At 39.6% G+C, this 60,523-nt stretch overlaps 3 protein-coding genes, 1 non-coding gene and 1 pseudogene across 4 annotated transcripts; 3 read left to right on the forward strand and 2 right to left on the reverse strand.

Annotated features, from left to right (window-relative positions):
- The first annotated feature begins 17,817 nt into the window (after positions 1 to 17,817).
- LOC133780122 (uncharacterized) lies at positions 17,818 to 20,790 on the forward strand. The gene has a single exon (XM_062219998.1). It carries the CDS (start codon positions 17,818 to 17,820, stop codon positions 20,788 to 20,790), a length of 2,973 nt encoding a protein of 990 aa, XP_062075982.1.
- Positions 20,791 to 24,226: 3,436 nt separating this feature from the next.
- Positions 24,227 to 25,655, forward strand: LOC133778477 (uncharacterized). Its single transcript, XM_062218423.1, has 6 exons — positions 24,227 to 24,640; positions 24,786 to 24,903; positions 25,020 to 25,101; positions 25,190 to 25,241; positions 25,330 to 25,384; positions 25,477 to 25,655. The coding sequence occupies exons 1-6, from the start codon at positions 24,254 to 24,256 to the stop codon at positions 25,653 to 25,655; spliced, it is 873 nt and encodes a 290-aa protein (XP_062074407.1). The 5' UTR covers positions 24,227 to 24,253.
- LOC133778478 (uncharacterized) lies at positions 25,365 to 26,487 on the reverse strand. Its single transcript, XM_062218424.1, has 2 exons — positions 25,972 to 26,487; positions 25,365 to 25,857 (listed from the first exon to the last, which is right to left on the reverse strand). The coding sequence occupies exons 1-2, from the start codon at positions 26,048 to 26,050 to the stop codon at positions 25,667 to 25,669; spliced, it is 270 nt and encodes an 89-aa protein (XP_062074408.1). The 5' UTR covers positions 26,051 to 26,487; the 3' UTR covers positions 25,365 to 25,666.
- LOC133780123 (uncharacterized) lies at positions 26,114 to 49,700 on the reverse strand (annotated as a pseudogene).
- Positions 40,967 to 41,073, forward strand: LOC133780911 (small nucleolar RNA R71). Its single transcript, XR_009869717.1, has one exon. It is a non-coding gene; the product is annotated as a small nucleolar RNA R71 (small nucleolar RNA).
- Positions 49,701 to 60,523: the final 10,823 nt, after the last annotated feature.

Genomic DNA, 60,523 nt, shown 5'->3' on the forward strand with positions numbered 1-60,523 from the left:
AGGAGAGATATCCACAATCTCAGGAGGTCCGCATTTGGCTGGCACGAGCTGGGGTGCCCAAAAGAGGTACGTGAACGAACTCAAGGCGCATAACGGAATAGAGTTCGTCCCAGAGCAGCGTCTGCCAAAGCAGCAGCGATTGGAGAGACAGCCAATCACTTTTACTGAAGAAGATACTGGCCACGTTCAGTTCCCTCATAACGACCCCCTGGTCGTAGCAGTGCAGCTCGCCAATCGGAGGGTTAGGAGGGTGCTGATCGATAATGGGAGCTCGGTAAACCTTCTATTCTGGTCCACGCTGGAGAAGATGGGTTTAACTGTCGTCGAGCTGAAGGCAACCTCCATAATGTTTTATGGTTTTTCGGGAGAAGGATCAGCGGCTATAGGGACGATCGAGCTGGTGATCACCCTAGGAGAAGGACCTCGGACAGTCTCCAAACTCCTTGAGTTTGTGGTCATCGACTGCCCCACTGCAAACAATGTTATTTTGGGCCGACCCACACTCATAGATTTTGAGGCCATCACCTCCGTTCGCCACCTCGTGCTGAAATTCCCTTCTTCCACAGGGATATGCACGGTCCGTGGCGATCAGCTTGCTGCCAGGGAATGCTACAGCATTTCCATGAAGGGAAAATCGAAACCCAGGCAGCTAGCAATTGCCATCCAAGGTGGAGGAGAGGAATCTCAGGAACCTTTAACTGATCTTGAGATTGAAAAACCTCAGAGCGCCGAAGGGAAAAATATCGTCTTAAGTGAGGATATTGACCCCCGAATAGGCGAGGATAAGTCCGAGCTCTAGGCTATTGAAGAGCTCGAGGAAGTAAACATCGATCCACAAAATCCTTCACGGATGGTCAAGCTCGGGAAAAACCTCTATAGCAAGAGGAAAGCGGAGCTGATTAAGTTTCTGCAGGATAACCTGGATGTGTTTGCGTGGTCACATGAGGACATGATGGGAATCAGTCCAAATGTCATCATGCACACCCTTCATCTGGACAAGAGCGTTCCTGCGAAATCTCAGAAGGAGAGGCGCCTGGGAACAACCCAGGCTGAGGCCTTAGAGGAAGAAGTAGCCCGGCTCAAGAAATGCGACTTTATCCATGAAGCCAAGTTTCCGATTTGGGTCACCAACCTCATGTCGGTCCTGAAGCCCAATGGGAAGTGGCGGACCTGCATCGACTTCTCCGACCTGAATAAAGCCTGCCCCAAAGATTGTTTTCCCTTGCCAAGGATTGACCAATTGGTGGATGCCACAGCGGGGCACGAGCTCATGTCCTTTATGGACACGTACTCAGACTATAACCAGATCGCCATGAATCTGGTGGACCAGGAGCACACCAGCTTCATGACCCCGACTAACGTCTATTGTTACAAGGTCATGCCATTCGGGCTGAAGAACGCCAGTCCTACATACCAGAGGTTAGTAAATAGAATTTTCGCCAACTAAATCGGGAAGAACATGGAAGTGTACATTGATGACATGCTGGTCAAGTCAAAGACTACCGATAACCATGTTTCTGACTTGGAGGAATGCTTCAAGATACTACGGGAGTATGGCATGAGGCTTAATCCACAGAAGTGCCCTTTTGGAGTCGCATCTGGAAAATTCCTGAGTTTCATCGTCAATACCCAAGGAATCGAGGCAAACCCCGACAAGATCAGGTCACTACTCGAGCTTCCCACACCCAGGTCGCGCAAAGACGTCCAAGGCCTGACAGGAAGGGTGCCAACCCTCAATCGGTTTATTTCAAAATCCACGGATAAGTGCCTGCCATTCAACAAACTGCTCCGAGGAAATAAGAAGTTCGAATGGACAGAAGAGTGTGAAAGTGCTTTCCTCGACCTGAAGGCACATCTGGCCGAGCCACCCGTATTGTTCAAACCAAAGGCAGGAGAGCCCCTTTTTCTCTACCTAGCTGTCACAGAGGATGCAGCTAGTGCCATATTGGTCCGAGAAGAAGACCGGGTTCAGAAACCGGTCTATTACATCAGTAAAAGACTTCTCGGGGTGGAATCCCGATACTCGTTGATGGAAAAATTGGCGTCTGCCTTATCACGGCCTCCCGAAAGCTCAGGCCGTACTTCCAGTCCCACTTAGTACACGTCATGACTGATCAGCCTTTAAGGCAGGTTTTGCAAAAACCTGAAGCATCGGGACGCTTGTTAAAGTGGGCTATCGAACTCAGTCAGTTTGAGATTTTGTACACCCCACGAACTACTATAAAAAGTCAGGCCCTGGCCAATTTTTTGGCAGAGTGCACAGGATTCCGGGAGGATCCTGTAGAAGACTCACCCCAGGTCACCTCGGCCCAGACGTCGTGGAAGATCTTCGTGGATGGCTCATCCAATGAGAACGGCTCTGGGGCTGGAATCATTTTGATATCCCCTGAGGGACATAGATTCCACTCGGTGCTGAGATTCGGATTCAAGGCCTCCAACAACGAGGCCGAGTACGAAGCTTTGCTGGCCGGGCTAAGAATCGCCCAGGAGCTGAAGGCGAGCTCCGTCCAGTGCTTCAGTGACTCCCAGCTCGTGGTAAACCAGATTCTAGGCGAATATCAAGCACGAGGACCCAAGATGATTGCTTACCTGGCAAAGGTAAAAGTCGAGCTGTCCGCGTTTGGGCGAGGCTCAATCGAGCAGATACCTCGGGAGCAGAACGCTAACGCAGACGCTCTTGCCAAGATCGCCACCTCCGGGGAGACGGAGGCTTTGGGGTTAGTACCAGTAGAGTTCTTGGAGAAACCAAGTATAGAAGAAGTCAGGGCGGAGGTCGAGATGATCGACGCCAGGCCGACCTGGATGACCCCCATCCTTGAGTATCTCACCGAAGGGAAGCTACCTGAGGGGCATAATGATGCACGATGGATACTGTACCAAGCTCCAAGGTATACAATGGTAGATGAGGTGCTGTACTGACGTGGGCACTCCCTTCCTCTCCTGCGATGTGTTCTGCCAGGTGAAGCAAAGGCCATCCTGCAGGAAGTGCACGAAGGTTTTTGCGAGGATCATACTAGGGGGCAAAGCTTGGCCCTAAAAGTTTTAAGGCAAGGATATTACTGGCCCACTCTGTCAAAGGACTCGATCTCGTATGTCAAGAAATGCGACAAGTGCCAGCGATTCGCCATAGTCTCCCGAGCTCCCCCCGTCGAGCTGAAGATGATCTCCTCCCCGTGGCCATTTGCAGTTTGGGGGATCGACTTAGTTGGTGCCTTCCCCACTAGAAAAGGCGGAGTCCGCTACGCCGTGGTGGCTATCGACTACTTCACAAAGTGGGCTGAGGCCGAGCCTTTGGCAACAATAACTTCCAAAAAAATTCCTCGACTTCGTGGTTAAGAGCATTATCTGCCAATTCGGGCTGCCCAAGAAAATCGTATCCGACAATGGGACGCAGTTCGACAGCGACCTATTCACCGAATTTTGCGAAAGGTATGGGATTGTGAAAAGCTTCTCGTCTGTGGCCTATCCTCAGGCAAATGGCCAGGTCGAGGCCGTCAATAAGACCCTAAAGGCGAGCCTTAAGAAGAGACTAGACGAAGCCAAGGGGGTCTGGCCAGAACAGCTCCCCCAAGTTTTATGGGCATACCGGACCTCGCACTGGACTCCTACGGGTCATACTCCTTTCTCCCTGACTTTTGGGAGTGAGGCAGTCCTCCCTGTGGAGATTAAGGTACCTTCGCATAGAGTCCAGGCATATGACCAGGACCACAACCACGAGCTACTTTGCGCTTCCCTTGACTTGGTTGATGAAAGACGAGAAGATTCACAACTTCAGCTCGCGCATTACCAGCAAAATATCACTCGTTATTTCAACTCAAAAGTCAAAAAACGCACCTTTAGCATTGGCGACCTGGTCCTCAGGAGAGTCTTCTTAGCCGGTAAGGACCCCAAAGATGGAGTATTGACACTGAACTGGGAAGGGCCATATCAAATCATCGAGGTCATTAAAGAAGGAACTTACAAATTAGCTCGGCTCAATGGAGGGGCAGTCCCACGAGCTTGGAACGCCATCCATTTGAAGAGATATTATCAATGACACCCTTGTAAGGCCTAAAGGCCATTTTTTATGTATTAAGCAATGAGAATTAACTTTTCGTTCATGATTGTACATATTTAATCTAAAGTAACCACGAAAGACCCTTTCCTAGTTACTTGGGGGGCATATGGTGCCTGGATATAACCAGGTCACCTTAAAGGCTTAGAAGTTAATTCAAATCGATTGATCGTTGTTTTTTCTTAAAAAACATGAGATATTGATAAAGGATTAACGCGAACTAAGCTGTACCCTGGATATAACCAGGTCATAAAACTTAGAAGTTAATTTAAATCGTTTGATCGTTTTTTTTCTTAAAGAGCACGAGATATTGATAAAAATTAACGCGAACTAAGTTTTCAAACTAAGTTCCTGGACATAACCAGGTCATAAAACTTAGAAGTTAATTTAAATCGATTGATCGTTGTTTTTCTTAAAGAGCACGAGATATTGATAAAAATTAACACGAACTAAGTTTTCAAACTAAGTTCCTGGACATAACCAGGTCATAAAACTTAGAAGTTAATTTAAATCGATTGATCGTGGTTTTTCTTAAAGAGCACGAGATATTGATAAAAATTAACGCGAACTAAGTTTTCAAACCAAGTTCCTGGACATAACCAGGTCATAAAACTTAGAAGTTAATTTAAATCGATTGATCGTTGTTTTTCTTAAAGAGCACGAGATATTGATAAAAATTAACGCGAACTAATTTTTCAAACTAAGTTCCTGGACATAACCAGGTCATAAAACTTAGAAGTTAATTTAAATCGATTGATCGTTGTTTTTCTTAAAGAGCACGAGATATTGATAAAAATTAACGCGAACTAAGTTTTCAAACTAAGGTCCTGGATATAACCAGGTCATAAAACTTAGAAGTTAATTTAAATCGATTGATCATTGTTTTTCTTAAAGAGCGCGAGATATTGATAAAAATTAACGCGAACTAAGTTTTCAAACTAAGTTCCTGGACATAACCAGGTCATAAAACTTAGAGGATAATTTAAATTGATTAATCAGTGTTTTTCTTAAAAAGCACAAAATATTAGTCAAAAATTAACACGAACTAAGTTTTTCAAAGCAATAACATAAATGCGTAGAGGCAAAAGGGAATAAACCAATTAAAAGTAAAAATTGATAAAACCAATTGTCTCGAGGTGGAAAAACCTCATGCAAAGTTACACAAAAAAAATGATGATAATATTAAAGGAGTGGGTGCGAAAAAGAAAGGCCCAAAGCTCCACCAGGCTGCCCCGAGGAGGTCGCTGTCTCGCCCTCCTGCTTGGCCACGGCGGATGCCTCCCCAGTCTCAGAAGGTGCCTCTTGCTGGAGGCGAGCTTTGAATCCTTCCAGGAAGACCTCCCAGTCCGCTCCTAAGAAGGAGAAGTCGTCGTCCGGGTTATATGCCCAGCAGTGGTAAAGCATGTCCTCCATGGCGGTGCTGGAAGCTACCTTCTCCGTTTCCAAGGCGACCTTACCTCCTCAGCCCCAGTCTTCGCAGAGTCCAACTTGACCAGCGCGGCAGCAAGGGCGGCTTTGGTGGCCTCGGCCTCTTGAAGCTTAGGACGAGCTTCTTCCAGCTCGGCCTGTACGGCCGCCAGAGCGTCCTTGGCTTCTTTTTCCTTCTGTTGGGCCGTCTACAAGGAAGTTTGACGGGTGGCCAAAACCGCCTGATGCTTGCCCCTCATATCCTCGAGCTGGGCCCTGGACCTGGCTATGATCCAGTGAAGGGCCAAGACACTCTACAAAAACAGAGAGGCAACTGCCTTAGAAAAAAAGGAGAGGAAAAACAGGGCAAGGCATGATAATCAAAAATAATAAAAGGGTAAAGTCAGCTTACCGTTAGGGCCATGCCCAATGAAGAATCCATTACACCCTCCGGGCTCCTTGTTTCGATGGTCCGCAGCTCTCTCTCAGTGAAGCGGTAGAAGTGGTCGATGGCGTAGCTCGCCGTCTCATACACCATCCCCCGAAAGACGTCTGGAATCTTCTCCAGGGCCTGGGGGTCCACTAGGATGCGCACCTCGGGGGCCGCGGTTTCCGAGACCCCAAGCTCCGCCCCTGTGTCCCGGACAAAGGCCAGAGCTCATGGAGGGGGTGGGGGCATGTTCACTACAGTAGGAGGTGCAGTTTCCTTGGCCTGGGCAGCTGGGGTCTGCTCTTTCCCCTTTGCAGGGGACTTGGTTGGGGCCCCAGCGGCTTTCTTCGCCACCCGGAGCTTCTTCATTTTGGGCCCAGAGGCCCCAGCTGAGGAGTTCCCTCCGGCGAACATAGCTCGCAGATCTCTGCTCCCGGGCTGAGACATCTCCTCTGGCAAAACAAAGACAACATCAATAAATCAGTAAGCAGTCATGCAAAAACAAAAACAAGGGGGAAAAAAGAGAAACTCAAGTATATATATATACTAAAAGGAATCCTACCCCCCGAGCTAGAAGAGGAATCTATGGTCACGACCATCGGCCCCGGAGCTTCTGCGTGGGAATCTAAGACAATTACTTCTCGAGCTGGCGCGGGTTCTGGGTCCGAGACTGGCTCAGGAATAGACTCTTCTACGTATTGCCTAAGACCCGGAGCTACGACACCCTCCCGGAGTGATGGCCATGACCGAAGGTTGGTCCCATACTCCTCAAATAAGACCGACCTAAAGGCTAGGGTGTTGTCTACGACTATGTTACCCCTAGGGCGGCTACTTTCGTAATCCAACACGAGCCGGTCGACACAATGGAGCAGGGTTATATCAAAATCTGGGTCACTTTGATGGCGTTGGACGAGCTGTTTGGGATTGAACCTAGCTAGTCGGGGGTCTGCAGTGGCCCTATCTAAGTTCCTAAACATATATGGGTTACCTTGGCCAGAGGGACCTGCAGCTGCTCCGGACCGGATCCTCTCCTCGTCCGTTCTTTGGGATTCCTCCAGCGCCCGCTTCCTCCTCACGAGGGGCACCTCATCCTCCTCGTCCTCCTCATCCTCATCCCCCGCGGCCTCCTCCTCGGGGATAGGCCTCATCTTGCGAGCTAGGGGAGGCACCCGGGGTCTCCTCAGGTTCAGAGTCTGGCCTGGAGAGATTAGCTTGCATGCCAGCATCGTCTCGTCTGTCACGAGCTGGCGATAGTCCTTCTCACTGGGGGGCAAGCCCGCCAGTGTCTCCTACTGGCTCTCGAGGATCACGGACTTCTCTGTCCTCTCGAAAATGGCTGCAGAATTATTCCAAGTCAGAAACGGATAAGGAGAAGAGCTAACCGATACTTAACTTACGAGCTAAGGATGAAAAGTACTTACGAGGACATGTGATAGATTACGGCACTCTTAGGTCGTTTATCACATGTCCCATGGCGTAATACCATCTATGACATTATACCGATATTGGGAGCACTTAGTCCCTTCACAAACACATAATCGGGTGCAGTTTTCTCACCTTTGAATTTGCTAGCTTTGCTCAATGAAATCCTCAAGCACGATCCTTCCCGAGCCCTAGCGCGCACCTAGTCACAATCATAGACCAAAGTCATCACCAACCCTCAAGTCCATAACCTAGCCTCGGGACCAATCCCGAGCCCTCGGGAAGTCCTAATTCCACCAAACGGGGTGGTTGAATCGAACCTCGAACCCTTGGTCAAAAACCCTTCAAAATAACCCTAAAATCCCTTTCTGAAGATGGGGTAGCACTACAGCGCTCATTGGAGGGCGCTACAACGCTACAAGCAAAACCAATACACCCTCAGCATGCATGGCCTAGCGCTACAGCGCCCAAAGGCTAGCGCTGTAGCGCTAGTCATAGACAGGCAACATTGCATTTTCCCTTCCTACGATTTCCTCGAGCCAACCCTTACCAAAACTCTTCCAATTCTCAACCAAACTCAAAAACAAGCTTAATAACACACTCCACTCATCCCAAGCATCCCAAATACTCAAAACCCAAGCACATGCATCTCTAATCTCAAAATTCACCATAGTTGACCCTAAACTCAGAAACTCAGCAGAAACCATAGAAATCTCAGAGTTGAAATCCAAGTTCCTTACCTTAACTGGAGAGTTGATGCTAGGTTACCCTCTACTCTTTCTTAGCTTCCTCCTCCTCAAATCCTTGGCTCCAACTCCCTATAATTCCCCATCAATTCAGCTTAGACACCTTAGTTAAAAATTAAAACCAGAACTGAAGAAACTTCAAAGTTTTACCTCAAGTGGAAAGTTTGCTCTTGCTAAACCCCTTGCCAATTCTTCAAGCCTAACTCAGAAATCTTATGGCTCAACTTGATCTAGCTCTCCTTTGAACTTTGCTTCAAGAACCCTCAAGAAAATGGTGGAAAAAGCCTAAATCAACCTCGCCTTCCTTCCCTTCTTTCTCTTTCTTTTCTTTCCTTCTTTTTCCTTCTTTTTAGACTTCTATTTTATTCTACAAACTCCACTGAGCATAAAGCCTCAGTAATACCTATCTCTTAAAAGCCAAATGTCCATATTGCCCTCCCCTTTAATCCTAAGTCTTTTAGTCCACTTAGGGGCATTTTGGTCATTTTACCCAATTCCCGCTAATTCCTCGAGTGTCTCTAATATTTTCCGCTTACTTCCTGATACCTGATTAATCACCAATTATACTCCTCGATGTCAGAATATACCCCAATATATTCTCTAAATTCCCATATATATTACCAGGCTTGCCCCGAGCTGGGTATAAATCCCCACCGTGACTTTTTTGCTAACTCGCTCACTAGGATCATCTTGAATCACATATTATAACTATATCCACATAATAATGTGGTCTCACCAATTTATCACAGTTATTAATATTTATGCCCTCGATGGGCCAAAATTACGAAAATGCCCTTCTAACCTAATCAGGGCCTGCATGCATACTAATACACCTAGTCATGCATCACAAATATACAAACAATCATATAAGCATGATTTTCACATAATCATGCATTTAATTCACTTAAATCACACATAATTCCCATTATACCCTCCTAGCACACTAATCAAGGCCCTTAAGCCTTATTAGCAAATTTGGGTCGTTACACCATCACTTGAGAACTCCAAAGTTAAGCGTGCTTGACCTGGAGCATTCTTATGATGGGTGACCTCCTGGGAAGTTTTCCCAGGAAGCGTGCGAGTGAGGACAAAGCACGTTGAAAAGACTCGTGTTGGTTTGTAGGGCCAGTCGTCATTCCAGGAAGCAACCATGGTGACATGGGGCATTACAAATGCTAGGACTAGGTGTTGACCCACGATTTGGCCAACAACATGGAGTCAAATATACGACAAAGGATAAAACAGCAAGTAAGAAAGATGATCTGATGGAAGAGAAGAAAATACCAAGAATTTATAATGGTTCGGCCCCAAAAGATGGTAATAACCTACGTCCACTTAGTGCTATTATTAAGATTGAATCTCAAAGCAGTGATCAAAGAACTAGGGTTCATGAGTTTCACAAATCTTGGAAGAAATTCAATAAAACGGTGGATAATTGCACTATAGCTCTCTCTTTTTCTCTCTCTTAGCAAAAAGATTCAGGCCTCCAAAAGTCCCTTCCTTGAGCTATTTCATGTATATTTATAGGCTCAAGGAGGGTTACATGCGTCAACGGGTCATGTCTTTCCTTAATAATCGCGTATCAAGATAATAATGAAGAAATATCCAATGCAATTATTATAAGATTACAGTTTAAGAAGGAAATAAGTCAGGTTATACGACCATCCTGGTTGTATCTAAAAGTTAACCCCTGGCAAAACAATATGCTTCTGGTCGATATTCGAGCAGTACTTTGGCCACGTGTCAACCACGTGTGAGAAATCATCGCCATGTCATCAGTAGCCACTTTCAGGGTAAACACTAGGACTAGAAAAAAAAAGACAGACTGGAGCTGAAAGAAAACCATGGTAAATTAGTAGAAGCTAAACAATTAGCGGTGGATTGAGTTGGAAAGCAAAGTTGATAGAGGCCCTCATGCAGTTTCCTCTGAAGTATTGGCTTCCTCAAAGTGACTTTCTTAACAAAACAAACATCAGCATAAAACTCAATATATATTGCATTATCATGAATGAGTTGATGAACACTGATCAAGTTTTTAGCAATGGAAGGAACAAGTAAAATGTTATTTAAAGGCTATTTAGGATTTTTACCCCCCGAACTATTACCACTACCGTATCGTGCCCCCTAATTTTTTCAGGCCGTTAAAAATTCCCCCCGAAATATTCACAGTAATGTAAAGAATGACTTCCGTTAAGTTTCAACACATGTGGCTAACAGAATGCTAACGTGGCTCTTTACATGTTGATGTGTCTTGGCCACGTCAGCGCCATGTGTATAATTTTAGATTAAATTTTTAAAAATCTATTATCCTATTAAAAATTAATGAATTAAATATTAAAAAATAGAATTAATAAATTAAACCATTTTTTATACATTAAACAAAATAAAAACCATATTTAAAAACAATTAAATTAAATAGAATTCATTTATTTTTTATTTTTTCTCATTATTTAGTTTTAGTTATAAATGTGAAAATTAGATTTTAATTTTTTAATTATTTTTTTAAATCTGGTTTTACATTTTTTAATATATAAAAAATGGTATAATTTATTAATTGTATTTTTTAATATTTAATTCATTAATTTTTAATAAGATAATAGATTTTTAAAATTACACACATGGCGCTGACGTGGCCAAGACACATCAGCATGTAAAGAGTCACGTCAGCATTCTGTTAGCCACATGTGTTGAAAGTTAACGGAAGTCCTTCTTTACATTACTGTGAATATTTCGGGGGGAATTTTTAACGGCCTGAAAAAATTAGGGGGCACGATACGATAGTGGTAATAGTTCGGGGGGTAAAAATCCTAAATAGCCTTATTTAAAACTAGGGGTTGGGGATTATCTTCAAATTTAATATTAGAGGAACCAATATGAGTAATAGACAAGGACTAACCATTACCAATGATAAGAGAGTGATTATAACGCCCTAGTAATTCAGGAACGTTACACTGTGTAGTTAAAATAGTGCTTAACTCGCTAAACGAGTCATTTGAGCTTAAAATGTGTAATTAAAAACTAACTAAAGGATTAGGTATTAAAAATTTCGGCCAGACAGTAATCATTGAAAAGGTTTAACTCTGAACACATGATCCCAAAAGAGTTTATAAACGGATACATAAACAATGTAGATACAAAAAGGTCGGCCTAGGCGGAAAAATCAAGGTTCAACCCTAGTTCCAGCAAGTAATCCCGACCGTGGCAGTTGAGTAGGCCGCATATATACACTCCGCCCCTGAAGCCCTCCAACTCATCACTGGTCCAGATTTTCCTTTCCCCTACCTGCACCACTAGCACCCATGAGCCAAGGCTCAGCAAGAAAACATAAACGGATTCATAAACAATTATTCAATAGATTACTGATCCTAAATAGCATGCTTAGCCGTTATAATCGATACTCAGGCATGCATTCAGCCCATCCGAGCTGTCATAGAGCCACACGGATACCTATCCCACTATTTCCTTTTGAAACGGCTATGAAGTCAGTCAAGCGAGTACCCCCGTTCCATGTTTCGAGTGGCTATAGAGTCGTGCAAGCGTATATCACGCTTTTGGGTGGGCCCAGCCATAACGGCCTGTGTTTCACACGCTAGTGTCGTCCACAGTTTATAACCCGAACTTCTATGTTGGCCCTGCCATTTCGGCCTGCGTTTAGCATGCTATTTTCGCCCTCGACTTATAAGCCTAGCTTCTCATGCTCGTCCTGCCATTTCGGCTTGCGTTCAACACGCTATTGCCATCCTCGACTATAGAGTCACACTGGAACCCATTGCCCTATTCTCATCTAACCAGCCTTAGAGCTGGCCCAGCTCATCTTGTGCTTTATTTTCAAGGTAGCCATAGGGTCATTTAAGCGTATATCATGCTTCTGGGTTGGCTTAACCACATCAGCCTGTGTTTAGCACGTTGTTGCCGCCCTCGACTAATAAACCAAGCCTTTCAATCAAATATGATAGATAACGACATTGGTCTTCGTCAGCACGCAGTTGCCGCCCTGGACTTATAAGCCAAGCTTTTTAATCAGATATATCAAATGACCAATCATCATCTAACAGAGGTATGCACAACACAATCAACATGTTTTACAAAACATTCTAAGCACGATTACAACCATGTTCAATAACCGAGGCTCAAGCCCTAACTTCTTACTTTAGGTCCTGAGTGAATTGCGTATGATGACCCCGAGTACGGTCTTTTCCTCCCAAGCCTAACAGTTCACCCTTGGAGAATCAAGCTTTCCCCACTAGAATCCAAGCTCTGGATAGTCCCCACTCCTTCACAAGACCAATCCCCAACTCAAACCACCATTCAAGCTTAGAATTCAAAGCTTTTTCTTCAAAGTTCAAAAACCACTCTCACATTGGAGAGAAAAAGAGATAAACGAGATAGAGGAGAGAGAGGGAGTTTGTAACTTCTGAGTTAATCAACTCATTCAGCTCAAGTTAAACCAAGGGTCCAAAAGACCAAAATGCCCTCACTTACTTACTTTCCTCTCAAAGCCCCTCAAAGGAAAAAAGGTCATTAGACATTCTAATCCCACATAAACTCAAGATTCCCAATTAATTCCACCAACCCCGGAATAAACTCAGATTTGTTGGCCATGAAGTTTCTATCATTGGTGACGTGATGAGAGGCACCACTGTCTAGGTACCAAGCCGAGTCAATGGTGATGTTTGGAGAGGCAAGAAGAGCTTGCTGACCACTGTTAGTAGAGTTTGAGGAGTCATCGCCAATAGAGGAGGAACCTTGAAACAAAATGTCAAAGCGATGGTAGTATTTGACAACAAGATGGGCAGGGAGGGTTGCACAGTTGACATAGAGGGCGATTTGAGGAACCCCGATCATCGATGGTATGGCCACGACCTCGACCTTGGGGACAACTGTTGCTGTGAGATACAGAAGAGTTCGAGTTGAGAGGACAACAAGATTGAGCAGCATTCGTAGATGGAGCGAAGATGTTGCAGAAAGAGGCATTAGCTTGGTAAAGACATAACTCTTGTCTTTAAAGAAGAAACTGAACCTTGTGAAGGGAAATAGAGTCTCGAATTGAGGTGATATGCACAACAACAGGGTCATAATCACTCCCTAAACCTGTAAGGATGTAAAGAAGAAGTTCATCATGAGTGATAAGTTGGCCAGCGACAGAGAGACTTTCAGCTAGGGTTTTCATACAAAGCGTATAGTCGTGAATGGTAAGGGAGCCCTCTTTTGAGGGATTGTAAAAGGAGTCTAATTTGGAGGGAACGTGCCTTGGATTGAGTAGTAAACATGGATTGAAAAACAGTCCAAATCTAATGAGATGAGGCACATCTAACAACATGGCCCATCATCACCTCATTGATGGAGTTAAACAACCAGCTCATTAAGGCTTGGTTGGTTCGAGCCCAGACTGTATAGTTAGGATCGGGAGCAAGCCCATTAGGAAGGGCAGGGTTTGGAGCAACCAGAAACCGGTTTGGTGTGATGGTGGTGCCAAGAAGATGACCATCAAGGTCAAAGGTACGGACAATACTTAGAATTAGGGACCTCCAATATGAATAATTTTTCCTATCTAACTTAATAGTAAGGGGAGCAAGGTGCTGAAAAACTGATATTGGGGTTACTGATATTGGGGTGGCATAACAAGGAGATTAGAGCAGGAATTGGGTGGGAATAGGGGCTGGTGATGGAACAGGGGCTTGAGGTGGAGCAAGAGGAGGTGGTGGTGAGGTTTGAACGTTATCCAAGTTTGTAGGGAGGCAAGTGGAGCCAATAGACTAAGATTGTATTATAATATGTATGACTGAGATTGTATTATAATATGTTGTTTGGATATGTATTTTAGTTCTTCAATAATATTTTTTAAACAATAACTATTGAAAGGAAAAGTAATTGTATTAATATGTTTATAATTACAATAATGTATTACAAGAACCAAAAATCTCTCTAGTGATCAGCTTCTCCCTTCAAAAGAGTTCTCCTACATGGACGCTTGCGGTGAGAAGAGGCTATAGAGAGCACATAAACTATAGAATGAATAGCAGACGCTGCAATTTTTGACTTAATTTGTCCCCTTCTTGGAAGAGGTCTTCTACTACAAGGAAAACTTTTGATCATAGCAGCACCATCACAAGCATCACCAGCCTTGTTATTCATCTTCTTAGATTATAAGTTCACTTTCTTCTCTCTATTTATCTCTTTCAAAACCTTATCTTGAAATAAATAATGTGGATATGGTTATATCTTCTGAGACTGAGAACTATATATATAGCTCAGTTCAATATCAGGGTTGTGGTTGATTGGTCTAAGAAGATCACAGAAAAACACACAAAAAAAATAAAAAATTATATAATGATGATAATAACAAACTGCTTGGTGGGGTTTGAGGTGGTATGCCAGTGAGGTTGTCTTGCTGTACAAATATTATATTTCAGCTCAACTTGAGACAAATTGGGATTATTAAATATCTGATTGACTTGTAATATATATGATCCATTGTTTTCAAGTGGCTGGTAATGGTTTTTCAAATCTGTATGAGCCATGAACACACGTGTGGGCTAGAGAGTGAGCTATATGGGCAATCAGGCAGGTCTGTTTTTGATTTGTTTTCCGGAAAGGAAGACAATAAATTATAGTGTTTTTATTATTGTTTCATTTTGTGGGTTTGATACAAGTTGTTAAGTATGAATGTCATTGTATAGGTTTCAGGGAGCATAGTTGATTTGAATATAGGTTTTTGGAATGAGAACACCCTTGTTTGCAGGGAATTGTATAGTTCTTGGTCACGTTGAATGGCTGTGCTGTGTGTTACCTACAACTCTAGCCACCTCTCTGTTCAATTCCTATTATTTCATTATTCATCTTCACATGGTTTACTAGCTGGTATACATAGGTAAGAAATAGTATATGAGGAATGTGATGACTTACGTTTTCATGTGACTTTTAGGCCTGTAATCTCTGTTACATGTATAATTTAGAAACTACCAGCGTGTTTGACTCCTTAATAAAAATCTGTGAGTGTGTTTGGCTCCTTAATAAAAATCTGTTTTTTGTTTTTAAAAGCTAAAAATTATTTTTTGAAAACAATTGTGGTATTTAGTGTTGTTTTCAAAAAATAATTTTTAAAAACAAAGTTATAAAAAACTGAAAATTTTTAGAACAACTGAATGTTGTTTTTTTGTTGTTCTTAAAGTTTTTTCTCTATTTTTTTTTTCTCATATCACTTTTTTAATTATTATTATCTTACATCATTTATTATCACATAATTTTCTCTCTCATTAGTTTCTCCCTCTTCATTTTCTCTATCATCACTTTCTCTCTCCTTACTTTTTCTATCCCGCTATTTTCTCTCATCTCACTTTCTATCTTTTCATTTTTTCTCATCATTTTCTATCTTTTTATTTTCTCTGGCATCACTTATTATATTATCATTTTCTTTTTCATCACTTACTATATCTTTATTTTATCTCTCATTACTTAATATATCATCATTTTCTCTCTCATCATTTTTTCTCTCTCACCATTTCCTCTGTTATCACTTCTCTCTCTTACATTTTTCTTCTTATCATCTTCTCTCTCATTTTTTCTTGGATCAATTTATCTCTTCTCAATTTCTATTTCTTCAAATTTTCTCTCCTTATTTTCTCACTCCTTATTTTTTATCATTTTTTCTCTCAAATTATTTTATCTCATTATTTATTACAAACTTTTAAAAGATTTTTTCCTTTGTAAATATATTTGTTAATTTTTTATTTAAGATTTTAAAAAAAAATAAAACTAAAAAATTATTCTTAGAAAACATTAACTAAACCCCTTTTGCTTTTTGAAAACTACAAAAATTGTTTTCCGTTCTCATTTTTTATAACACAATTTTAAAAACAAAAAATAAAAAATAACACCAAACAGACCTATGATTTGAGATTTTCAACTCAAAACTAACAGTAATTTTTGTAATTCAAAGTCTTATGTTTATATAAAAAGTTTCATTTCTATTTGATGTGGGACCGTTTTATATGCTCTCTTAAAAAAGTGACTATTTTCAAGAGTTAATCTTAAACCTGATTTTTATGGAATTATTATTATTTTATACTAGATGCTTGTTGGAGTTATTGAGTTTTAATATTATATTTTGTGTAGAAGATATAATACATAATGAATAGAACAATTAAGAAGAAGCTTATTTATTTGAAAACTTTGAAGAAAACAAAATCGATCAGAAGAGACATATTATTATTCATTGTATGTCAGACCGAATGATACAAGAGTATTTTTGCAATACAACTTAGAGAAAATACAAAAAAAAAAAAAAAAAACTAACAAATGATAAAGCTTCATATCCTTAGTGAATGCTGGACTCCTCCCCAATGGACCTAGTGGTGGGCTACGAGATTGGGCCTACCACAAGAGTCCTATTTTTCTCATTATTTTACTTCACCCTATAACCCTTCGTTTGTTTTAGGAATGAAAGTTTTTGAGAGAAAATTTTAGATAAGCAAAATGAAGGTTGTTTGGTAGAAGAGAAGATGGGGAGGGAAAGAAAAGTGAAAGGAAAAAAAAGGTGGGATTCACAACAAATATTTTCTCTCCAAATTGGAGAGAAAACTAGAAAAAAAATTCTTAATAATTTTATTTGACTAAAATAATCTTGTGTTACTCCTACATTTTTCTATTTCCTTTTAAATAAATTAATTCTTTAAAAATATTTTTTTATTTTATTTATACATGAATATCATTACTACTATCAATATAAACATTCTATTTATATTTATTTCATTAATTTGTTCACAATACTTTTTTTAACTTTGTAAGTTAAAATCATTCATTTATGTTTTATCTTCATATTTTTATATACCACTAAAAAATAATATATATAACTCTTTATATTTGTTCATTTATTTATTTTTAGTCTAAATTTTATAATATAAATTATTTATATGTTTTATTTTAAGAATATGAAAGAAAAGAAAGAAACAAAAATAGAAAAAGGTAGGCATAGTTATTTATATTTAAAAAAAAATTCTAATTTTCAATAATAGGCAGGATAATTTATATAATTTTGGGGTCAAAATAAGAAGTAATACATATAAAGAATAATATGAGTATAAATAAGATATAAATATAAGAGCAAAAATGTCAAAATACATTTCTTTCCTCTCACTTTTAACTCAAATACCAAACAAATGAAATAAAGTAATTTTCTTTCCTCTCTTTCTACCAAACAAGTAGGTGAGAAAATACCTTTCATTTCTTTCCTTTACTTTTTCTATCCAATTCATTTTTTCTATCTTTCCTATTTTCTTTCCACCCTACCAAACATAATGTTAGAGAACTGGACTCGGCCCAAGGAGGAGGCCCAATAGCATTAGACCAAGAGACCATGGGGAAACAAGTTCACAAATGGATCCAGGTGGAAGCCCAAAGTCATAACTCAGAAAGAGATACAGAAGGTGAAGGAACTAGCACGGGGAAATGGCTCCAGCCGATGAACCTGCAGAAGGAGAAAGAGCGCGTGGGAAGAGGGTGCGCGTGAAGCCAAGCTGGATGAAGGAGTTTGTTGGAATGGAGAGGAGCTGAGAAACTCTTCACCAATTTCCAATTTTTTGTTGCATTTTTCATTTTGTGAAACCGTGTGGATTTTTCTTTAATCATATAAATACTCAGATGTAAAACAATGGGATTTTTTATGCAAAGAAATATCAAGCTGAAAGGCATTTGGGAGTTTGGCACTGACTCGAAGAGTGCGCTGGGTATTATTGGTGCTTTCATTTATTTTACTCACCATGAAGAACGAGGAGATCGCCGGACTGCTGCAAGCATTGGAGCTCAACTTTAAGCAGCATTCAGATGCTCAATTCCAGAAGTTTTCATCTCTGTTGGATCAGCATGTATCCAAGACTGAGGAGCGACTAGCTCAGATGCCACCTCCTAGCTCGGGAGAATCGGAGGGTCGTGCAAGTGTGGACCGGGAGAATGGCCGTTCGGGGAGCAAACGATCGGAGAATGTGGCTGACAATCGGGAACTGAATTCCTTACTCAAGACATTGCGGGTGAAGGTACCCAGGTTTGATGGAGCCAATGTAGATGACTGGGTGTACAAAATAAACAAGTTCTTTGACTTGCATAAGGTGGATGATGACATGCGACTGGCAATGGTGGCTTTTCACTTGGAGGGGACCCCATCAACATGGTTCCAATGGATGGAAAAAGGGGGTGCAATCACGGATTGGTCTTCTTTTCTACGAGCACTACAACAGCGTTTTGGGACATCTATCTATGATGACCCCTTGGGAAGGATCTCTAAACTGACTCAGTCGGGTCGAGTCTCGGAATATCGAGCAGAATTCGAAGCATTGATGCCAAGGATTACAGGTGTGTCGGACGCAATGTTTCTGAATTTTTTCATCTGGGGTTTGAAGATGGATATTAGGAGGGAATTACTACTGTCGAAACCTGTCGATTTAAGCGATGCAATGGCGAAGGCTCAATTATATGAAGACCGGAATGAGGATCTGGGTGGCCGACGTCGGGTGGACACACCACGGACTACGTGGTACAGTAAGCCCACGACTACAACAATGATTACCCCAACTAGTCCGATGGGGCCATATAAACCAGGTACCTCTCAGCAACCCACCCAAGCATCTAGCATCGCCCCACTGCCGATCAAGAAACTATCTCCAGCCGAGCTCAAAGACCGGAGGGATAAAGGTCTCTGTTTTACTTGTGACGAGAAGTTCAGTTTCGGACACAAATGTAAGAATCGAATGCTCATCTTATGTGCTTCAGAGGAAGATGATACTGATACTGCAATGGAGACCACGTGCAACGAGTTGGAGGATAATACAGAAGACGAGGTCAGCTTGAATTCTCTGTCAAACCCATTAAATCCAAGAATATTCATAATCATGGCACAACACGGGTCCGAGCAATTGGAGGTATTAATTGATACGGGTAGCAACAACAATTTTATCCAGGAATCGCTAGCGGCTCAACTACGATTGCAATGGGAGGAAACAAAACGTTTCAAAGTTTATATGGGCAATGGTCATTTTTTGTTGTGTTCAAAACTGTGCCGAGGAGTGGAATTAATGGTGCAGGGACATCGATTTGTGGTCGATTTATACGTGCTACCAATTTGCGGTTTGGATGTGGTGTTCGGGATGCAGTGGTTACAAACTCTAGGCCCTTGTATCCATGACCACAAGGCTCTTACTATGGAGTTTTCATGGGAAGGCAGTGTGGTTAAACTTGCTGGTTCAAAGGACGTGGAGGCGCACCAATTATCCTTTTCCCAGCTACATACATTGATCCGAGAAGGGGACGTTCGGGATTGTTTCAGACTCTGCGCGACTATAACAGAACTGAACAATGATACGGAAGCACTCACTAAAGTTCAAGCGGTCTTGCCGAGAGAAGGGACCGAGCTACTGACGGAGTTTCAAGATGTTTTCACCGAACCGAAACATCTTCCACCACACCGCAATATGGATCATAGGATCTTCTTACAGCCAGGGACGTTGCCTATTAATGTGAGACCATACAGATATCCTTATTTCCAAAAGGATATCATTGAGCAACTGATTCAAGAAATGAAGGAATGTGGGTTCATACGAGCTAGCACTAGTCCTTACTCATCACCAGTTCTATTGGTAAAGAAAAAGGATGGTACATGGAGATTTTGTGTGGATTATAGGGCTCTCAACGACATCACCATCAAGGATCGTTTTCCAATCCCGACAATAGACGAACTATTAGACGAGTTGGGCCAAGCTCAAGTATTCTCTAAGCTTGATCTTCGGGCCGGGTACCATCAAATCAGAATGGATCCGAGGGATATCCATAAGACCGCCTTCCGCACCCATGAAGGACATTACGAGTTTGTCGTCATGCCGTTTGGGCTTACAAACGCCCCATCAACTTTTCAGGCAGCAATGAACCATGTTTTCAGACCGTTTTTGCGGCGTTTCGTCACTGTGTTTTTCGACGATATTTTGGTATATAGCCGTTCTTGTGAGGAGCATGTGAGCCATTTGAGATCGGTGTTACAATTATTGCGGAGTCACAACTTTTATGCGAAGCGTAGCAAGTGCCAATTCTTCCGAGATACTATTGAATATTTGGGTCATATTGTCTCCTTCCAAGGAGTTCGGGCAGACCCAGCAAAAACAGATGCCATGGTGAATTGGCCGACTCCGAGCACGCTTAAACAGCTCCGTGGGTTCTTGGGTTTGACGGGATACTATCGCTGCTTCGTAGCTCAGTATGCCACCATCGCTGCCCCACTGACCGCACTCCTCAAGAAGGATAATTTTCACTGGTCAACCGAGGCAGCAGAGGCTTTTACGAAGTTAAAAATAGCTATGACGACCACACCAGTCCTTCATTTACCTGATTTCTCTAAGACTTTTGTGGTAGAAACTGATGCTTCTAATGTGGGTATTGGTGGTGTTTTGATGCAGGAGGGTCATCCATTAGCCTTTTTCAGTAAAAAACTGGGCCCAAAATTTGCTACAGCTTCCACATACAGTAAAGAGATGAGGGCGATAGTGGAGGCGGTCACTAAATGGCGTCAATATTTGTTGGGCAGGCACTTCATTATTCGGACAGACCATCGAAGCCTCAAAGAATTACTCACTCAAGTAATTCAAACTCCGGAGCAGCAGCAATTTTTACACAAGTTGATGGGCTACCAATTTTCTATTGAATATAAAATGGGGAAACAGAATTCCGCGGCGGATGCGCTCTCGCGGTAGCAAGCTGAACCACAACCAACTCTCTTTTTAGCAATGAGTACGGGGTCATACGAGTTTCTTGATTAGTTGATGCAGGAGAATATGACTTGCCCAGATTTACGGTTGATACACAGCCAGCTTCAAGAGGGGATCGGGGACACCTCGCTGTACTCTGCCCGAGATGGCCTCCTTTATCACCGTCACCGCCTTTTGATCAGTAAGCACTCTAATTTGAAGGCCCAGTTATTGTCCGAGTTTCACTCTTCGCGTATAGGAGGTCATGCAGGTGTTGAGCGGACATTTCTACGGTTGGGATCCAATTTCTTCTGGCCAGGGATGCGCAAAGACGTTAGGGAGTTCGTCCGAGCCTGCCCAACGTGTCAGACAATCAAGTATTCGACAAAGGCGCCATATGGGTTACTTCAGCCTTTAGCAATGCCGGAAAGGGTTTGGGAGGACTTGGCGATGGATTTTATTGTGGGTTTGCCACATTCGAATGGGGCTACCAATATTCTGGTTGTGGTGGACAGATTTACTAAATATGCTCACTTTGGAGCACTCCCAAATCATTACTCAGCCACAAAAGTTGCCGAACTGTTTACTAATATGGTGATTAAATTGCACAGGTTACCAAGAACAATAGTGTCGGATCGTGACCCGATATTTACAAGCGCCTTTTGGAAAAAGTTGTTTCAGCTCATGGGAACATCTCTCAACATGAGTTCCTCTTATCACCCTCAAACGGACGGACAAACGGAGGTTACAAATAGATATTTGGAGCAATACTTAAGAGCATTTTCAGCAGACAACCCCAAACAGTGGAGCAGATTTTTGTCATGGGCTGAATATCACTACAACACAAGTCGCCATTCAGCTATTGGGATGACACCGTTCCAGGCAGTTTATGGTAGAACACCTCCAACAATACTGACATACAGGAGGGGCACCACCGCGATACAGGTTGTTGAAGATGAATTGTTAACTCGGGATGACATTCTGCAGCATTTAAAAACCAATTTAGAGCGAGCACGACACCGAATGCAGCAACAAGCAAATAAACAGCGTAGAGACATCGACTTTCAAGTGGGGGACTTGGTCTTAGTCAAGTTACAGCCGTACCGAAAAACAACAGTGGCTAAAAGGTTGAATGCTAAACTTTGCCGCCGTTTCTTTGAGCCTTTTGCGGTTACAGCCAGAGTAGGGAACGTCACATACAAGCTCGCATTGCCCCCTAACAGCCGCATTCATCCTACGTTTCATGTATCTCTGCTGAAGCCATACCACGGAAATGACTCTGCTACATGTTACCCATTACCAGAGTTAAGTGTGGCCAATAAACCTCTGATGTTGCCAAATGCCATCCTAGCTACACGCATCATTCCAGGTTCCACGGGCTCGATTAAACAGGTTTTAGTCCAATGGACTCTGAGTTCCCCAGAAGACGCAACCTGGGAAAATTTTGCTTCTTTTTGCAACACGTACGGGCTGACCAACCTTGAGAACAAGGTTATTTTTGAGGAGGGGGGTAATGTTAGAGAACTGGAGTCGGCCCAAGGAGGAGGCCCAATAGCATTAGACCAAGAAACCATGGGGAAACAAGTTCACAAATGGATCCAGGTGGAAGCCCAAAGTCATAACTCAGAAAGAGATACAGAAGGTGAAGGAACTAGCACGGGGGAAATGGCTCCAGCCGATGAACTTGCAGAAGGAGAAAGAGCGCGTGGGAAGAGGGTGCGCGTGAAGCCAAGCTGGATGAAGGAGTTTGTTGGAATGGAGAGGAGCTGAGAAACTCTTCACCAATTTCCAATTTTCTGTTGCATTTTTCATTTTGTGAAACCGTGTGGATTTTTCTTTAATCATATAAATACTCAGATGTAAAACAATGGGATTTTTTATGCAAAGAAATATCAAGCTGAAAGGCATTTGGGAGTTTGGCACTGACTCGAAGAGTGTGCTGGGTATTACATAAGCTAAATGTGGCATAGTGAATTTTTTAGATTGGACCTTTAAAATTTGGGTCACAAAGACAATATTATGAATTATGCAAATTTATTAATATTAAGTAGAGACACCTTACAAGTGTATTAATATTCTTATAGTTGTGAATGTTATAGTATGTAAGATTAATGTCAGAAGCCAACACTTAACAAAAATCAGTACTATTCAATTTGCGTGTTTTAAGATATCATATTTATCTTTTTCATGCAGGCATTAAGGATATATATATATATATTTATATATATGTTTCTTCTGCATTAATAATCATCTTCATATGTTATTCTTAAAATAAAACAAGTAAAAGTAAAGAAAAACATCTCTATAATTCTCTGAAACCATGTGCTGCTGCAATCTGAATCAACTGGCTAACTATTAATACATATTACCTATATAGAATTTTTAATCCATAGGGTTCTACGTAGCCCTTTGACAATTTGCACTCCACTGCATGGGCTGCATTTCCCATCTCATCGTTGTAAAATTATAATATTTGTCTTCATAACTTAATTTTCTATTGAAGCAAAACAAAACAGAAGAAATAACAAAGCGGTATTAATGAAGGTGGTATAGTAGTTGAAATACTACCTCCATTATCCAACAACTACTGGTGGACATAAAATAAAATAATAAAATGTGTTAGTATGATTCCCTAGAGCTGAGGGGATAAGCAATCAAAATCAAAGCTCATAACATATATATTATTATTTAGAAATTATATAAGCTAAAAAATTTGGTTGGCATATGCCTCCCCAACGAACGTCCAAAAGCAAAAATAAGTCTTTGCAGCTGTTATAACATCACCATCTTTGTTAATTCACTTCTTTTTTTTTTTTTTGATGGGGTACACTTCTAAGTATATATTGTTATATAAATTTATAATTAATTAATTTCTTTATCTACATTATCCTAGAATCATTGAAGCAATTAATCTCAAGAGACCAAAGAAAAACATCAAAATATAATTAAGAAAAGGAAAAGGAACAAACTTTAATCTCTTGATTGAATTTAACTAATAGAGTTCATCAAGAGACTACTATAGGAGATTCAAATTAGAAAGGCTGCCTTAAAAAATTGCATATATATATATATATATATATGATACTTTTATAGTAGTGATTTCACCATGTTCCATTCATGATTTTTGGAACCAAGTAATATGTAGTGATTTCTTGAGAAAAATATTTGGGATATCAAAAAGTTAATCCTTATTAATTTATCTCAAACTTGATCAGTTGAATAAGAAGAGCTGGCAATTCTTTGATTTCATGAGAAGGTATTACAAATTTGAAGAGCCAAACAAAGAAACATTAACTTTTCAACATAGATTCCTTGGTTAGTACAATGTCGCACGAAATGTTACCTTTTATTCTTTTCTTTGCTTTGCTGGATTCTTTCCCTTTAGTGAATTTACTCCTAAACCTCTCAAATAATATAATGCTTAATAAACTCACAACTTTCTTTGTCTCAACTTCTCCTTCCAAAAACAATGGCCACTGCTGCAAATTTTTCAGGCAGAGTCGCCCCATGGAACACATGGGGCCGCAAACCAAGCCCAAAGACTGGCATCAAATCGTTAGCTGTCAAAACGACATGTCGTTTGGATGGGAACAGATTGAGAAGAGAGCAGCATAGCTTTCCGTGGCAAAGAAATGGAGAAAGCAAACTGCTCAATGGCCACAAATTTAATCCTCTTATGGCTTCCAGGAGAAGTACTAACAACGATTCCAACTCAAATCATGATTCTCCATCAGACTTAATCAAGGATTTCTACGTATGCATCAATGAGAAAAATATGAGAAAACTTGGGGATTACATCTCAGCTGACTGTTACTTAGAGGAGTGCTCTTTCCCCAATCCAATAGATGGCAAAGAGGTATAGAATGTTTCTTCTTCTTAACAAAGTTTTAGACAATCATTTTCTTCACTTAGGTAAATGATGAACTCATTTATTTTTTCTGTAAGATTTTTTTTAATCCAATCCTATTATGCAAACATAATTTTAAAGTTAACTTTTGTAGGAGGTTTTCCGATTTTTCAAACGGCTCATGACGAGTATGGGTGACAATGTTAAGTTCAATGTTCAACATGTATGTCAAGAAGATGATCAGCTTATTGCAGCTGCAAAATGGCACTTGGGTACTTTTCCCCATATCATTGACATTAGCTATGAAAACATAGAAAGAGATCAGGTTATTGCATTATTTTTCAATCATTTGTAACTTGACAAAGGCTTGTCATCTTTGGATTGATAGAATGGAAAAAGTCACAAATCCCCTTCACCAGAGGCTGCAGCTTCTTTGAATGTGCTGAAGAAGGAGACAAACTCAGAATAATGTGCATATTTCAACTCAATTTCACTGCTTCTGGTCTATTATTATTATTATTATGTGTTCAATGAATACTAATTTGTGATTCAATGCAGAAAAGCCCGAATAGTTATCGAGTCACCACTCAAACCAGGAGGTTATGTGCTAGTAAGTTTCACTAACACTAACATAAACTAGTTTGGCTAACTCTTAACTATAATTTTCTCATACTAATTTGGTTTGTTATGTTAACCAGTCTTTGTTAAAGGTTGTAACTGGAACATTTGATGATTTCCCAAGAGCAACTGAATGTAAGCATAACATTCCAATTTGATTTCAAAACCTGTTCTTTTACCAAATCAAACTCATAACGATTAAGGATAACTCACTAAAACATGTGCAGGGTTCCTAAAGAGTCCACACGTTATACTAAGTTGGGTACTAAAGATTTACAGCATTTCGTTGGGACTTTTCATAAACCCAATTCTGAAAAGTTACGTACACCTCTGGAACTTGGCCACTTATCTACAAAGCTACGTTTTTCAATTTGTACTCAAAATTCTAAAGCTCTTCCTCAAGTAGTCAGATTCGTATCAGTCTTCATTGCCATCACGACTGGACCAAGATTCCATTAAGGACAGTACAATTAAGGGTCCAAGAACAGGTGGGAGTGGCGGTGGTCGGCTGAAAACGGCAATAGGATGATCAGACTTCTCTTTAACTGTTCCTTCTTCGGAAGCAACATCTTTCCCTGGTTTCTTTGCCGTTGTAGTTGCCAAAGTACCTGTTACAATAAATGTGTATGTATAGAAAATTGTTTATTATACCATAATTTTGAAAATAAAGCTTCATTCTTTGGACAAGAAAAAGAAAAAAGACAGAGGTCAGAGGACACTACCCCAAGAATCTTTCAAATGGTATAGTTGTTTGATCTTGTTCTTTGCAGGTGAGAATGAGAATGCTTTTGATCCCAACATGAACGCTTTGGCTCAAGCAAAAAAAAAAAAAAAAAAAAGCTCACCAATATTAAGAAAACTCTATTAGTGATCCTGAGAAAAGAATCAACGAAGTCATTATCTATAGTCATGTATCTCTATAGAAATCAAATAAATATTACACAGTTTCTCAGATTTTCTTTTAAAACCCACTCAAGGAAATCAAATTAAAACATGGGATAAGAATCAGAAGTGATTATTTCATAAATAAAAAGTAGTAAAGTTTTGTGAGACATTGACTCCAACAACTAGGGAAAAAAAATGTTACCTTTTGAGATGGCTGTGTTCCAAGATCCAGAAATTATTTTGTTTGAAGATTAAAATTTGATATGAGTACCGAATGGGTTTTGAGTACTTTGCAGTAATGGAGAGAATCGGAACGACAATATTGGGAGGAATAGACAGAGCAGAGCATGAGTGATGACATGAGAAACAAAGAGAATGATCGAGAAGTTTCAAGTACGGAACTTGATCAAATGCCACGTGGCATTCGTATCATACAGTGATTGATCATCCCTTAGTTGGACCGTTGGATGAAATTTATATTTTGGATGTGAGGTTTAATATTGTATGAGTAATGATATATCTAATAAAATATTATATATATTAATGTGTTATCAGTTTTAATAAATGTGCTGGTAATTATCACATTAAATAATATTTGACTATATATTTTTAATGTATTTATCATTACTATTACTATTGATGATATACAAAGAAAGTACAACAAATTTTAATTTTGTATGGATGATATCTGGGTTTTAGAACAAAAAGTATATTTTTAATTTTACTTTTGTTTTAGTATTTTTAGTTTAATATTGTTTAAATTTTGTCTTTAATTTTAATTTTGACGACAATGAGGGGAAATAGAAGATAAAGGAGAGAGAAAATAAATTTTAAATATATGTTTTTTCTAATTATTCATGTTTTAATTTTAAATTTTTTTAATTAATTACTATATTTTAATTAGAGTTTTTATTATTTTTCTTTTCATATAATTAAGTAATTTATAAAAGTAAGGGTATTTTAGTCATATTTGAAAATATTTTGACTAAAATTTTCTTAAGACATTATTTTGATCTATTTTGTAAAATACATTATCTAAATTATCGTTTAACAAAATAAATAGACTAGTTGAGTATTCAGGTAAAACATTTGGCCAAATTAAGACTTTCCCTTCACACAAATTAGCATTTACCTAAATTTATTCAAACTTATGTGTAATTTACCTAAATTTAAAAGCTCTATAAATAAAAACCACAATAAATTTGAGTAATACCCCCAACAAATATATTCAAATGAAGATATTTGTTTGTTTACATATTATATTAAGTAAATAACAGTTAAAATACTTAATTTCGATTAAAACACTCTCAACCTTCTTTTGATTTAGGGATATCACCTTTGGAAGCTCCATTGCTTGTCTCCCCACTTCAAGCAGTCCAACAACTTGAAGAAATCTCACAATTTCAGCAAGTTCCATTGCTTGTCTACCCACTTCAAGCAGTTCCACCACTGAAACAACCCTCACCATTTCAGCAAGCCTCAACTTTAGAAGATGAACAAAACATAATAAATCACCCATTTACAGATGAGATCGAAAAACCACCAGCACTAACATTGTTGACGCGGTTTTTCGCCAACAGGTAATTAAAAAAATAAGAGGAAGGGATTAGTGCTTAACAATGAACTGAAATAGATGAATGATCTTTAAATGGACTGGTGACACAATTACGTTTTTTAGGTGGTTCAAAGGTTAAAATCATTCTACTCCACCAGCCAATATTATTGCTATATGCCTGGTATTCTTTTACAGGGTATTTCCTTACACAATAGAATCCAACCCCTTGCAACTCCCAGGGTCTCCATATTTATAAGAGAGGGTACCTGGAAGTTGGTAAGGGGGGTCATCACGTGACCTTCTTACCTATCATGTCACTTCTGTGACATTCATGATTAATTCCTAAAACCTGACACATGAAGTGTGGTCTAATCAATAGGTAAGGGGGATAATGGGCCGCACGACCCAACCCAGTCATGGGTGCCTGAATACGCACATTCTTGTTGCGTGTCCGAGAAGTCAGGAATATATCAGACACGTGATGTCTGATATATACACATTTACCTTGCGTGGTTGACTTTGTAAGAGGTCATAGCTTCCAACTCCAGCTCGTATCACGAGCTGGATGCCTACTCGACCTGTGGCCTTCACAGACCTGACTCGGTCCTTAAGTAATCCTGGCAAACCTCTTGATATCCCCGAGCTAGCGAGGTAGGACCTGACAATAACAGCTCCGGTCATGGGGGATCCACGTGGCTGAGATATAATTAGGTCATATCTCAGCTCGCTAATAGCCCGTTGGAAAATTATGGCGTACATTTGCCCCCCAAGCCCCTGCTCGTGGTACACGACGTCGCGTAGGGCCACAGTAGGGGCTTTTAGGCTTCTCCATGAACTCTCCATATTCCACCTTTTACGCAGGCGCCGAATACGTGGAACATCGTGGTTGGTGACGGTACGTCTTCCGAGAACCGCATTAAATGGCCTAGCCTATATTCAGCCGTCGTTTCGCCTTTCAAGTGGAGAGTCTTGGATCCCACATCAGGGCAATCCAACGGCCCTCCTCACGTGGCCTTTCACGTATATAGAAGGGGTGGCCACCTTACGCATGGGCCACTCGGTTATTCGAAAACTTTCTGAACTTTCCATTTTCTTCTCTCTTCTCATCTTCAAAAGAAAAACCCTCTTCTTTCCGGCCACCGTTCCCCGCACTCCAGAAGGTCAGGCGCAAGGGCTCCCTTGAAGCTTTGGAATCAACTACTCCGACGAAGCCCCAAGCCAGTTGACCCCTTCATCTTCTTCTCAACCAGAATACTTCGTAAGTCTCCTAACTGTGCATGTTTTGAATTTCTTTTTCACTGTAGCCTAGGTAAATAATTCCTATAGCTGCATGCAAGGTTTTGTTGGTTTTTTGTGGGTATGAAGGGTGAAAGCTTTTAGGTTAGGGTATCGCTTGTAGTAGAAAACCACTTAGGAACATGGTTTATAGGGTGCATTTTCTGGGGAAATTTTCTGGGAAAATTTTCTGGGTAGGATTCTTGGTATGCTTGTTTAAAATATCCAGTACTTTGGGTGCAAAACCGGGTAGCTTAGGGGACACGCCTCACAGGCGGTTTTGCACCTCTTGCCTACTAAAACTTTCCTTCCAAGGAAAATTTTTATCCTGACCCTCCTGACACACGAATTCTGAGTAATCGGGGATCTGTTGGGAGCACAGACGCGTGTTCATAGAACCGCGTGGTCTCACTCTCCACGGGCTGAGATTACCTCAGATCATGCAAAGGAAACACCTCTTTTGATTCTCCCTTATGCTTAGGTCGCCTTTTCTGAAATATCTTCTTTTGTTCGCTAGGCGACCAGATGGGACCCAAGAAGAACACTTCTAAGAGGAACACAGGCAGCTCGTCCTCCCAGCAATCCAAAGGAAAGGAGGTGATGACAGACTCCCCAATCCCTGTCTTCGGGCCGGCCGTGGAGCAGGAGCTCGAGGTGGCGCCCGATGCTTTCTTCGAGCCCGAGAGGATTGTCTCGAAGATCACTGACTAGGGGAAAGTGAATAAGATATTCATTTCCCACAACATCGAACTGGGGAGGGGCACCCTGATCGCCCGACCTCTCGCAGAAGGTGAGCGGAGCTGCGCGCCGCTCGACGAGGAGTTTGCGGCCTGAAGTGATGAGCACTTCAAGGCTGGGGCTTTCCTCCCGCTGGATCAATACTTCGCCAACTTCCTCAACTACGTGAGGTTGGCTCCTTTCCAGCTCCCCCCCCCCCAACTCTTATCGTTTGTTGGCGGGGTTGAGATATCTGTTCTTGAAACAGGAGTGGGAGGTCCCTACTCCGGCAGATATCCTATATTTTTTCTGCCTCAAGGCCAGCCCGGAGCAGCGGGGGCGAGGCGACGGGTTTTATTACTTGACCCGGTTTCCAAATACGGCTGCGGTCATCGAGCTGCCCAGCCACCCCAACGACTTCAAAGACCAGTTCTTTATGTCCAAGGGGTTTCGCAACTGCGACCTGCACTACTTCAATCGTCCTCGTAAGTATCTTTCATCCTTAGCTCGTAAGTTAAGTATCGGTTAGCTCCCCCCATTATCCATTTCTGACTTAGAATAATTCTACAGCCATTTTCGCGAGGACAGACAAGTCTGTGATCCTCGGGAGTCAGTACGAGACACTGGCGGGCTTGCCCCCCAGTGAAAAGGACTATCACCAGCTCGTGACAGACGAGACGATGCTGGCATGCAAGCTGATCTCTCCAGGCCAGACTTTGAACCTGAGGAGACCCCGGGTGCCTCCCCCAGCTCGCGAGATGAATCCTATCCCCGAGGAGGAGGCCGCAGGGGATGAGGACGAGGTGCCCCTTGTGAGGAGGAAGCGGGCGCTGGAGGATGCCCAAAGAACGGACGAGGAGAGGATCCGGTCCGGAGCAGCTGCAGGTCCCTCCGGCCAAGGTAACCCATATCTCTTCAGGGGCTTAGATAGGACCACCGCAGACCCCCGGCTAGCTAGGTTCAATCCTAAACAGCTAGTCCAACGCCATCGAAGTGACCCAGACCTTGATATAACCCTGCTCCATTGTGTCGACTAGCTCGTGCTGGATTACGAAAATAACTGCCCTAGGGGTACCATAGTCGTAGACAACACCCTATCCTTTAGGTCGGCCTTATTTGAGGAGTATGGGACGAACCTTCGGTCATGGCCCTCGCTTCGGGAGGGTATCGTAGCTCCGGGTCTTAGGCAATACGTAGAAGAGTCTAGTCCTGAGCCAGTCTCGGACCCAGAACCCGCGCCAGCTCGAGAAGTAATTGTCTTAGATTCCCCCGCAAAAGCTCTGAGGCCGATGGTCGTGACCATAGATTCCTCTTCTAGCTTGGGGGGTAGGATTCCTTTTAGTATATATATACTTGAGTTTCGCTTTTTTCCTCCTTATTTTTTTTTTTGCATGAATGCTCACTTGCATATTAATGTTGTCTTTGTTTTGCCAGAGGAAATGTCTCAGCCCGAGGGTAGAGATCTGCGAGCTATGTTCGTCGGAGGGAACTCCTCAGCTAGGGCCTCTGGGCCCAAAATGAAGAAGCTCCGGGTGGCGAAGAAAGCCGCTGGGGCCCCAATCAAGTCCCCTACAAAGGGGAAAGACCAGACCCCAGCTGCCCAGGCCAAGGAAACTACACCTCCTACTGCAGTGGAGAACATGCCCCCGCCCCCTCCGCGAGCTCCGACCTTTGTTCGGGACACAGGGGCAGAGCTCGGGGTCTCGGCAAACGCGGCCCTCGAGGTGCGCATCCCGGTGGACCCCCAGGCCCTAGAGAAGATTCCAGACGTCTTTCGAGGGACGGTGTATGAGACGGCGAGCTACGTCGTTGACCACTTCTACCGCGCCACTGAGAGAGACTTGCGGGCCATCGAAACAAGGAGCCCGGAGAGTGTCATGGACTCTTCATTGGGAATGGCCCTAACGGTAAGCTGACTTTACCTTTTTATGACCCTTGATTATCATGCCTTGCCCTATTTCTCCTCTCTCTTTTTTTTCTAAGGCAGTTGCCTCTCTGTTTTTGTAGAGTGTCTTGGCCCTTCACCGGAGCATATCCAGGTCCAGGGCCCGGCTCGAGGAGATGAGAGGCGAACACCAGACGGTTTTGGCCGCCCATCAAACCTCCTTGGGCGACCTGCAAACGGCCCAACAGAAGGAAAAAGAAGCCAAGGATACTTTGGCGGCCGCACAGGCCGAGCTGGAAGAAGCCCGTCCTAAGCTTCAAGAGGTCGAAGCCACCAAAGCCGCCCTTGCTGCCGCGCTGGTCGAGCTAGACTCTGCGAAGACTGGGGTCGAAGAGGCTAAGGCCGCCTTGGAAACGGAGAAGGCAACTTCCAACTCCGCCATGGAGGACATGCTCTACCACTGCTGGGTCTATAACTCAGATGGCGACTTCTCCTTCTTAGAAGCGGACTGGGAGGTCTTCCAGGAAGATTTCAAAGCTCACCTCCAGCGAGAGGCACCTTCTGAGACCGGGGAGGCATCCGTTGTGGCCGAGCAGGAGGGCGAGACAGCGACCTCCACGGGGCAGCCCGGTGGAGCCTAGGGCCTTTCTTTTTCGCACCCACTCCTTTATTATTATCATTTTTTTTTTGTGTAACTTTGCATGAGGTTTTCTACCTCAAGACAATTGGTTTTATTAATTTTTACTTTTAGTTGTTTATTTCCTTTTGCCTCTACGCGTTTTGGTTACTGCTTTGAAAAACTTAGTTCGTGTTAATTTTTTACTAATATTTTGTGCCTTTTAAGAAAAACACCGATTAATCAATTTAAATTAACTTCTAAGTTTTACGACCTGGTTATGTCCAGGACCTTAGTTTGAAAACTTAGTTCGCGTTAATTTATCGATATCTCGTGCTCTTTAAGAAAAACAACGATCAATCAATTTTGAATTAACTTCTAAGTTTTATGACCTGGTTATGTCTAGGACCTTAGTTTGAAAACTTAGTTCGCGTTAATTTTTATCAATATCTCGTGTTTTTTAAGAAAAACAACGATCAATCAATTTGAATTAACTTCTAAGTTTTATGACCTGGTTATATCCAGGACCTTAGTTTGAAAACTTAGTTCGCGTTAATTTTTATCGATATCTCATGTTTTTTAAGAAAAATAATGATCAATCAATTTGAATTAACTTCTAATGGCGACCTGGTTATATCCAGGCACCATATGCCCCCCAAGTAACTAGGAAAGGGTCTTTCGTGGTTACTTTAGATTACACTTGCAAATATATTCACTCATGAATGAAAAGTTAATTCTCATTGCTCAATACATAAAAAAAAAATGGCCTTTAAGCCTTACAAGGGTGTCATTGATAATATCTCTTCAAATGGATGGTGTTCCAAGTTCATGGGACTGCCCCTCCATTGAGCCGAGCTAATTTGTAAGTTCCTTCTTTAATGACCTCGATAATTTGATATGGCCCTTCCCAGTTCGGTCCCAATACTCCATCTTTGGGATCCTTACCGGCTAAGAAGACTCTCCTGAGGACCAGGTCGCCAATGCTAAAGGCGCGCTTTTTGACTTTTGAGTTGAAATAACGAGTGATTTTTTGCTGTTAATGTGCGAGCTGAAGTTGCGAATCTTCTCGTCTTTCATCAACCAAGTCAAGGGAAGCTTAAAGTAGTTTGTGGTTGCGGTCCTGGTCATATGCCCGGATTCTATGCGAAGGTACCTTAATCTCCACAGGGAGGACTGCCTCGCTCCCAAAAGTCAGGGCGAAAGGAGTATGACCCGTAGGAGTCCGATGCGAGGTCCGGTATGCCCATAGAACCTGGGGGAGCTGTTCTGGCCAGACCCCCTTGGCTTCGTCTAGTCTCTTCTTAAGGCTCGCCTTTAGGGTCTTATTGACGGCCTCAACCTGGCCATTTGCCTGAGGATAGGCCACGGACGAGAAATTCGGTGAATAGGTCGCTGTCGAACTGAGTCCCATTGTCGGATACTGATGGACCCAAAACGGGTATGTTTAAAAATTTATATATCGCAAGCGCACGAATCGTCCATATAGAATAGTGATCGTAAGCAAGGATGTCGAACCCAAAGGAGTTGTCTAAAATCGAAAATGAAACTATTTTAAATCAAAAGTAATAAATTCTAACCTAGTTCCAAAGATTGATAAGTTTTAATGAACATAAAATAAAACATTGAAAAATAAAGCTATTTAAGATAATGAAAATAAACCAATAATGAGTTGAAAATAAGTATTAAAAGAAAAGATTATTAAGATACTAGAATCCACAAAATGTAAGTTTAATAATATTTATTAGTATATTGATTCCCAAGTTTTAGTGATAGTTAAAATAATTTAAACTATCACTTTCCAAAAATATTTATAATTTTAAGCACAATTTTCTTATAAAAAGATAGGATTTTTCTTCACTTTTCAAAATTATAATTTCAAAGCATTTAGTGTAAATCAATCTAATGAAATAACAAATAAATCAATGAACCTTATTCATAAGGCAAAACATAATATTTTTGTTCTAAGCATGGATGTGTACAATTTAATGACACATCTTACACAAAGAATATTATGTTTATGCACTAATGAAGAACAAAGTGTAAATATGTTCTAACAATCTAAAATACAAGATATTTAAGATGAAAGAAATATATGTAGAAGAAAAATCCATAAACTTTGTTGTATTACAAGGGAAATCAACATACAACATAAATATTACCTAGTTACAAGTTGCTTCATCATGATCTTAATAATCTTATGAAAAAGATTAGAAGCACATAACTAGAGTAGAAATTACAAAATAAAAGACATACATACTTGCAAAATGCTCTTGAAAAACCCAAATGGAAGAGAGAATGGTAGAGAGAAAAAGATGGTAACCAAAAACATTAAGCACCCCAAAAAATGGTCTTCAAAACCCTTATTTATAGCCAAAATGACATTATTAAAATAATCAATTTAAATTAAGTAAATTGATTAAAATAATAATAATATGGTAAATAGGGGTAAATTGTAGGAGTGATGATGATTTTGGGGTAAAAAGTGTATAGAAAATGGGTAAAAAGTGGCATTTTGAGTCTAGGGGACAATTGGTACATTTAGACATTTTTTAGGCTAAAAAAAATGACAAAATGCAGCATTTAGGCTGCTGGGTGCCAGGCGGATTCGGCTGGGCTCACTGGGCCTGGCAGATGGCCTTTGGAGGCCCAATTGGGCTGCTGGATTTTGGCAGCTGAAGAATGGTGTGGGAGGCAGCTGGGCGTGGAGGAGAGGCTTGGGGACAGCTGGCGAAGCTTGAGGCAGCTGGAGCATTGATGTTGAGGCTGAACCGAGTGGAAGTGCACAGTGACGTGGCTGGGCGTTTAGGCCGTGGTGTGGGCCTGGGCCAGAGGACAGGCGGGCTGGGCCTGGGCCACGGCTGGGCTGAGTGGAGCAAATGGCCTTGTGCCAATTTTTCTAATTCCTTTTCACAAAAGCCATTCTTCTATCTTCCTTTTTCCCAAAACTATAATATAATTCCTACAAGATAAAAATAAATTAAATAACAATAAAATATTTTCAAATATAAATAAATCATATTAATTATTTTAAAAATATTGATTATAACTTAATTTAATATAGCATTTAAGTTCACAAGAATTACACTTTTACTTCTAACTTAACAATACAAATTAAATTACAACATATTATAATAAAATATCTATAAAAACATATAAAAATCTATAAAACTACACTAAGACTAATAAATTAAAAATTACATAAAAACTTAATAAGTTAATTAAAAACTCAAGAACTAAGCAACAATTAGCATATAAAATATGGTAAAATAACTCTATTTTGTAGAGTTATCACACCCCCAAACTTAAAGTTTTGCTAGTCCTCAAGCAAAAGAAAAATTAAAATACACATATATTTTTTTTATTGGTGATATAAAAATGATTTTCTCAAAAATTGCACAATGAAAATAACTCTCAGAAATTATTATGAATAAAAGTTAAGCTTATGTAATTAATTAAATTGTCAATTTTGCTTTTAGAAAATAGGTTTTCATTAAAGTTATTTTTCACTTAAACTTATAGGAAATAAAAGTGTTTATGAAAAATGTAATTTTTGTTACAAGCAAAATTGACCCTATAATTAAAAACAAAGCTTAAAATTTATTCATATTTTTAAGAGATTTAATTTCAAACTCAATCAGAATTTTTATCATTGAAAATGAAAAATATCACCAAAATTTTTTTTTTGTTTTGTTTTTTTTTTTTTTTAAATATATATTTTTTTTGTGAATTTTTAAGAAAATGAACAAATAAAAAAAAAAATTTACAAAACAACATGAAAATAATAATTTTTTTTTTTTTTTCAAACAAACATAAATAAAACACAAAACAAACACAATAAAACTCGATACCCCCAAACTTAATTTAAGCATTGTCCTCAATGTGTCAAAATATAAATATAAATTAAAATTGACAAGAGTGTAAGGTTTAGAATGGTCGTACCTCGATATTGTGCATTGCGAAGAGAGAACAAGATACAACGAACAAAAATTAAATCACACATAAAACAATAATACAAATAAAACACAAGTTATCAAGATCACACAAGAATCAAAGAGCATGATAAACAGGGTCCTCAAGGAGTATCTCATCCACTTCATCAGATTTTAATTCTAAAAATGGTTTTAATTTTTGTCCATTAACTTTAAATATATCACCATTTTTAGGATTTTCAATTTCAATAGCTCCATGAGGAAAAACAATACGAACAATGTAAGGACCGGACCACCTAGAGCGTAACTTTCCCGGGAATAAATGCAAACGAGAGTTGTATAAAAGGACTTTCTGACCTGGATAAAAATCTTTTCTCAAAATATTTTTATCATGGTAAAATTTCATGCGATCCTTATACTTTTTTGAATAGTCATATGCATCATTCCTAATTTCGTCTAGTTCATTTAGTTGAAGTTTTCGTTTTTCACCTGCCTTGTCTAAAGAAAAGTTTAACTGCTTAATTGCCCAAAAGGCTCTATGTTCTAACTCAACAGGTAAATGGCACGCCTTCCCATACACAAGTCTGTAGGGTGACATGCCAATGGGTGTTTTGTACGCGGTACGATACGCCCATAATGCATCAGTGAGTCTTAAGGACCAATCTTTCCTAGTTGGATTCACAGTTTTTTCTAAAATGTGCTTAACTTCCCTATTAGACACTTCAACTTGACCACTAGTTTGTGGGTGATATGGTGTTGAGACTTTATGCGTAATGCCATATTGTTTCATCAAATGTTCAAATGGCCTATTACAAAAGTGTGTACCGTTATCACTAATGATAGCACGCGGTGAACCAAAACGGGAAAATATATTTTCTTTTAAAAAGCGAAGCACAACTTTGTGGTCATTAATGTGGCATGCAATAGCTTCAACCCATTTAGACACATAATCAACTCCAACAAGAATATAAAGATTACCAAAAGAGTTAGGAAATGGTCCCATAAAATCAATGCCCCAAACATCAAATATGTCAATAATAAGAATAGGATTTAAAGGCATCATATTTCTTTTAGTTAAACTTCCTAACTTTTGGCAACGTTCACAAGCTTTACAATAGACATATGTATCATGAAAGATAGTAGGCCAATAAAAACCACATTGTAAAACTTTAGCAGCTGTTTTCTTACCACTAAAATGTCCTCCACATGCATGATCATGACAGAAAGATATGATTTTAGATTGATCACAGTTTGGAATGCATCTTCTAATTATTTGATCAGGGCAGTATTTAAACAAGTAAGGATCATCCCAAATAAAGTTTTTCACCTCAGAATAAAATTTAGATTTATCATGCTTAGACCAATGAGATGGTATTTCTTTAGTGACCAAATAATTAACAATATCAGCATACCAAGGCAAGGAAGAAACATGCATCAATTGTTCATCAGGAAAAGTTTCAGTGATAGGGGTGGAATCATGTATAGTTTCAACAACTAGTCTAGATAAATGATCAGCAACAACATTTTCAGATCCTTTTTTATCACGTATTTCTAAGTCAAATTCTTGTAAAAGCAGGATCCAACGGATCAAACGAGACTTAGCATCTTTTTTCGACAAGAGATATTTTAATGCAGCATGATCAGAATAGACAATAATTTTAGACCCTAACAGATAAGATCTAAATTTCTCCAATGCAAAAACAACAGCAAGCAATTCTTTTTCGGTTGTGGAGTAATTTAATTGAGCATCATTTAAAGTTTTGCTAGCATAGTAAATTACATGAGGTATTTTTTCAAGTCTTTGTCCTAAGACAGCACCTATAGCATAATCAGAAGCATCACACATTATTTCAAAAGGTATTTTCCAATCAGGAGGTCGAATAATGGGTGCAGTAGTCAACAAATTTTTTAATTTTTCAAAGGCAACATGGCAATTATTATCAAAGACAAAAGCATTTTCTTTTCCAAGTAAATGGCATAAAGGCCGAGAAATTTTGCTAAAGTCTTTTATAAATCTTCTATAAAAACCGGCATGGCCTAAGAATGATCTAATTTCTTTCACAGTTATAGGTGGGGGAAGTTTTGAAATAAGGTCAACTTTAGCTTTATCAACTTCTATTCCATCAGATGAGATTACATGACCTAAAACAATTCCTTTTTTAACCATAAAATGACATTTTTCCCAGTTAAGCACAAGGTTTTTCTCTTTGCAACGAATTAAAACAAGTGAAAGATGGTGCAAACATTCATCAAAAGAGGAACCAAACACAGAAAAATCATCCATAAATACTTCAAGAAATCTTTCAACCATGTCAGAAAAAATTGAAATCATACACCTTTGAAAGGTCGCAGGTGCATTACATAATCCAAAAGGCATGCGACGATAGGCAAAAGTCCCAAAAGGGCATGTAAAAGTAGTCTTTTCTTGATCTTCTGGGGCGATGGGGATTTGGTTATACCCCGAATACCCATCAAGAAAACAATAATATGCATGGCCAGCTAATCGTTCAAGCATTTGATCAATGAAAGGTAATGGAAAATGGTCTTTTCTAGTAACATTATTCAGCTTCTATAGTCTATGCACACTCTCCACCCCGTTTGTACTCTAGTAGGGATTAATTCATTTTTTTCATTTTCAACAACCGTAATCCCAGACTTCTTAGGCACAACTTGAACAGGACTAACCCATTGACTATCAGAAATAGGGTAAATGATACCTACGTCTAACAATTTTATGACCTCTTCTCTAACTACTTCTTTCATATTTGGATTTAATCTTCTTTGACATTCCCGAGAGGTTTTAGCATTCTCTTCTAGATGGATTCTATGCATACATATGGATGGGCTAATTCCTTTAATGTCTCCAATGGTCCAACCTATGGCTTCTTTATGTTTTCTAAGGACATCTAACAACTTGTTTTCTTGTTCTTTATCTAAAGCAGAAGCTATGATAACAGGTAAGGTTTCAGATTCTCCTAGAAAAGCATATTTTAAATTTTCTGGCAAAGGTTTAAGGTCTAACTTTGGAGACTCAGAAATTGATTGAACATGCCCTAAGGGTGAAAAAGGTTCAACTTTGGTTTCATGTAAGGGTATAGACTCTACCAAAGAATTCACATCATCATTAGAGTCATCAACATGTAAGTTCATACCAAAGTATTTTTCACAAAAGTCAAGTAAGTCATTTCCATCATCTTCACATATACTATCTATCATGTTAACTTCATGCATTTCCTCACACTCAACAGATTTAGCAACATTAAAAACATTCAATTCAACAGTCATATTTCCAAAAGATAATTTCAAAACACCATTACGACAATTTATGATTACATTAGATGTAGCTAAGAATGGTCTACCTAGAATGATAGGAATTTGAGCATGCATGTTTTCTACAGGTTGAGTATCAAGAACAATGAAGTCAACAGGAAAATAAAATTTATCAACTTTTATCAAAACATCCTCTATAATGCCTCTAGGAATTTTCACAGAACGATCGGCTAATTGAAGAGTTATAGAGGTAGGTTTTAGCTCACCAAGACCAAGTTGCTTATAAACAGAATAAGGCAATAAATTCACACTAGCACCCAAATCAAGTAAAGCTTTGTTAATAAAATGATCACCAATAATGCATGAAATTGTGGGACACCCAGGATCTTTATATTTAACAAGACTCTTATATTGAATAATGGAACTAGCTTGTTCAGTTAAAAACGCCTTTTTAGGAACATTAGTGTTTCTTTTAACAGTACAAAGATCCTTCAAAAATTTAGAGTAGGCAGGAATTTGTTTAATGGCATCTAAGAAAGGGATATTGATACTAACTTGTTTAAAAACTTCTAAGATGTCATTATATTGGCTGCCTTTTTTAATTGGAAGTAATCTTTGTGGGAATGGGGCTTTTGGAATGAAAGGATGGATTGGAGTTTCTTTGTTTGATGAGTCATTGAGATTAGAACTAGGAGGCTGACTCTTTTCTTTTTCTTTTTCGTTTTCAACCTCGGGTATGTAATCGGGTTTGACAATTTTCTTTCCAGACCTAAGAGTTAAAATTGATTTGACTTCTCCATTATGACTAGACTTTCCTATCTCATATTGACCTTTTGGATTAGGGATAGGTTGACTAGGGAATGTTCCTTTTTCTCTATCAGCTAAAGCAGTGGCGAGTTGTCCTACTTGTGTCTCGAGTTTGGTAATAGATTGAGATTGATTTTGTAGGATTTGTTGGGTGGATTGCATAAATTGTTGTAAAGTATCTTCTAAGGAAGGTTTTCTTTGTTGCGGATATGGTTGATTTTGTGGGGCATGAGCTTGGTTTTGTGTGTTGTATTGGTGCCCTTGATTCATTTGGGGTTGGTTTTGTCTCCATGAAAAGTTTGGATGGTTTCTCCAATTTGGATTGTAGGTGGACGAAAATGGGCTATCATTTGGTTTCCCATAAGAATGAAGAGCATTGGCCTCCTCAGAAAAGGCTTCTTGGTAGGAAGGGCATGATTGGGCATTATGGCAAGGACTAGAACATATAGAACAAACATCTTTTCTAGGTTGAATTGGAGAGTTTATAGTTTGGCTTATGGCTAAAGCTTCTACTTTTCTCGCTAATTTGTCTAAGGACGTTCTTAAGTCTAATTCTTCTTTTACTTCATACCTTCCTCCTCTTTTTGGTGAATTAGTTGACCTAGACCTAGGATCAAAATAATTCCATTGTTGTGAATTGACAGATAAATCTTCAAGGGCGTCCCACGCCTCTTGTCCTTGAAATTTTAAAAATTTTCCAGTATGCATAGATTGAATCATTTGACGATTAGAGGGAGTCAAACCATCATAAAAATATTTTACAAGTCTCCATTTTTCAAAACCATGATGAGGACATTTTAATAATAAATCTTTAAATCTTTCCCAACATTCATAAAACTCTTCATTATCTTTTTGAAAAAACTCGGAGATTTCTCTCCTTAGACTATCAGTTTTAGACATTGGAAAAAATTTCAACAAGAATTTATTATAAAGTTGATCCCAAGTAGTTATAGACCCAGTGGGAAGGGAATTTAACCAAGCTTTTGATTTGTCTTTTAATGAAAAAGGAAACAATCTTAGTTTGACCGACTCATCAGAAAAATTTTGAAATTTAAATGTTGAGCAAATTTCTAAGAAATCTTTGACATGCATGTAAGGATCATCTCTATCTAACCCATAAAAAGATGGCAACAATTGAATGATTGCTGGTTTAAGCTCAAAATGAGTAGCAGAAGTTGTAGGTAAAACAATGCACGAAGGAGCATTAGATGAAATAGGTGCAAAATATTCAAGCAAAGTTTTTTCAGGCACAACATTTTCATCAACAATATTAGCAATAGGCTCCATGATGCTTAAATTTTTACTAACACTTTCAATTTCAAATAAAGATAAACGTCTTTTTACTAATCGTTTTTTAGAGTTACGTTCCCAATGATGCATACAATTTTCACAAACAAGGCAACAAGGATAATCTCAAACAAACAATTTTCTGATGTGGAAGATCAGTTAAAACCGCAACCACAGAGCATACTTAGAATTTTTAGAGATTTCACAACAATATAATTCTTATGGTTTACTTGTCCCCAGGCCTATTTGATTCCACTTACTCGCGCACTACTAACAACTCCCCGAGGTTAATTAGTAGAGGCGGATGGGAATTTTGTTCAAATTTCCTTTAAGCAAGAATTGCTTATGGTGAAAGGACAAGATTTAGGTTTTTTTTTTTTTTTTTTTTTTAAGTATTTTTTCACAATATTACACTAAAATATTAAAGAAGACAAAGAAAAATAAGGCAAAAATTAAATAAGACTAAAATTTAGACAAGAGTAGGGAGGCATAGCATGCCATCAACCATAACAAAATTAAGGTAAAAACGAGGAGGCACAAGTGCCATCAACTTAAACATAAGATAGAGGACTAGGAGGCAAAAATTGCCATCAACTAGCTAGGAGGCAAAATTGCCATCAACTAGTAATTTGCGGAATTTAAATAAAATAAAATTACAACAAAATTATAACAAAATTAGGAGGCACAAGTGCCATCGACTATAACAAAATAAAAAGGATAGATAGGAGGCACAAGTGCCGTCACTAAAAAAAACAATAAATATAGAAATATAAGTATATATTTTTTTTATGGGTGGTAGAACCGTCCCAAATTTCTTTTTATCTTTTTTTTTTAGATTTTATAGATATATATTTTTTAGTTTTTTTTTTTAAGTGTAACAAAAATTAAAATAACTAGTAGAAGAATTCACTAACCTTGAGATAAATTCGTTTCTTTTCTCTTGCAACTCCCCGGCAACGGCGCCAAAAACTTGATGGACCCAAAACGGGTATGTTTAAAAATTTATATATCGCAAGCGCACGAATCATCCATATAGAATAGTGATCGTAAGCAAGGATGTCGAACCCAAAGGAGTTGTCTAAAATCGAAAATGAAACTATTTTAAATCAAAAGTAATAAATTCTAACCTAGTTCCAAAGATTGATAAGTTTTAATTAACATAAAATAAAAGATTGAAAAATAAAGCTATTTAAGATAATGAAAATAAACCAATAATGAGTTGAAAATAAGTATTAAAAGAAAAGATTATTAAGATACTAGAATCCACAAAATGTAAGTTTAATAATATTTATTAGTATATTGATTCCCAAGTTTTAGTGATAGTTAAAATAATTTAAACTATCACTTTCCAAAAATATTTATAATTTAAGCACAATTTTCTTATAAAAAGATAGGATTTTTCTTCACTTTTCAAAATTATAATTTCAAAGCATTTAGTGTAAATCAATCTAATGAAATAACAAATAAATCAATGAACATTATTCATAAGGCAAAACATAATATTTTTGTTCTAAGCATGGATGTGTACAATTTAATGACACATCTTACACAAAGAATATTATGTTTATGCACTAATGAAGAACAAAGTGTAAATATGTTCTAACAATCTAAAATACAAGATATTTAAGATGAAAGAAATATATGTAGAAGAAAAATCCATAAACTCTGTTGTATTACAAGGGAAATCAACATACAACATAAATATTACCTAGTTACAAGTTGCTTCATCATGATCTTAATAATCTTATGAAAAAGATTAGAAGCACATAACTAGAGTAGAAATTACAAAATAAAAGACATACATACTTGCAAAATGCTCTTGAAAAACCCAAATGGAAGAGAGAATGGTAGAGAGAAAATGAGAGAAAAAGATGGTAACCAAAAACATTAAGCACCCCAAAAAATGGTCTTCAAAACCCTTATTTATAGCCAAAATGACATTATTAAAATAATCAATTTAAATTAAGTAAATTGATTAAAATAATAATAATATGGTAAATAGGGGTAAATTGTAGGAGTGATGATGATTTTGGGGTAAAAAGTGTATAGAAAATGGGTAAAAAGTGGCATTTTGAGTCTAGGGGACAATTGGTACATTTAGACATTTTTTAGGCTAAAAAAAATGACAAAATGCAGCATTTAGGCTGCTGGGTGCCAGGCGGATTCGGCTGGGCTCACTGGGCCTGGCAGATGGCCTTTGGAGGCCCAATTGGGCTGCTGGATTTTGGCAGCTGAAGAATGGTGTGGGAGGCAGCTGGGCGTGGAGGAGAGGCTTGGGGACAGCTGGCGAAGCTTGAGGCAGCTGGAGCATTGATGTTGAGGCTGAACCGAGTGGAAGTGCACAGTGACGTGGCTGGGCGTTTGGGCCGTGGTGTGGGCCTAGGCCAGAGGACAGGCGGGCTGGGCCTGGGCCACGGCTGGGCTGAGTGGAGCAAATGGCCTTGTGCCAATTTTTCTAATTCCTTTTCACAAAAGCCACTCTTCTATCTTCCTTTTTCCCAAAACTATAATATAATTCCTACAAGATAAAAATAAATTAAATAACAATCAAATATTTTCAAATATAAATAAATCATATTAATTATTTTAAAAATATTGATTATAACTTAATTTAATATAGCATTTAAGTTCACAAGAATTACACTTTTACTTCTAACTTAACAATACAAATTAAATTACAACATATTATAATAAAATATCTATAAAAACATATAAAAATCTATAAAACTACACTAAGACTAATAAATTAAAAATTACATAAAAACTTAATAAGTTAATTAAAAACTCAAGAACTAAGCAACAATTAGCATATAAAATATGGTAAAATAACTCTATTTTGTAGTGTTATCAGATACGATTTTCTTGGGCAGCCCGAATCGGCAGATAATGCTCTTAACCACGAAGTCGATGACTTTTTTGGAAGTTATGGTTTCCAAAGGTTCTGCCTCAGCCCACTTTGTGAAGTAGTCGATGACCACCACAGCGTATCGGACCCCGCCTTTTCCAGTAGGGAGGGCGCCAACCAAGTCGATTCCCCAGACCGCAAATGGCCATGGGGAAGAGATCATCTTCAGCTCGGCTGGGGGAGCTCGGGCAACTGTGGCGAATCGTTGGCACTTGTCACATTTTTTGACGTACAAGATCGAGTCCTTGGATAGAGTGGGCCAGTAATACCCTTGCCTTAAGACCTTTAGGGCCAAGCTTTGCCCCCCAGTGTGATCCCCGCAAAAACCCTCATGCACTTCCTACAAGATGGCCTTTGCTTCACCTGGAAGAACACATCGTAGGAGGGGTAGGGAGTGCCCACGTCGGTATAGCACCCCGTCTACCATCGTATACCTTGGGGCCTAGTACAGTACCCGCCGCGCATCATTACGCCCTTAAGGTAGCTTCCCTTCGGTGAGATACTTAAGGATGGGGGTCATCCAGGTCGGCCTGGCGTCGATCATCTCGACCCCCGCCCCGACTTCTTCTATACTTGGTTTCTCCAAGAATTCTACCGGTGCTAACCCCAAAGCCTCCGTCTCCCCGCAGGTGGCGAGCTTGGCAAGAGCGTCTGTGTTAGCGTTCTGCTCCCGAGGTATCTGCTCAATTGAGCCTCGCCCAAACGCGGCCAGTTCGACTTTTACCTTTGCCAGGTAAGCAACCATCTTGGTTCCTCGTGCCTGATATTCGCCTAGCACCTGGTTTACCACAAGCTGGGAGTCACTGAAGCACTGAACGAAGCTCGCCTTCAGTTCCTGGGCTATTCTTAGCCCGGCCAGCAAAGCTTCGTATTCGGCCTCGTTGTTGGAGGCCTTGAATCTGAATCTCAACGCCGAGTGGAATCTATGTCCCTCAGGGGATATCAAAATGATTCCATCCCCGGAGCCGTTCTCATTGGATGAGCCATCCACGAAGATCTTCCACGACGTCTGGGCCGAGGTGACCTGGGGTGAGTCTTCTACAGGATCCTCCCGGAATCCTGTGCACTCTGCCACAAAGTCGGCCAGGGCCTAACTTTTTATAGCAGTTCGTGGGGTGTACAAAATCTCGAACTGACTGAGTTCGATAGCCCATTTTAACAGGCGTCTCGATGCTTTAGGTTTTTGCAAAACCTGCCTTAAAGGCTGATCGGTCATGACGTGTATTGAGTGGGAATGTAAGTACGGCCTGAGCTTTCGGGAGGCCATGATAAGACAGAACACCAATTTTTCCATCAACGGGTATCAGGATTCAGCCCCGAGAAGTCTCTTACTGATGTAGTAGATCGGTTTCTGAACCCGGTCTTCTTCTCGGACCAATTCGGAACTAGCTGCATCCTCTGTGACAGCTAGGTAGAGAAAAAGGGGCTCTCCTGCCTTTGGTTTGGACAATACGGGTGGTTCGGCCAGATGTGCCTTCAGGGCGAGGAAAGCACTTTCGCACTCTTCTGTCCATTCGAATTTCTTATTTCCTCGGAGTAAGTTGTAGAATGGCAGGCACTTGTCGGTGGATTTTGAAATAAACCGGTTTAGGGCTGCCACCCTTCCTGTTAGGCCTTGGACGTCCTTGCGCGACCTGGGCGAGGGAAGCTCGAGCAATGACCTGATCTTGTTGGGGTTTTCTTCGATTCATCGGGTATTGACGATGAAACCCAAGAATTTTCCAGATGCGACCCCGAAAGTACACTTCTGTGGATTAAGCCTCATGTCGTACTCTCGTAGTATCTTGAAGCATTCCTCCAGGTTAGAAACATGGTTATCGGCAGTCTTTGACTTGACCAGCATGTCATCGACGTACACTTCCATGTTCTTCCCGATCTGGTTGGCGAACATTCTATTTACTAACCTCTGGTATGTGGCACCGGCGTTCTTCAGACCGAACGGCATGACCTTGTAACAATAGACGTTAGTCGGGGGTCATGAAGCTGGTGTGCTCCTGGTCCGCCGGATTCATGGCGATCTGATTGTAGCCTGAGTACGCGTCCATAAAGGACATGATCTTGTGCCCCGCCGTGGCATCTACCAATTGGTCAATCCTTGGCAAGGGAAAACAATCTTTGGGGCAGGCTTTATTCAGGTCGGAGAAATCGATGCAGGTCCTCCATTTCCCATTGGGCTTCGGGACCAGCACGGGGTTGGCGACCCAAACCGGGAACTTGGCTTCTTGAATAAAGCCGCATTTCTTGAGACGGGCTACTTCTTCTTCTAAGGCCTCAGCCCGAGTTGTTCCCAAGCGCCTCTGCTTCTGGGACTTTGCAGGAACGCTCTTATCCAAATGAAGGGTGTGCATGATGATATTCGGACTGATTCCCACCATGTCCTCGTGTGACCATGCAAACACATCCAGGTTATCCTGCAGAAACTTGATCAGCTCCGCTTTCCTTTTGTTACAGAGGTTTTTCCCGAGCTTGACCATCCGTAAAGGATTTTGTGGATCGATGTTTACTTCCTCGAGCTCTTCAATGGCCTGGAGCTCGGACTTATCCTCGCCTATTCGGGGGTCAATATCCTCACTTAAGACGATATTTTCCCCTTCAGCGCTCTGAGGTTTTTCAATCTCAGGATCAGTTAAAGGTTCCTGAGATTCCTCTCCTCCGCCTTGGATGGTCATTGCTAGCTGCCCGGGTTTCGATTTTCCCTTCATGGAAATGCTGTCATTCCCTGGCAGCGAGCTGATCACCACGGACCGTGCATATTCCCGTGGAAGAAGGGAATTTCATCGCGAGGTGGCGGACGGAAGTGATGGCCTCAAAAGCTATAAGTGTGGGTCGGCCCAAAATAGCATTGTACGCGGCGTGGCAGTCGATGACCACGAATTCGAGGAGTTTGGAGACTGTCTGAAGTCCTTCTCCTAAGGTGATCACCAGCTCGACCGTCCCTATAGCCGCTGATCCTTCTCCCGAAAAACCATACAGCATCATGGAGGTCGCCTTTAGCTCGGCGACAGTCAAGCCCATCTTCTCCGGCGTGGACCGGAATAGAAGGTTTATTGAGCTCCCATTATCGACCAGCACTCTCCTAACCCTCCGATTAGCGAGCTGCACTGCTATGACCAGGGGGTCGTTATGAGGGAACTGAACGTGGTTGGCATCTTCTTCAGTGAAAATGAGTGAATGTCTCTTCAATCGCTGTTGTTTTGGCAGACGCTGCTCCGGGACGAACTCTACTCCATTATGTGCCTTGAGTTCGTTTATGTACCTCTTTTTGGCACCCCTGCTTGCGTCAGCCAAATGCGGACCTCCCGAGATTGTGGATATCTCTCCTCCTATCACTGGAGGAGGGACGTCTTGATCTACCCGAGACCCGGGCTGACTGACCGGGACTTCCAGAGGAGGTCGCCCTGTCGGAGCCCTGTTTCGTGCATACTGAGCCAAGGGGCCGGCTTTGATGAGAGTTTCGATCTCATCTTTCAAATGCCTACAATCATCAGTATTGTGGCCAACGTCGTTGTGGAAACGGCAAAACTTGGAGGTGTCTCTCTTCCCCTTCTGGTGCTTTAACGGCTCCGGCTTCTTCAAGGGGAGGCGAGCAGAGTCTCTATGAAGATGTTCTCCCTAGAGTGGGTGAGCTCTGTATAAGTCGCGTAGACCGGCTTAAATTTGTCTACGGACTTATTCTTCTTTGGGTCGTGCTGGTTGCCCTCGTCATTCCCCTTTCTTTTGCCTCCACCAAACTGGTTATTCTGTGTAAGGTTCTAGGTCGCTGTCACGACCTCCGTTCCCACTCCAGCGGGCTGCTCAGGGACCTGGCTGGTTCCTGCAGCTGAGGCTTGGGCCTCCTCCAAGTTGATCCACCCCTGGGCCCTATTTAGGAACTCGTTCACTGAGCTAACTCCCTTCCTTTGTATTTCGTTCCAGAGTCCCCCTCCGACAAGGATTCCAGTTCTCAAAGCCATGAGCTTGGAGCTGTCATCTCCGTCTCTGGCCCGAGCAGCGACGTTCGTGAACCTGCTCAGGTAAGCCTTCAAAGGCTCGTCGGGTTGTTGCCTCACGTTAGCTAGAGAGTCGGCCTTGACGCGGGCAGCCTGGGAGGCTCGGAATGCCCTTTTGAAGTCAGCAGAGAAAGTTTTCCAGGAGCTGATTGATTGTTTCTTGCTTTGTTTGAACCACTTCCTGGCTGGTCCGGTCAGTGTGGAGGGAAATATCAGACACCTCAGCTCAAGGCCAATGTTGTGGGCCATCATCAGGGTATTGAACATCCCCAGATGATCCGACGGATCTCCGTCTCCGTTGAATTTGGACAGATGCGGCATACGGAAACCGGGTGGGTATGCCGTTGCTGCTATGCTGGGGGCGAAGAGCTCAAGCTCGTCCCCTGAATCATATTCGTCTTTCTCTTTCTCCGACAGGAGCTTCCTCATTAGCTCCTCCATCTGAGCTAGGCGCTCAAGGGTTTTGTCCTGATTTCCTTGGTTATTCCGGGGCTGCTCGACAGCTCCGGATCCATTGTATACGTTTGGTGGGTTATTGCCCCTCCTATCTTGAGATAGGTTATTTGGGGCATTCCCGCCGTTACGCACCTCGGACAGGTCTCCCCCTGAGTGAGCATGGCTCTCACCTCTTACTGGTTCCCCCTATGAGAGTTAAGGCGATCTCGTAGGTCGCCCCTCTGGGTGGCTTGAGGACTTTGCGCCGAGCTTAAGCGTTGATGCAGGTCTCCGCCAGAAGGGTCGCTTCGGTGACTGCCGGTCCAGTAGCTCCCGTTAGAGAAGCTCAGTGTCCGCCTCTGGGGGTGAGGATCCGGGCTCCCTCTTGTCGCCCTGCTACGTCGGGAAGGTCCTGCGGATGGCGGGTTTCTCCTACTGCTTCCATAAGCTGGAATATCTCGGATAGGCCGAGGAGGAGACAGATATCTTATTGGTGACGGAGGATGCCTGACCGGAGATGCAATCCTGGTTCCGTCAGGGCAGATCAAGTTAGGTGGGGGCCTTTCGGCCCTGCCGACCTGCGGGTCCCGCGCCTGGCGACCTGGACGAGGCACAGGACGGTTGGTGGGGACGGATTGATGCTGTGAGCCCTCCCCGGATCTCCTTCTAGAATTCCCTTGAGCCCTCCTGGGCGCGCTCGAGGCTGGCTGGGAGCTAGGAGTTGAAGTTCGGACCGAACGGCTAGGCCTGGACCAATTACCCCGGCGAGACTTACGAGTCTCACCTTGCCTCTTTCCGACTTTAGCGCCTGTTGTAAGAAAGGGTAGTCCGGCCAACACCTCCTTAATTTGCTGACTAGCTTTTGCTAGGTGGCTCCTCAGCTGAGCGTTCTCCATCTCTACCGCAGTGTAAAAATCTTGGTTTGGATTAGGTGGCCGGGGCGCCGAACTTCCAGTGTCATCCTGGCCAACTGGCTGCTTGCCCGGCCGCTACTGGACCTCAGGATTTTGCTCATCGGTGATGGCGGCATGATAAGCCTCCTGCCCATCATGTTGTTCCACCTCGTTACCGTGTCTTGATCGAGTGGTCAACATAGTTGGATGTTTGCGATAGCACCAATCTAACTAGCTCTCAATGAAAGCACCAAACTATTTACGCGGTTCTTCGCCAACAGGTAATTAAAAAAATAAGAGGAAGGGATTAGTGCTTAACAATGAACCAAAATAGATGAATGATCTTTAAATGGACTGGTGACACAATTACGTTTTTTAGGTGGTTCAAAGGTTAAAACCCTTCTACTCCACCAGCCAATATTATTGCTATATGCCTGGTATTCTTTTACAGAGTATTTCCTTACACAATAGAATCCAACCACTTGCAACTCCCAGGGTCTCCATATTTATAGGAGAGGACACCTGGGAGTTGGTAAGGGGGGTCATCCCGTGACCTTCTTACCTATCATGTCACTTCTGTGACATTCATGATTAATTCCTAAAACCTGACACATGAAGTGTGGTCTAATCAATAGGTAAGGGGGATAATGGGCCGCACGGCCCAACCCAGTCGTGGGTGCCTGAATACGCATGTTCCTGCTGCGTGTCCAAAAAGTCAGGGATATATCAGACACGTGATGTCTGATATATGCACGTTTACCTTGCGTGGTTGACTTTATAAGAGGTCATAGCTTCCAACTCCAGCTCGTATCACGAGCTGGATGCCTACTCGATCTGTGGCCTTCACAGACCTGACTTGGTCCTTAAATAATCCTGGCAAACCTCTTGATATCCCCGAGCTAGCGAGGTAGGACCTGACGATAACAGCTCCAGTCATGGGGGATCCACGTGGCTGAGATATAATTAGGTCATATCTCAGCTCGCTAATAGCCCGTTGCAAAATTAGGGCGTACAAACATTATGTAAGGATTTTGCAAAGTGGCTGAAAGAAGGTTTCAATGAACGAAAAGGGTAAAATTATTCACTATTTTAATTTAAGAAATATTAAAAATTTAATTACATATAATGATCATTTTATTTGTTCTTTTATAGGACATATGTAGAAAAGGAAGCGATTGATCCACCATTTAACTTTGTGGAAGATGGTGTGAAGCACAAAATGTGGTTCTATGATATATGGTCGCCGATAAAATGTATCAGTGATTATGTAAGTTTCTTTTCTTCTATGTTTTGCCTCATATAATGTATATTTTTATTTGCAAAACTTATCCTTTGGACTGGAGTATTTGTTATTGCTGTTGCATTAGTTTATTTATTTTATTTGCTGGTATATGTATTTTGAATAATAGTATATTTGTCTTGTGCTCTTTTTTGTTTTCTGGTATATGTACTTTGAATAATGGTATATTTGTCTTGCTCTTTTGCATTTTTTGGTATATGTATTTTCAATAATGATATATTTATCTTATTCTCTTTTTTATTTTCTAGTATATGAATTTTGAAGGATGGTATATTCTTCTTATGCTTTTTTTATTTTCTGGTATATGCATTTTGAATAATGGTATATATATTTTGAATAATGGTATATGTATTTTCTAGTATATGAATTTTGAAGGATGGTATATTTTTCCTGTGCTATTTTTATTTTCTGGTATATGCATTTTGAATAATGGTATATATATTTTGAATAATGGTATATGTATTTTCTAGTATATGAATTTTGAAGGATGGTATATTTTTCCTGTGCTATTTTTATTTTCTGGTATATGCATTTTGAATAATGGTATATATATTTTGAATAATGGTATATGTATTTTCTAGTATACATATTTTGAAGGATGGTATATTTGTCTTGTGATCTTTTTATTTTCTAGTATATATATTTTGAATAATAGTATATTTTACTTGTGCTCTTTTTTTTTTTTTATGTCTTTTGATGAATGATATATTTGTCTTGCTCCTTTTTATTTTCTTGTATATATTTTTTGAAGAATGGTATATTTGTCGTGTTTTCTTCCATGCTTCTATCTTAATAGATGCATTTAATAATATTAACTTATTGTTCTTTCAGCATATGGATGTTGTGTTCTATTATTTGCGTAAAAAATTTAGACATAATAACACAAAGTGCACAACAATGGATGTCATATATGATCGCTACATCAACAAAGCTTGGGAGACATAGATCAACAATCCAAGCGAACAATTCTCTTAGGAAAACAAGCCTTATGCTTACCTACTGAATTGTGCAAATGGGAAGAAAATGAGAATTCCTACACCATGGATTAATGTGGACTTTATCTACAGCCCTGTTTACATACGCGATATGTACCATTGGGTGCTTGTTGAAATCGTCTTGAAGAGGAAAAAGATTAAAATATATGATAGCATGGCTGGGAAAGGGCACAAGAAGAATGTCATGACAGCTGTAACTGCATACTCAATGATGATACCCATGCTTCTACAATCTATAAATTTTTACAAGGAAAGGAAAAATATTGAAGAAGGAGATTTTGATATGCAATTTGTGGAAGACTTGGAAGTTCAACAAAATGGGTAAGTTTAAATATTTTTTTGCAAACTTTGAATAAAAATGAATCTTATTGGATGTATGCCAGACTTTTTAGTATATATCTTTACATTTTAGCTTTGTTAAAATGATAGGGATGTTTGTCTCTAGTACAAAAGCTCTGGTATATCACTTTTGTTTGTTGTATATATGCTTTGTCATCTGTTATATCTTGTTTTTTTAGAAAAAAAATATGATTTTTTTTGTGTCTATTGTCTAATGCAGATTTGATTGTGGAATATTTGTCATCAAGAGAGCTGAAGCTTTGATGTCGAACAATAGTTTCAAAGATATCACAAACCAAAAAATGCGATTCTTTCGTGAAAAGTTAGCTGTGGAGCTTTATGCTTGGGGATAGGAAAAACAGAGGAGAAATACTGATAGCGATACAGAAATGGTTTTGTAAACTTACCACATACGAACAACTTTTTTTTTTAATATTTCTGTACAAAAAGTTGGATATTCATATATAATTAAAAGATATCTTAGTTAAAAGATGTTATTCAATTATATTAATATACTGGTGTTCACTATAGATATATTATTTTTAATAAACTCGTATTACACAACAAATATAGACAAACCACAGATATACTAAAGTTGTAAACTTATATACCATTAGACAAACCAAAGATATACCAAAGTTGTAAACTTATATACTATAATATATGCAAAGACAAGCTATTGATAATTATGATATACTTTCATATAAATTATAGATATGCTATACTATTAAACATGTATGCCAAAAGCTTTTACTTTTTATTTTTTATCATATATATAGTATAACATAAAACAAATAATAAATAAAACATGTTATAAATAATAGATATAAATGTATTTTTTTATTTTTAACAAAATTAATTAATATGGATACTTGAATATGGTATACTACAAGTCAAATAACATATATACCATGCAAATAAAACCATAGTTAAAAAAAATATTTCTCCATAACATAAAGAAATTACCATTCATTCATGAGTTCTAATATACCATAGAAAAAAACATTCTTATAATCATTTTAAAACTATATACTATGAAATTATTTAACTTATATTTGACATAAGCTCATTTTTTTAATTTACGAGAAGCAATAGAAACAATGATATACCGTTATATAAAAAATATATATACCATACTTTTAAACTTATATACCCCAAATATATATACCATATTTTTATTTTTATAGCTAAATAAAATTAACCTAAACTAATATACCAGTTTTCAAAACAAATATACTATAATATTAAACTCATATACCAGAAACAATAGTATTATTATTATTGGAAGTTGCCAGAAACAAGTTTCCTTTCTGAACTTTAATTTTAACATAAAGTAATTTTAATTCTAATATACAATAAAACAAACAATTAATAAGTAATAGAGGCAGTGATATACCATTATAAAAATATCAGAAATACTACACTTTTAAACTTATATACCACAAATAAATATACCATTTTTTTTCACTCTATATAACATAGCTAATTAAAATTAGCCTAAATTAATATACTGGTGTTCATTATAGATATACTATTTTAATAAACTCCTATACCACAACATACATATATATAGAAGTATTGTAAGAAAACAATAACAGTGGTATACTGTAAAGCAAACAATAGATATACCGATTTTGTAAACTTATGTGCCATACCAGATTTTTTTCTATTGCAAGTTATACATACAAAATACATATACCGTAATACAAATAGAAGATAGACCATGCTAATGAAAAGTACAAAAAAAAAATCTCTTCAGATATTTCTATATCTGATATACTGTAACACAAATAACATATATACCGTTATGATAAACTTATATACCATAATTTCTTTTATATGTAATCAAAAGCAACAAGTGTTGTGATATACTACAATAAATAATAATATATGTACCCTATTTTTTTTTTTAATAAACCATAAGCAATATCCACTGTCATATATCATAGTTCAAATAACAAATATACTTTTAAACTTATATACCATTTTAAATTTGATTACAGAAGATACCATAATGTATTTGAAACATCAAATCTAATTGAGATATAACACTTTCAACGATAAATATCATCAATTAATTGAACACACTCATATTTCTAACATGACCTATAACCAATTGAATGTAGCAAAATTATTAGTGGAAAACATCGTGATGTTCCAAATCCAACAAATAGTAAACTAAAAGTGGTAAAACTAAAGTGAATGTTTAATGAGGATGAACACAAGATTTCAGCCTCTTCATAGATTTCATCTTCACATGATTAACATTTCTACATCTTTTACGATTGTGTCCATTTTCATTGCACCTACCACACTTGATTTGCCTCCTTTTTTCACCGGCTGAAGGAATCCTCTTCTTTTTTGGTCTGCCAGCTCTTCTCCTTACAATGGGTGGCAGCACAACATGATCTTTGACAATATCAGGAATATCCCAAAACTTTTGACTTCCCACTGGATGGATTATTCCATTATATGTGCTCACAAAAACATCCTTCATGTAAAAGTTAGAGACATAAGTATAATGGCACAAGTTTGCTTTTCTTATGGCAGCACATGCATGCGAGCAAGGGATTTCATCTAAGTCCCACTTGCGACAAGTGCAACTGCGCTTTAGAATTTCAACAACAAATTCTAAGTTACCATCAACAACTTGGTAAATTTGATGACCAACAGAGTATACCTGAGTATGAAAAACATTAATCAATATTGAAACATGTGCACTAAGGGTACTATATATATACTGTCATTGGTAAAAAAATATACACATAGGTAAATAAAAGATATAGTTAAAGTTGACTTACATTCATAGTTCTACCTAGACGATTTTGCTCAACAAGCTGGTCTTCTGCCCATTTTGACAACCTTGTAAATGTGCTTGCTGCTTCCAAACGACATGTATCAAACCAATTTTGAACCTTTTGCCTTAAATTTTCCAATAAAGCTACAACTGATAGTTAAGAAACAACATTAGATCAATATGTAAAAACAATATATATATATATATTACTTACATATACATGCTACTGGAAATCATATACCATAAACTTTATAATTTTCTTTTCTAGTTTAACAAATAAAATAAGCAATACTTTTTGCTGCATCTTGTATATTTCTCAATATACCAGTTACAAAATACAACATACCATAATAGAAAATGAATATACCAAACAATAGATAACAAACAAAAAATGAAAACCAGAAAAAAAAAATCTGAATCAAACATATACTAGGAAAGTCTCTAGCTTCTTTCCAAACAGAATTTAAGCTTTCAGATATATTTGAGGTCATAATGGTGTATCTTCTTCTAGTAGAATATGATCTAGCCCATTTCTCATATCCAACTTGAAGAAGATATTCACGAATTCTTGGTTTGATTGACTCCATTTGGCGCATATAAAACTCAAAGTCAATCTTTAAATAAGCTCTTGAACAATTCTCAAATAGCACATCATGGCCCTTGAACTTCAATGCAGATTTTAGGTTGTTCAACAAATGATAGGTGCATAGGACATGTTCTGCATCTGGATACACAGTAGATATTGCATTCTCAATACTCCTGTGTCTGTCTGAAACAATAACCAAATTATCTCGAGTTCCTAATGCACCTCTTAATCTTTGGAAAAACCAAATCCAAGAAGAATCATTCTCAGAATCTCCGATGCCAAAACCTATTGGGAATATATGATTATTGGCATCCATGGCACATGCCATGAACAATGTTCCTGCAAATTTAGCTGTTAAAAATGTTCCGTCAACTTATATGACTGGCCTACAATACTTCCATCCTTCAAGGGAAGCTCCAAATTCCATGAACATATACAAGAATCTGCCTTCATCATCAGTTTGATAATCAACCACTGAGCCTACAAATGGAAATGATTGTACATATCATAAACACAATTTATATAAAAAGATGGCTTGTTTTTCCCACTCAGTACAGGAAACACATATACTATAGGTGAAAAAATATATATACTGATGACAAAAACTGATATACTAAACGTGATAAACAATAAATAACAAAAAAAACTATATAGAAATATGTGTTATTTATTGAAATATGTGTTGAGTACATCATAAACATATTTTATTAAAGAAAAATATATAGATATATCAATAAAAAAAACTACACCATAAAGAAATATACAAAAACAAAACAAAAAATTACAAACCAAACAATCACATACCAAGATTAGAAGACTTTAGAGCATGGAGATATGATGGCAATAGAGCATATGACTCATCAGCAGATCCTTGTAATGCCTCCAATGCTTTTTCCTTTGCCATACGAGCTTTGAAGTAACTAATATGGACCCCATATTCTCTCAACATATGAGCTACTATCTTTTTAGGACATGTTGTTGCATCATCTCTTAGCAAGTTAGTTACACAATCACTCACTAATTTGCTAGTAGCTTGACGATGGTCATTTAACACAACATCAATTGGACAAGTATGATCCTTGACATACTTCCTTACCATCCAAAAATCTCCATTTCCATACTTTGAAGCCCTCATGTACCATTCACAATTTGGAACTACACATCTGACAACCAATCTAGTTTGGTTAGACTTAATAGTCACAAATTTAAAAAATTTCTTAATTGAGATCAACCCTAATGCAGTCTTCAACTTTTCTTTATTTTCAAAGAGGTATTTGACTTTCAGATCTTTCAATCCAATGGGATCTACAAATATAGAGTCTACGTTTTCTGAAGTTGGAGAATTGTTCATGTTGGTACTTAGAATAGTTGAACTACCACTACTCCCACCATGAGAATTTGACGATGAACCTACTTCAAAGTTTGTGCCAAACTTTGAAGACAAATCTGATTCCATTATAGAGGAGTGATCAGTAACAGACTCCAACAACAAACAATTATTCTCAATGGACTTTTGAATTAGTTCAACCATTGGACGCTCCTCAAAACTTACAATGAGTGGGTATTTAATTTCTTTATCAGATTTTGCCATATGCAGGTACCAACTCATACCACTATCACCCATAACCTCTAAAATATTATTTCCATTCTCTCCAAGGTTCATATCAACAAGAATCCTAATGTAGTGGCGATGACAATCCAACTTTAGAGGCAACTCTTTATACAATAGTTGTAAAGCATCTAAAAATGTGGCATTGTCGTTAAGCAACATAGCTGTCAACCTATAACCCACGAATTTTTTGTTGTCATTCCAATGTCCATCATACAATATTGTAATAGGAACCTTTCCCATAACTGAAAAAAAAAATTATAAGAAACAAGGAAGATGAGAAAACACAACTTAGTATACCACAACATTATTACACATGCTAGAAAGTAAAATAACATAAGATATTAAAATAAATATACCAAAATTATAAAACCATATACAACATAAAAAGGAGAAAAAATTTGGAATAATATTGGCAAACCAAGTGTGGAATATGACACCACACAAAACAGATATACCAATCAAATATATTTCAACAAACCCATTTAATACATTTCAACAAGCACATTTACTAATTTATATTGCAACTAAACTTCATGGGCACCTTCCAATGGTTAAATTGTAACGCCCTGGCTACCCCAGAACAGTTACGGTGAACGGTGGACCGGAAATTTGACTCATTGCCTGAGTCCTTTGGTCAAAAACGTGCTCTAAGTGTGATTAACAGGTTAAGGTACAAAACCAATAAAAAGGAAATGGAGATTTTATTACAACCTGCTCTGCAGAGCTAAGCAAAACATTTACAAGTGGTTCTCAATACAAAATGGTCATTATAGTTGTAAAGTTACAGTCCCGCCGACCTAAGCGGCAAAAATAGGGTAAACCCCCTAGTTCCTCTGAGAACACCTTGACCGTGGTGGTCAAGCGGCCGCATATGTACACAATACCACATCAGCTCTCCACTCAAGGCTAGGTGAGCTTTTCTTTCCCTTTACCTGCACCACATAGCACCCATGAGCCAAAGCCCAGCAAGAAAACATAATACTTTTCATAAACATTGTCAAATGATTATCATTATAATCATACTGAACATAAAGCTTTCAAACAAGCAAATGAACATCACATGATTTTAGCGGGAGAGTGGCTGATGGGTAAGCCACTAGCCTCCAAGCTCTCTTTTCTAGCGGGAGAGTGGCTGCTAGGTAAGCCACCAGCCTCCAAGCTCTGTTTTGTAGCGGGAGAGTGGCTGATGGGTAAGCCACTAGCCTTCAAGCTCTGTTTTCTAGCAAGAGAGTGGCTGATAGGTAAGCCACTAGCCTTCAAGCTCTGTTTGTTCATCGACCCTCAGGGTCGGTCAGGCATTGATGCTCCTTGAGTCATTCAATGCTAGTAATCGATTAGATCTAATCTCTGTTGGCTTGCGTGATTCATGCTAAGGCCGCTCTGACAAATAAATCAGCGCTTCCTGACCTGTGTCCAGTAACACTGCCGAGCCTGACAAATAAGCCACAACCTCACAGCTGATACTAACACTTTTGTCGATTCTATATTCAATCCATGACCATATTTATACAATCAACATGCTTCACAAACATCCATGCATGTCACACTTGGGGTGCAGTTTTCTTACCTCCGGTTCGAGCAAGAACAAAGAAAAGAGTGACCCTGAGAACGATCGACCTTTTGGTCCTTTAGCAGTTACCTGGTCATAACCAAATTATGGGATTCCATCAATAAAATGAATAATAAAAGGTTCCTAAACCAAAACCTAACCACCGGGACCTCAAACACTACTCAACCGGGTAGTAGGTTCAATCCCGAGGCCTAAGGTTTGAATCCCCATGCTGAAAACACCTTTTTGGCAAAATTGACCTTAAGGGCCGCGACCCTCCCTGCTACGCCGCGGCGCGCCCCTCAGACAGAAGGGACCTCCCCTGCCAGACGCCAAGGGCCGCGGCGCTCCCCTGCTGCGCCGCGGCGCTCAGCCCAGAATGGCTAAGTCGGCCACACGAACCAGTTTTCTCCCCTGAGCTCTTTCCTCTCAAACCAGCCCTTCAAACCCTCTCTAAACATCTTCCAAACACACAATTAAACCCCCAAATAACACCCATGGCTCACCCTCATCAAACCCCAATAAAAAACAACATGAAAACTCCCTTTAATCCTCACTTTCCACATCAAATTCTAAAGCTGAAATCCTAAAACGAAAACAGAGCAAACATGGAAACTAAGGGCTAAAAACTTACCTCAAGTTCAGGTTATGGTGCTCTTCCACTGTGGAACACTCTCCCAAAGTACCAAAGCTTAGCTCCCAAGCTCAAACCTTCAACAATTTCACAAAACTCACAAGGAAGGAGAAGCAAGATGAAGGTACGGGAAGAGGAGAAGCTTACACTCTGTTTAACCACAGCCTTCCAAGCTTAACATATATCCAAGCCAAAAGACTAAAATACCCCTAGGTCTTTAAAAGTCTCTAAAGCCAACCCAAGGGCAATTTTGGTACTTTCCACCTATACCGTTAATCATAATTAACGCTTCCCAATTCCCGCTAATCTCAATAGTCTCAAACTCCATTATTTCACATCCCGTTACCCTTTAATGCCCGGTAACACTCTAATCATTAAAACACCCCCGAGACTCACCCCGAGCCCCGAGCTTAAACCCGTTATGACCAAACCGATAATTAACATTCCTTGATCATCTCATGCCAAATGGCTCGAACGAACCCACATCATAATGTGGTCTCAATTTATATCACCGACATGCGAATAAATAATCAATTTACCCTCAACGGGCCAAATTACCATCACACCCCTGTAATAACAAATATGGACTCGCATGCATGCATTTCACATCATATCATAATATAATCAACATATACTTGCATTTTATCAATTAACAACATAATTAAGCAAGTACGGCCCTCCCGGCCTACTGTTCACACCGCTAAATGCATCGGAGAATTCGGGGCATTACATAAATAGCCTATTTAATTCAGAATTTTGATAAAATATATGATGACAAAACCAACTTAAAAGAGACTTTCATTGATGGAAGAGATGAGTTGTGGAAAAGAAACTCAAATTGGCATGTCTTATTATATTTGCTTCACAAAACTATTTGACCACTCTAGCATTTAGAACACCACCATGTATTTTTGCACTTTATGAACTCAGAAAGAAACCATATAAAAAAAGCAAAGATTCTCAAAAACAAATATACCCTTCCAAGGAAATCATTAAAATATAATCATAAACAAT

Source organism: Humulus lupulus, chromosome 5 (assembly GCF_963169125.1).
Source record: "Humulus lupulus chromosome 5, drHumLupu1.1, whole genome shotgun sequence".
NCBI lineage: Eukaryota > Viridiplantae > Streptophyta > Magnoliopsida > Rosales > Cannabaceae > Humulus > Humulus lupulus.

Excerpts from the sequence above, each read along its gene's own strand:
- LOC133780122 (XM_062219998.1), top strand. The coding sequence starts at position 17,818 with ATGAAGAACGAGGAGATCGCCGGACTGCTGCAAGCATTGGAGCTCAAC.
- LOC133778478 (XM_062218424.1), bottom strand. The coding sequence starts at position 26,050 with ATGTTGGGATCAAAAGCATTCTCATTCTCACCTGCAAAGAACAAGATC. Across the intron at positions 25,858-25,971 it reads CCATTTGAAAGATTCTTGGG|GTACTTTGGCAACTACAACG; the intron begins GTAGTGTCCTCT and ends TTATTGTAACAG.
- LOC133778477 (XM_062218423.1), top strand. The coding sequence starts at position 24,254 with ATGGCCACTGCTGCAAATTTTTCAGGCAGAGTCGCCCCATGGAACACA. Across the intron at positions 24,641-24,785 it reads ATCCAATAGATGGCAAAGAG|GAGGTTTTCCGATTTTTCAA; the intron begins GTATAGAATGTT and ends TAACTTTTGTAG. Across the intron at positions 24,904-25,019 it reads AGCTGCAAAATGGCACTTGG|AATGGAAAAAGTCACAAATC; the intron begins GTACTTTTCCCC and ends TTGGATTGATAG.